This window comes from Gossypium arboreum, chromosome 9, assembly GCF_025698485.1.
Source record: "Gossypium arboreum isolate Shixiya-1 chromosome 9, ASM2569848v2, whole genome shotgun sequence".
Lineage (NCBI taxonomy): Eukaryota > Viridiplantae > Streptophyta > Magnoliopsida > Malvales > Malvaceae > Gossypium > Gossypium arboreum.
Window position 1 is genome coordinate 80,841,074 of NC_069078.1, and position 61,799 is coordinate 80,902,872.

Here is a 61,799-nt window from a genome sequence, read left to right on the forward strand (position 1 = left end):
AATGGTCGCTAAAGGAGTACTAACAGGCTTAGCACTCTGCATATTGAACACAAAAAGAACTTTCTCAATGTACCCTTCCGACTTAGGTACAATTTACTTGCTTTTCTATCTCTGAGAATCTCCATACCAAGTATCTTCTTTGCTGGTCCTAAATCTTTCATCTCAAATTCTTCACTTAGTTGGGCTTTAACCTTTCTTATCTCTCTTTATCTTTTCTTTGCTATCAACATGTCATCAACATAAAGAAGTAGATACACAAAAGAACCATCATCATTTTTCTTAAAGTAGACACAACTGTCAAAACTACTTCTTTTGAAATCATGAGAAGTCATAAAGGAATCAAACCTCTTGTACCCTTGTCTTGGTGATCGTTTCAAACCGTAAAGGGACTTTTTCACAAGCAAACATAGTCCTCTTTTTCGAGACTATAAAACCCTCTGGTTGTTGCATGTAAATATCTTCCTCAAGTTCTCCATGCAAAATGCGTTTTACATCTAACTGCTCAAGCTCCAAATCATGCATGGCAACAATACCAAGCAAAGCTCGAATCGAACTATGCTTAACAACCGGAGAGAACACATCTGTGAAGTCCACTCGGAATTTGATGTAACCCTTTGCAACAAGCCTTGCTTTATATCCGGGTTCTTCAACTCCTGAGTCCCTTCTTTCTTTTAAACACCCATTTACAACGAATGCCTTTTTACCTTTAGGAAGTTTTACAAGATCCCATGTTACTTTTTTTGTGGAGTGATTCCATCTCCTCTTGCATAGCAAACATCCACTTTTACGAGTCTTCACACTAATCGCCTCGAATAATTAAATGGCTCTTGATTCGCATCTATATCTTCACCACATTTAAAGCATAAGCAATTAGATCAACCTCGGCATACTTCTTTGGAGGTTTAATTTCTCTTCTTGTCTGTTTTTGGCGATAGAGTATTGCGGTGAAGAAGCAACTCTATTCTCAATTTTTGTCTTGGCTTGAGGAGTTGATTCGTATTAATCGATGCTCCACCGCTTTTGGTTTTCTTTATTGGAAGAGTCTTTAAGAGATAAGTTAGGTAGCATAGCAGTTTCATCAAAAACAACATCTCTGCTAATCACAACTTTTCTATTTTCAGACACCATAACTTATAGCCTTTTACACCACTTTATAACCAAGAAAACGCATTTAATGGATCTCGGTTCCAATTTTCCATTATCAACATGAGCATACGCAGACACCCAAAATCTTTAAATCGAATAATTAGCGGGATTACCGGACCATACCTCTTGTGGAGTCTTTTCTCAATGGCAGCGGATGGAGATCGGTTGATCAAAAACATGCAGATGAGTCGCTTACGCCAAAATGACTTCGGTAAGTTGGCATTTGACAACATACATCGAACCTTCTCCATGATCGTTCTGTTCATTCGCTCGCAACGCCGCTTTCTTTGTGGAGTATGACGAATCATCAAGTGTCTCATGATCCTTCGACTTGCAAAATCTATTAAACTCATCGAGCGAACTCTAAGCCATTGTCATGCACGGAGGTATTTTATCTGCTTTTCCGTCGTTTTTCAATCATAATTTTCCAAGACTTAAATGTGGAAAACACATCGCTTTCGCTTGGGAAGAACGCCCAAACTTTTCGGAAAAATCATCAATAAAGGTTAGCATATAATTAGCTCCACCTCTCGAAGGCACTCTGGGCGGCCCCACAGATCGAATGGATATACTCCAACGTTTCCTTCGTGTTATGGATTCCTCTAGTGAATCGAACTCTCTTTGCTTCCCAAAAACACAAGGTGCTCACAGAAATTCGGTTTGCAAATTCCTTGCCCATTAAGAAGTCCTCTTTGCTTAATTACGCCATGCCATTCTCACTCATATGCCCTAGGCGCATATGCCAAAGTTTAGTAATATCATCATCGACAAGGAAGAGGAGCGGCAATTGCATCACCAAGATATGATAGAACCACAGAAAACATATAACTTGGCAATCTTTCTTTGCCCTTTCATCACAACAAGGACCTTTTGGAAATTTTAAAACCCCACTTTCAAATGTGTATCTGCCCTTTTGAATCAAGAGTACTCAACGAAATTAAATTTCTTTTCAATTCGGAACATGCCGTGCGTCACTAAGTGTTCGACAACTCCATCAAACATCTTAACTTTAATTGTTCCAACACCGCGATTTTACATGAAGCATTATTTCCCATCAAAACAACACCTTCAGATCTTCGTTTCATAAGTTGTAAACCAATCCCGATTGGGACTCATGTGGAAGGTGCAACTGAATCAAGTATCCACTCTCGCTTACTTTAGAATCATTGATGAAGCAACTAGAAGTTCACCATCGCCGTAGTCTTCTACAACATCGCCTTCACCGAATTTTACATTTGTTTTCCCTTTTGATTCGCAGCCTCCCTTTTAATCTTATTTTGTAGCTTATAGCACTCAGATTTAATGTGCCCTTTCTTCTTGCGAAGTTGCAAGTTTTACCTCTGTTTGAAGATTTCGATCTACCCTTAGATTTACCACGAGGATTCCGTTCTGTGTTCTACCACGATCATCATCAACATTAGGTCTTGTCTCCCACGAACAATGAGACCCTCTCCCGAGAGTTGGGTTTAACCACAAGATGCTTCATCTTATCATACGAGGTTAAAGAATCATAAACCTCATCAAGCATGAGAGACTCATGGCTATATAAAATCGTGTCTCTAAAGGTTGAATAAGACGGGCAACGAACAAAGTAGAATCAACCCTAGATCTTCCTTATCATCTTGAACCTCCATGGCCTCCAAGTTTGAGAGAATTTCTTTAAACATTAAGTGTTAGTGTCTGACGCACCTTCCTCCAAACGATGAGCATAAAGACGCCGCTTCATATGCAACTTGCTTGTTAGAGTTTTCGACATACATATTTGTTCTAGCCTCTTCCATAATGCAATGCGATTTCTCTTTCATCACATCCTGCAAAATTTCGTTGGACAAATGCGGATGTAATTGTGTTAATGCCTTTCGATCCTTACGCTTCTTCTCTTCATCTGTTAATGTCGAAGGCATCTTATCTATCCTAGCAGGCATCCTCTAGATCCATCTGCAAGAAGCGCTTGCATCTTAATTTGCCTAACGCAAATCGGTATTGCGATCCAACAATGAATTTCATACTTCAAAGACGCCATTACCGTGATCGAGATGAATAACCCTAAGCTCGATACCAATTTGTGAAAAATAAAATAGAATAAAATAAATAAAAATAAAGAACACATAAATTTTACGTGAAACCCTTTCGGAAAAAAAAACCACAGCGCGGAGGAGGAGAAGAAAATTCACTATGTCGAAAAATTTTTACTCAAATACAAGAGGAATAGACTATGTCTATTTATAGGCTTGCAAAGCCATATTCTAGTAGGATTGAAACACCTTATCCTAATCAATATAAAATAGATGGAGTTTAATAAGGTTTAAAACCTTATTCTAAAATAAAATAAAAGAAGTCTAGTTCTATATGGATTTTACTTTTATTTTATTTTCCATCGTATTTTATTTAAATAAGAATTTGGGTCACTTAATTCTAACAGTTAAAATATCTTTAATTGTTCAATATATTTTACTAAATTATAATTAGAGTAAAATATTATTATTACATTATGATTATAAGTTTCTAAATTTTTATTTGAATATTTGGATCACTTATTTTTAAATTCTATTATTGATTATATATTTATATTATAGTTAATGCATTTATTAATAAATTTTATGGTAATCATGAGTTGTCAATTGTCTTAATTAGGTTAGCATTGGCATTGTTGTTGGTGTAGAATGACATGAGTTCGAATATGTTGAAGTGCACTTATCATTCTATTTGATAGGAGAGGAGTTATAAGAAGTTTTAAGCTTTATATAAAAAATATATTAACCTTTAATTAATTAGTTATATAATCTTATAGTATTTAAAAAACTTGTACAAGACAAGACATGACAAAAACTTCCAAAAATAAATACTTATTAAACAATAAAAAAACATAAAATACTTAAAAAATAATACGGGTTCAAACCGACTCGTAAAATCATTCATATTCTTAAATACTCTCAAAATAGATATCGGTGACTTGTGGAGATTTAACAACGGCAAGTACTATCCCAGAAATAGATTTGTAAACTAAAAAAAAGAGAAAGACATGGAGTGAATGAAGAAAACAAAGAAATAGATAATTGGTCAAAGGGAGGAAAAATGACAGCAGTAGCCAATTCAAAAGCTATTACCACCTGATCTGGACAAAACAAGGGAGAAGAAACATAAATCATAAAACCCAAAACTATTTAAGTCATAAAACCGAAATTAAGTTGAGTGAGATGAGAACAAAAATCTGAATATTATTTTCTCAATCTATAAAACTGGAATGGGAGGGTAGGAGAAGAATTAGACATTGTTGGGATTCAAAAACTACACGAGTTTTCTTAATTGCTTCTTATCGTATACAAACAGAATTGCAATTCGCTTGGTACATTGGTGAAAGCAACTCCAAAATTTTTATTAAGCTCATATTATAAAACAAAACGATACGATTGGAGGGAGAATGGGTAGTCATCGTTTACGGACTAGTCCATCCCCAAACATTTAATTCTATTTAATTACGAAAAAGGGAAGGGCAAATCGGTGCCACGTAAAAGATTTTGTACAACCAAATTTGTTTTTGATCGTACAATCCCAAGATTTTCTCTGGCTATAAACAAGTTGTAGTCTAGTAGTGTTGAAGTGTTGCTATCCCAATAGATGTTATATGTTAATGTCAACCTTGTGTTCACGCTACATGAAGTTTTTTACATTTTTCATATGATTTTAAAAATGTCGGTTTTCTTTGTTCTTTTATGAGTTATGACAGTACAATTAAAATTGAGGCATAAATTTTGAAGAAGAGAAATTAAAGTTGGAAACGATCATGTAAACCAATAATAAAAAAATAAAAAAAAAGACGTACAAAATTCCGTACTGAAATTTGGGCGACGAACTTTCGACGAAACTTCGTGGGAGAAAAAGTACAAAAACGACGGTTACGTTATGGATATGGTTGAATTTGCGCCTTGCTGCAATGTCACTAATCCTAATTATTGGTATATCTATCAAAAATCCCAATTGTTAGTAACGACAAAGCAAAATTATTTTTAAAAGATGATACATTATTATAGAAAATACAAAATTTGCTTGGGAAGATGGTCAGGGAAGATTTTCAAAAGTGACTGGAGTGTGTTAGTATTAGAAGCTGAGCTGTGGGGGGCGAGAATGGTTTGCCAAGGGTGATATTAGAAGTAGATAATGCTGCTGCTGTCCAGATGGTTAATGGGGAGGATCGGGAAATGCACCATAATGCGGTGATGCGAGGAGTAAAGAATATGCTTCGTCGGACGTGGGAGGTAAGAGTCCGGCAGGTTTACCGATAAGGTAATGCTGTAGGAGATCGTATGACAGCATTAGCACGAGGCTATGGAATGGACCTACAGGCTACAGTTATACCTATCACCACCAGTAGAGGCTATGGAGTTACTGAATGAAGAAAGGAAGACGTTGCTGTAATTATTCTTGAATGATTTTCGATTGTTCTCTTATTCTACCAAAACAAAAATTGAGGAATTGGGCAAACCAAATTCTATAGAGATACGCGGTCCTATTTATTCTTTTATTTCATATATTCACTATCAAACCTTTGCTACTGCAAAAGAATTAATGATTTAAAAATAAATTATTTAAAATTTATTATAATAATTAAGTTATTCAAGAGGTTAGGGTAGATTATATTGGTGGTATTCAAGAGGTTAGGGTAGATTATATTGGTGGTTAATCACATGTGTAGTATGGAGATTCATTAAAGATAAATATTTGGAGGTAATATTTAAGCAAAATGAGTACAATATAATATATTTTTTCTCTCTTTATTTTAGAAGAGGATATTTATAGGAGGTTGTCTCAATGTGGATCTCGGCCATCGAATGCTCTATCCTATATGTGCAAGCAATAGAATGGCGGATTGTCATGCTAGGAACATTGTTGGAGTTGGTGTCAGGTGATTAGTTGAAGTGCCATTAGACTTTACAATTTAATATTTAGGGTTGGGGTTTTATGGTTTAGAGGATTTTTTGTAAAATTTTTAAAATAGTCCTTAAAAGTTTTTTTCTCTATCAGCTAAACCATTAATTGTTTTATTTTACTAAAAAATGTATGACATTTAATAATAAATAAGAATAGTATTTGATGCATATGAACTATTAATGAATAATAATATGACATATCATTATTAAATTAAACAAAAGAATATTGAAAAGTTGTAAATAAATATTAATAATTTTATTCAAATATAATTAAATATTTTTTAATATTAATCTCATTATATATTTTTATCATATTTACTCTTTTTTATATAATACTTAGAACTATCCTTACCGGCTCCCTCCCTAACCCTTTAATACACTCAAACCCATAACCTCCTACAATAGTAACAATGCCGATACAAATCGAGTTAAGATCCAATTGGTAATAAAATTAAATATTAATGGTATAATTCAGATAAAATAGACAGTTCAAATAAGTCCCCAGCCGAAGAAAGAAAAAATGGGTTTTCAATCCAATGAGAAGGTAAGTGCAAATTTACACTTTATAAGTCATCTCCAAACATGCAGAAGGCGATAAATCATATTTGTCGGAAGCAAAATGTTAAATAAGGGAAGGAGGAAAGAAGTTTCCACGTCAAAAAAGTAAGTAAAGCTTTCCCACTTTACACGACCTATAAAAAATTAAAATTTGCAATTCATCAACTTACTTATCAAGTTTTTTCAATCTCAAAAGTCTCGAATTGCAATGTTTTATTCCTCAAGAATGCTCTCTGCAGACTGCTTTCCATCGGCAGATCAGCTCAGATAATTTCGTTGCTTCCACATTTTCATTAAAGCAAAGGTAAAAAAACATCTTATCGTGTATAATGCATGCAATTATTTGTTGTTTTTAATGGTTTAATTAATCATTATATTAAGTTTGGTGGGTGATGGTAGGTAGAAATTTATTATTTTATCATATTTTTAGTATTTTTTTATTTTATGTTTAGAATTTTAGTTATCTTTCTCTACAATATTATATGATAAATGGAGCTAAATTCGGTCAACCATTTGCTAGATTAATTGACTCAAACCCTCCACTTGCAGAGAAAGTTTATGTTCATATATAGACCTTTAGTTTTTGAAAATGTTGTGGCCACTGAAGCACCTATCAACTTGCTCTCCAGGTGGAGCACTGCTGACCTCGAACAACAGCTAGGCATATATAGCGACCTTTTCTTCCATTCTTGTAACTTACGAAATATTTTATTTTATGGCAGTTTTTTCCAAATACAGTTAAAAAGGAATCTCAAATTTCAGTTCAACGTAATTTTTTTTTATTTAAACTTATTAGTTTTTTCCTAACTTATAAATAAGAGGATAGTATTGTTTAGGGCACTTGAATTTACGTTCTCTTATATTGATAACAATATTTATACTAATCGAGTTAATACTCAATTGGCCAGTTCAACATAATTTCATTTTTGATTAATTTTAAATCCATACATTTTAGGGATCGAATTTAGTAGTAGTGTCAATTGAAATTTTGAAATCTACGTATTTTATTATTCCACCCGTAATTAAATCAACATGTAATTCATAGTTCTTTAGTTGAACTTCTCTCTAATCAATTTGATATTACTTTATATTTTATATCATTTTTATTAAAACTACTCAACGAAATTTCCATAAGTAATCTTTATATATATATATATATATATATATATATAAAATATACTTCTACATGTAATTTCTCCTCACATTTAAATTAGAGGAAAAAATATGTTTAAATATGCTCGAATCCATATTAAAGAGAACAATAATAAATAAATTTTTATTTTGAAAATGATTGATTAGGTAAAAAAAATTTTACGTTGGCAATTAATTGGAGAGAGCAATAATGAAAAAATCATTATCAAGTTGATTTTCGCCGATATTGGTGCAAACATTAGTTAGTACGAGGACAAATATTGAAGCAAGAGGTGGAGCCAATTGAGGGCAGAAAGTAAGGAAGGAAAGGAGTGACATGTTCTTGTCTCCATTAATATCTGTATGCTTATATATGCCCAATCAGTAACGGAAGATCCGGCCCACAAGCATGTGCGAGGAGCCAGGGACAGCTTCTGGGAAGTTTCCTCTATCAAATTCAAAATGGAGTTTGTTTCATGCGAATTATGGGGGCAACAGCTAGTCTTTAATAGTGTTGCTAAAAAACAAGGTTCTTCCAAGATTTTCATACTCTCCAAGATATCAATGTCGTGAATTTATTTCATTTTTTTTCCCCTTTTATTCTTCTTTTCAATAAGGGAATTATTTGTGTACCCTAATTAGTGATCTGGTTGCAGTGACATCAATGATAGGGAAGGGTGATGCCAAGGGCAGTTTCCGGGAAGTTTCCTCTGCATCTTTTGAGAAGGGCAAATCGAAAATTTTAGCAGATATCTCATTCATAAATAGCTTGAAGATTTATTTCATCTATACATTTCATCCAACCTTAAATGGTGTAGTTGATGCTCAAGTTAGTTTAGATTTAGATATGAATGTGGAATCAATTAGTCTTGTTAATTCTACTTATTATTAATTGGCCACATTAGGTTGGTTTCAGACTTACCTCAATTCATTTTTATAACTTTTTAGACTTTTGTTACTTTTGATTTAATGTTGTTTTTTCTTTCAATTTTTTCTATTTATTCGAGTTTAACACTCATATACAAGTCATTTTGTGTTACTTATTTTAATTATTTCAATTTCAAGTTAAATGAATTTAAATTATCGTAATTGACAGATTTAAATGGGAAGCAAAAATTATATGTTGCATACAAGAACTCCATTAGAGACTTCTACAAGACTTAGTTTCGTAGTCCATAGAATCTCCTGACGAGACTAAAAAACTATATATATCAAGTAAAGAGAGCAAGCGCTGTCTAGGCTCACTAGTAATTTGCCCGGGACCTTTACATGGATGCACTTTTCAAAATTCGATAACGGTAATTACTTTCTATTTGTGAAAGTTGTGGATTTTATCTTTGTATATTAATTTAGTTATTTTAGTTTATATATTTTTTAATTTTAAAATTTCAGTCATCATTAAATAATAATCGTTAAATTCATTAAGTTTTATTGTTTCTAAAATTTGATGTAACAAATATATTATTATATGTATAATGTTATATCTGCTTATTATTTTTACATATTCCTCACTAAAAATTTAATTCATGGATTAGCTACAGTAAATTGCATTGAGACTAAAATTTTAAATTTTGAAAAGTTTAGGGATTTAGAATGATTTAATTAGAGAATATAGACCAAATATATAGTTGTACATATAGTGTAAGACTAGTAATTGAATCTAACCAAACAGGCTTAACTGTTACTGTTTGGGTGTGGGCTAAAATTTCAAAATTCGAAAATTATAAGGATTAAAATTGATTAAATTAAAATATAAGAATTAAATCCATAACTTTTGCAAAATACAGGGACTAATAGAAAATTTTAACCTTAAAATAAGTCTTGGATTATCTGCAATTGACATTTTCTATTTTTCTTCACAAGAAACTATACTAAACTGTTTCCAATTTTTGGATAAATGATAAATGGATGGTTTCTGTCACAGAAAACAATGTAAATTTGATGGACTGTCGTTGGGTTTTTTCCAGTTTACGGATTTGTAATTTGATATACTAATAGGACTTTTGGAGTTTAATGGCTTGTACGTATATCTTACCGATTTACAGTGGCGGGTTAAATTTGAGATCTAGATATTGCGTAATGGCTTAATTGTGATATCTGAACCTTTTAAAGATAAACCTTGAATTCTCTACTCCATTTTTACAGGACAAATTAATTAGACTGTATATGATTTTTACTTATGTTTACTACTCCTTTGTATATTAAATTAGTTGTTGATTTTTTTTTCAGTTGCATTCCTATTATTTATTTATTTATTATTATATACGAGCTATATTTTTTTTTTTTTGAGATTTGAGATTCTTGATTGAAGAGTATAGATGAATCGTATTTAATCATTTCATCAGAATATTGAGTTTCTACTTACTGATTTGAACATTTTATTCTTCTTCTTCTACTTCTTTATCTTCTATTGTTATATCTTCTTCTTCTTTTCCTCTCTCTTTTTTTTTTATTTTTTATTTTGCAAAGGTAATGATTTACAATTTGAGCAACATCATTAGCATCAGAGCTCCATTTTTTATAAGATGGCAGAAGAAATTGTCATCAAAATGCCATAAGAACTTAACCAACTACAGCAAAAGCTATTCAAGATATGTTAGAATTAAGTGACCCAAAATTCTTATTTAAATAAAATACGATGGAAAATAAAATAAAAGTAAAATCTATATAGAACTAGACTTCTTTTATTTTATTTTAGAATAAGGTTTTAAACCTTATTAAACTCCATCTATTTTATATTGATTAGGATAAGGTGTTTCAATCCTACTAGAATATGGCTTTGCAAGCCTATAAATAGACATAGTCTATTCCTCTTGTATTTGAGTAAAAATTTTTCGACATAGTGAATTTTCTTCTCCTCTGCCGTGGTTTTTTTCCGAAAGGGTTTCCACGTAAAATTTATGTGTTCTTTATTTTTATTTATTTTATTCTATTTTATTTTTCACAAATTGGTATCGAGCTTAGGGTTATTCATCTCGATCACGGTAATGGCGTCTTTGAAGTATGAAATTCATTGTTGAATCGCAACACCGATTTGCGTTGTGGCAAATTAAGATGCAAGCGCTTCTTGCAGATGGATCTAGAGGATGCCTGCTAGGATAGATAAGATGCCTTCGACATTAATGAGATGAAGAGAGAAACGTAAGGATCGAAGGCATTAACACAATTACATCTGCATTTGTCCAACGAAATTTTGCGGGATGTGATGAAAGAGAAAACTGCCATTGCATTATGGAAGAGGCTAGAACAAATATGTATGTCGAAAACTCTAACAAGCAAGTTGCATATGAAGCGGCGTCTTTATGCTCATCGTTTGGAGGAAGGTGCATCAGACACGAACACTTAACAAGGTGTTTAAAGAAATTCTCTCAACCTTGGAGGCCATGGAGGTTCAAGATGATAAGGAAGATCTAGGGTTGATTCTACTTTGTTCGTTGCCCCGTCTTATTCAACCTTTAGAGACACGATTTTATATAGCCGCGAGTCTCTCACGGTTGATGAGGTTTATGATTCTTTAACCTCGTATGATAAGATGAAGCATCTTGTGGTTAAACCCAACTCTCGGGAGAGGGTCTCATTGTTCGTGGGAGACAAGACCGGAATGTTGATGATGATCGTGGTAGAAAGCAGAGAACGGAATCCTCGTGGTAAATCTAAGGGTAGATCGAAATCTTCAAGCGGAGGTAAAACTTGCAACTTCGCAAGAAGAAAGGGCACATTAAACTGAAAGTGCTATAAGCTACAAAATAAGATTAAAAGGAGGCTGCGAATCAAAAGGAAAACAACCGGAAAATTCCGGTGAAGTCGATGTTGTAGAAGACTACGCGATGGTGAACTTCTAGTTGCTTCATCAATGATTCTAAAGTAAGCGAGTGGATACTTGATTCAGTGCACCTTCCACATGAGTCCCAATCGGGATTGGTTTACAACTTATGAAACAAGATGTCAAGGTGTTGTTTTGATGGGAAATAATGCTTCATGTAAAATCGCGGTGTTGGAACAATTAAAGTTAAGATGTTTGATGGAGTTGTCGAACACTTAGTGACGTGCGGCATGTTCCGAATTGAAAAGAAATTTAATTTCGTTGAGTACTCTTGATTCAAAAGTGCAGATATACAGTGAAAGTGGGGTTTTAAAGATTTCAAAGGGTCCCTTGTTGTGATGAAAGGGCAAAGAAAGATTGCCAAGTTATATGTTTTCTGAGGTTCTCATTATTCTTGGTGATGCAATTGTCGCTTCCTCTTCCTTGTCGATGATGATATTACTAAACTTTGGCATATCGCCTAGGGCATATGAGTGAGAATGGCATGGCGTAATTAAGCAAAGAGGACTTCTTAATGGGCAAGGAATTTGCAAACCAATTTCGTGAGCACTTGTGTTTTGGGAAGCAAAGAGAGTTCGATTCACTAGAGGAATCCATAACACGAAGGAAGCGTTGGAGTATATCCATTCGATCTGTGGGGCCGTCCGAGTGCCTTCGAGAGGTGGAGCTAATTATATGCTAACCTTTATTGATGATTTTTCCGAAAAAGTTTGGGCGTTCTTCCCAAGCGAAAAGCGATGTGTTTTCCACATTTAAGTCTTGGAAAATTATGATTGAAAAACAGACGGAAAAAGATAAAATACCTCCGCATGCACAATGGCTTAGAGTTACGCTCGATGAGTTTAATAGATTGTGCAAGTCGAAGGATCATGAGACACTTGACGATTCGTCATACTCCACACAAAAGCGGCGTTGCGAACGAATGAACGAGCGATCATGGAGAAGGTTCGATGTATGTTGTCAAATGCCAACTTACGAAGTCATTTTGGGCGAAGCCTCATCTGCATGTTTTTGATCAACCGATCTCCATCCGTTGCCATTGAGAAAAGACTCCACAAGAGGTATGGTCCGGTAATCCCGCTAATTATTCCGATTTAAAGATTTTGGGTGTCCTGCGTATGCTCATGTTGATAATGGAAAATTGGAACCGAGATCCATTAAATGCGTTTTCTTGGTTATAAAGTGGTGTAAAAGGCTATAAGTTATGGTGTCTGAAAATAGAAAAGTTGTGATTAGCGAGAGATGTTGTTTTTGATGAAACTGCTATGCTACCTAACTTATCTCTTAAAGACTCTTCCAATAAAGAAAACCAAAAGCGGTGGAGCATCGATTAATACTGAATCAACTCCTCAAGCCAAGACAAAAATTGAGAATAGAGTTGCTTCTTCACCGCAATACTCTATCGCCAAAAACAGGACAAGAAGAGAAATTAAACCTCCAAAGAAGTATGCCGAGGTTGATCTAGTTGCTTATGCTTTAAATGTGGTGAAGATATAGATGCGAATCAAGAGCCATTTAATTATTCGAGGCGATTAGTGTGAAGACTCGAAAAAGTGGATGTTTGCTATGCAAGAGGAGATGGAATCACTCCACAAAAAGCGAACATGGGATCTTGTAAAACTTCCTAAAGGTAAAAAGGCATTCGTTGTAAATGGGTGTTTAAAAAGAAAGAAGGGACTCAGGAGTTGAAGAACCCGGATATAAAGCAAGGCTTGTTGCAAAGGGTGACAGTCAGTGCCATCTTTCTTACAAAAGATCAAATGTTTCATGAGAGAACAAAACACATTGATATTCGGTATCATTTTGTTCGTGATATTATTGCTCGTGGTGATATTGTTGTGAGCAAAATTAGCACTCATGAAAATCCTGCAGATATGATGACTAAGTCACTTCCTATAACCAAGTTTGAGCATTGCTTAGACTTGGTTGGTGTTCATTGTTGAAGTTAAACCCTTAAGGGTTTTTGGAAGAGGTGAAGAACTTGTTTATTGAAAGTTCGCGATGAAGAACTTGTTCATTGAGAATTTGTGTCAAGGTGGAGATTGTTAGAATTAAGTGACCCAAAATTCTTATTTAAATAAAATACGATGGAAAATAAAATAAAAGTAAAATCCATATAGAACTAGACTTCTTTTATTTTATTTTAGAATAAGGTTTTAAACCTTATTAAACTCCATCTATTTTATATTGATTAGATAAGGTGTTTCAATCCTACTAGAATATGGCTTTGCAAGCCTATAAATAGACATAGTCTATTCCTCTTGTATTTGAGTAAAAATTTTTCGACATAGTGAATTTTCTTCTCCTCTGCCGTGGTTTTTTCCGAAAGGGTTTCCACGTAAAATTTATGTGTTCTTTATTTTATTTATTTTATTCTATTTTATTTTTCACAAGATACAATCAGATGTTGAACAACTAGATGAAAAATTCAGTGAACAAGTTTAAAGGATTAAGGTTGAAATTGTAAAATTTCATTGAGCTTTAAGCATGAAAGGAGACGTAATGAGGTTTCACCACGATCATATTCTAGATCTCTTTTAGTTTGTATTTAGCATGATTCTTGAGAGAATTTGCATTAATTCATGACATTTTAGATAGTTTGAAATTTTCACAAAGTTCCATATCTTTTATGTTTTATGCTTTATTGTTATTTTTATTAATTTTAATTATTTTTTTTAATAAAATGTTTATGTGGTCTTATAGAGGTCAGAAGATGTTCATGAATAAATAAATAAAACAACAATAACAACAACAACAATAAATAATTCAATCAAGAAAAAAAAGGGACAAAATCATACTTTAGCAAAGACTGCTTAGGGCACTGCAATGCCTTGGTGATATTTGGCATATCATTTTTACTTGGTTCTTATGAAATCCGATTAGGTCTTTTTCTCATCTAGACTAGCCCCTAACTCTAAGAATCATTATAAAACACCTATAAGCAACTAATTTTATCAAAATTAAGGATATACAACTTTATTTTAATTTTATTGCGTTTTTTCTCTCAATATGTGTTTCTAAAGACCTTTTTAATCGAAGAAATCTCGAAGTTTTGATTCTACATGTTTGCAAGATATCATATAATTGATTGTTTTCCCTATTATTTGGTATTTACATATAATCTACTTAAATTACAAATATTTGGATTTCTTGGATCCATATTCGATGGCCTAGAATATTTATTTTGTCAATTAAAATTGTTAAATCTATAATTGTTTAATTATTTTAATACTTGTCTATGAATAACATGGTTTGATATAAGATAAGTAAGCAATTTATCTTGAGTGTCATAATGTGTCAAACAAAAATTGATAGGCTAGTCATAAATATTTTTAACTAGGGCTCGCCACTAATCATTTTGGGCTAAGTGTGATTAGTCATCTACTAAGGGCTAGTTCTCCATTGTTGTTACAATTGAAAATGCTTTTCAAAAGTGATTTTGAAAAGTGTGCTAGAAAAAGTGTTGTGCAAAAAGTGATTTTGGAAATGCTGAGGGGTGAAAAATCGATATGGAGCCTATTGAATTATCATTGAGGCTAGCACCTATGAAAGAGGTGGGTTGTGCATCAGGCTTTGTGGGAAAAGTGGTGATTCAAATTAGGTAACTAGATAGAGTAAATGCTATAAGTGAGGTACATCTCAAGCACTTATCTAGTGTTTTATATTATGACTTATCGTTAGCTTGACAAAGACATAGGGGCCTTTTTAGAGTTTTGAAGTAAGTAAGCCGTATGACTTACAAGTCAGAGTTAGCAACAATACCCAAGGTTAACCCAGTGTTCAATGTGGGTGTGTTGAAGCCTATTTGTAAGGATCAAGGGAATCCCAATCGAAGCAAGTCATGATGGGGCAAGAATGGAGGGCTCTTATGATCGAGATGTACAAAAGAGAAATACAGTTCGAGTTAGGCAACAACGGAGACATAAGCTGAGGTAAATGTTCCAAGGGGCGGAACTACTCGACAGAGAGAATAGTTGGGAATCAATTGAGGCATTGAGACAATTCATAGGCAAGTCAAACCAGTGTCATTCCAAGGACGCGATAAGTGCATCACGAGAATGGATGGGGAAGAAAGTCATGAGCCTCGAATCAAAGCCCATAATGAATGCGCACAAAAAGTCTCATGGAGGTTAATTGATTAAATGAGACTAATTTAACCCATTTGAACTAGCTCGATTCGTGAAACCTATGTAAAAGTCCATCTACTTGAGACCTTAGTGGCTCAATAAAACACTTCAGTAAACTAGAGTTATCAGGATAATTATTGTAAATCCTAAGGGATAAATATGTATAGAGTTTAAATCCCTTAAAACTCTCATCTTGTGGATAGGCACTAATTTTAGTCGTTGATATAATTTAATTTGTACTATAAATAGAGCCATTCCCCCTCTCATTTGTAATCATTTCTTGTATTCTATTCAAAGTTTTCAAATATATTTTGAGAGCATTTACTCAAACACTTAGAATTTTGAAGCAAAAAAATCGCCTAAAGCTGCGCAATTTGTCAAACTAAAGTTCTAATCCCGTGATACTTGAAGGGGATAAAATTTTTCAAGCTAGTTGTTGCGATTCGGGAGGATAAAGAAATGAAAAGACTGAGAAGAAAAAGGAAATTGAGAGAAGATGCTACCATTCGGTTAATACCATGATAGTCTTTGCTTGAAAATAATGCCTTAGCTTCCGAGCAAAGATGACCGAAGCTAGTTCTAATTTCTCCAACTTTTAGTGCTTGACCTTTGCTCCTTGTTACACTTTGCTAATGAATACTCGAGTCTCTAGTTCCCTTCTATGAATTTAACCAATGCCACAGTATTGTCTTGTCCTACGTTGTTTTAGTATATGGGTTAGCAATAAACGAACTCAATGAGTAATATTTAGTCACTCTTATAACTTATTTTTAGTATAGAGAAGGAGAAAGAAATCTTATTTTTTACAAAAAGCTTTTATTCATCTTTCTAATTTCAAGTTGAAATTTATATCAATTATTTTTTATTTTATGCCTAACTACTTTAATACTTAAGTAATAATTCTTTTTTCTTTATATTATTGCATTAGTAATCAATTGAGGCATTAGTGGGAGCGAATATGTACAGAGAAAGGATGTCATGTGAAGCAGATTTGATGAGTAGAGCAGTGTGATTAGGAAGGTCTTGAGCTGTTGAAAAACTTCTTTGCATTCTGATGTCCAGTCAATGACTTCTGTTTCCTTTCAACGTTTGAAGAAAGGGAGACATCTTTTTGTTGATTTGAACATGAATCTACTTGCACGACTTGCACGTCTTAGACAATGGAACAACTCGGAGGTCTTTTGGGGCCTTACTGGTTACCATTAGATGGTCCATAAAGGGATATGGTGCCATTGTCAATCCCTCGACAAATTTATTGAAAAAAAACAAAAGCACAGAGATTGTCAACTGCAGCCACTCCAGGTTTCAACAACCATAGTTGGCCATGACCAGTATTCTAATATTAGCCATGCCTAATTTTTCTTTTTCTTCCAGTTTTACAATGAAGAATGATGCTTCAGGAGTTAGGGTAGGGGCTTTTCTTACACATCAAGGCAGACCCATTGCTTAGTACAGCAAAGTTTTTCAATCAAGCCATGTCCATTTATGACATGACAAGGAAATGTTGGCTGTACACTTTGAAGCTACCATCCGCAGAAAAAATGTTAACGGTGGCTGATAAGAAAATATCGTAAAGGACTTTCAAAGTGTATTTAATCCATTCAAAATGGTTTTTGTTACAAACGTTGCAAACTCCCAGAGCTGACACCGTGACAAAATTTTATTGTCTCAAGAGAAACATCAACATCACGCATTAAAAAAACATTCTAAATGAACAAATTCTCAATTGCCACTTCACTAAATAAGACCATGCTCCCGATTTAGACCACAAAGAAGAAACTGCCATTCTTAAATTTCATACCAGCTTCAATCATCAATACTACCAGTGGTGGCCACCATATTTTCTCTTGGTTTGATGAAATACACGCGGGATCCAATATGCTTTACTTCAAGACTAGCATTCTCACAGCCGGTGAAGAAGAGTGATTCATCCTCCTTGCCAATTCTGCGTCTCCAGCTCATTAGAAATGCCGGTACAGCCAACCCCATACACATTCCTGGCAGCAAGAAGTAGATATCAATAATCAAATAATGACCAATAATAGATTCTATCAGTCCTATAAGGTCAACCTTTTCCCTACATATATATATATAGATCGTTTACCGCTACTCTGGTCATTTCCTACAGAAGGAATAGCTTTGTCATCTTCTGGCTTGTAAGATTTTAGGAGAAAAGAGAGAGACTTTATCAAGTTAGGGTACTGCTTGACATCTGCAAAATCCCAAGAAATGGATATAACATGTTTAAACAAATCCTTGTTAAAAGATTTGGAGATTTAATTACAAAAGATAACATAAACTTTAAATCTAAAGTTTACAATTCCAGAGAACAAATCAGTTCACAGAGCCAAATTATATCTAAAACAACAAATTACTCTAATCAACTCCAAAGTTTGATCTTATTGCTAAGATATTGTCAAAAGCCCTTTAGCCAGAAATAATGATAGCAACTTCACGCTTCAGCTTTCATAACCATTTACATGTAAGTAACCACCGGGATTCCAAAGATGATCGATAAAGTAAAACATCAGCAAGCAAGAAACTTGTTCCCAAGTTCTTGATCTTCTTCTGGTTTATCACTCCTCAGGGTCCACATAATTCAAAGATGATGGTTCTCAAATTCTACCAAAACTCTCCGTGTTTCTATTGCATGTAAGTATCAATGTACAACAAAATAAGTAATAAAAATCTAACCATTAATTTATTTACGCATTAGCCTTTCTTCAAGCATAAAATTTAGAAATTGCAGAAGCTAAATAACAAGAAGCTTACACAATAGGATATCACTTGCTATGATAAGGTCCCAGTCTGGTTCAGCACTTGGAAAGGTTTCTCCCCATGAATCTGAAAACATTGACATTTTAATTTGAACATTATAGTCCATGAAATCAATGCTTCATGTTTCTTCTCCGTAGTACTTGACAGACTGTATGAATGTTAGATTTCTAATAACTGAAAACCACAGAGACTAAAGGGAACTCACGCTTTACATGAGGAAGGACAGGCGTAATTCCATTTGCCTGGCAGTTATGAGCTATGTTCTCTTCAATTTCCTGATCATCATAGTCTGATGTAGTTATGTCAAGATTAAATGATTTCTTAAGGAAAATAGCCAAAGCTCCAGTCCCACTGCCAATGAGTAAAGAATCAAGATCATTAAGTAAAATATCAATAAAAATTCAATTTCAGAATTATAACTATCGATTCTTATTTCAAGAAACAAACCGGATTAAAAATCAGAAATCAGATCTGGGGTGCTAACATAGCAGTACAAAGAAATTATACAATGGACATAACTCAACAAGTTTGTGCTCATAATTCTAAAGTTGAATGAATTTGCAGATAAAGCTGTGCCTTAAAAACATAAACTATTCAGAAAACATGCATCAGAAGGGCAATGTACCCCTCAACAACTGATAATAGGGCCTACCACTAATGATAAACAGCCCTCTCAAGTACACGGTACTTATAAATAAATGTGTACAGACTAGATAGATGGACTAAATTAAAGAATAAACAACTAAAATGAGTGTGCACTCTCGTAAAGTCCCATGCTTTTTGTTTTCTCTGCAGCTGAAGGTATTACCTTCCCAATTCAAGGCAACGACGACCTTCTATCCATGAATGATGTTGAACTAACCATTCTGCAAATGCAAACGTACCTGGCCAGAGTAAGTTAGCATTCAACTGGTGGAAGGAAAATTCTCGAATAAGCAACTCCTGCACAACAGCCAAAATGCATATAATGATATAAAGGTAAAAATAGGTTAACTCAGGTGGATTCTAGAAGCAAAGTACTGAAATACTAGAATAAGTTTCAACTATATTGCTATGGTCAAAATGGTTTGCACTAATGCTAAGAGCTACAACTTATGCTGAGGTATCAGGAGTCGTCTGTGGCAGTAGTAAAGTTGACTAAACCTCAAAATGATAAGAAATTTCAAGAAACAATGACAGCTAAGCTCAGTCAAATTATCATCGAATTTACTTTCCAGTAAGTTCAGAGTTACAATTTTTTTTCCTTCACCACGTATCATACTGCATAGTAAGTGCCAACTCTACATCTTAAACCATATCATTAGGGTTATCTAATAAACTATAGATCTATCTTCAGTCATATAATTTCATATTTAATGAGACCAACGAGAAAATGCCCTCTCTTATTTTTCCAAAAACCATTTTCACACCAATTTTGATACAATTACTGCAGGGAGGTACTAATCAAGAATCAGTTCCATTATATCTTTCCCCGGCATAAGCATAGTTAACAGAAAGCAATTTAATACTGCAAAAAGGTTAGAACTTTTTCCATGAACAAACAGTGCTATCTACTTTGTTAAGTAAAAGGAGTGTTTTGTTTTCTAAGATTGGGCATCTTGGAACATTGAGTTACAGCTAAAAGTCCATTAGCTAAAGCAAAATTATGAAATGGGTAAGAAATATATTCTAAAAGAAAAGAGACCTACCATGCCAGGAAACTGGTGTCTCCTCTCCACAAAGCTCTGATGGACATCTGTAACTTCCTCGTCTGCAAAGGGGGGAAAAAGGGTGAAGAGTTTCTTTAACGTAAAACCATCAAAGTAAAATGAAATTGGAAGTAAATATAAGAAGAGAAAGAATACCAACAGAGACTTCTTCGGCATCGGCAAAAAGTGAAGACGGAGAAAAGAGTGCTATGTCCATTTTTATTTTTATTTTTATTTTTATTTTTTTCCTTTTAGTTCAACAATACACTGCAAAGGGAAACAAAGCTCTCTGCCAAAAGTACGAACACCAACAAAGCGAAGAAGGGCGATGCTCGCTGGGTTTTACAACTTTTTTTAGTTCTTTTTTTTGATGGAGTTGGAGGCCCATTTATCTAATACTGGCTTATTTGGGCCTTTTAAGGTCAAATTTAAAGGGCAAACTCACAATTAGCTACTAAAATATAAGTAAATTTTCGTTTTGGTCACTTAACTAAAAACATTTACAATTTAATCACTGAAATATTCAAAAGTTTTCATTTAAGTTACTAAATTGTTAAAATTGAAAACCATTGGCGAAACTTTAAAAAAAAATCTTACCAACCCAGTAAACCTATTTAAGAGCAAAATAACCCACCCAGCCCGATAGACCTAACCCAACTAGGGCTAAACTCAGACAAAGATTTTTGTACTTTAAGTCAAGCTCAGACTTAAATTCAATTTCCTAAATTCAATTTAAATAATAAAAAGGTGTCCCTAAATTAAAATTTAATTATAAAAATATATAAAATAGCAACTAAAAAATATGTTTTAATATTTTATTAATTTTAATAGTACAACAAGCTTTTTGGGCAGACTAAGCATGCCCAAAAACGAGCCTAGACTTGAAAAATATTTTGAAACCAAACCTCAACCCAACTCATGACACCTCTACATCCAAGTGACTTAAATAGAAATTTTTAAATAATTCAATGACTTAAATGAAAACTTTTGAATAATTTAGTGATTAAATTATAATTTTTTAATTAAGTGACCAAAACAAAAATTTACCCAGTTTACCTTTAATTAAATTTGATATCATAAGCATTTAAGTATAGTCTTATATATAGAAGGCATAAACATTTGAGTCACCGAGTGTTAAGTGTTTCACCTATTTATAGAAAGACCAAAGTACAACTCAGTTCCTAGACAAGCATAAATTGCGCATAAATCCAGTTCACATGTGTCAACTGTCAAAGACAAGGAAACTCAATTACATGCCCAACCCAAATGCGTTAAGTGTAACATTTAACAAATAGGAAAGAAAAAAATAATAACAGAAACTACATACAAAAGGAGATGAAAAGCAAGCAAGCATAAAGAGAAGCAGTTGCGGCACTCAACATGCTCCTCCTTCAGGCAACCAATTTAACTAGCGAGAAAAAAGCCTCTCTCTCTAACCTTCCACAGCCGTAAGCATCCGAGCATATCAAACACCCTCTAAAAGGGATGATATAAAAGAGAAATATGATTACTTGAGAGGCTGCATTGTCTTCCAGGGGAACATTCTTACGAGGAAAGCTGGAACCTGCCGCTAGGTTTTTTTCTTCTCCATCCCTGAAATGTTCAGAAACAAGAACAAAATCAGACCTTCAAATATAGGAACCAGACACAGGCAATTCACTCAAAGAATGAAACAGAAAGATAAAAGCAAAGATGGCTGATGACTTACAAAGGCAACATAATACACGAAGGTCAATGCTGCTAAAACAATGAATGCGATTTGAAATACATTATACCTGTAATGCCAATATGCCCAACAATGTCAGTAGACATATACATATATGCCTGATCTGAATCAAACTTGGAATTCACATGGTATAAACTCACTTGTACAAATATTTAATTCCACGAAGAGACTGCAATGTGTGGCCGAATATTTCCTGTGCAGCAGTTGCTTGAGCATAGTACCCAAATGCGGTGGCACAGAACTGTATGACACTAAAATTGCAAACAAAAATATTATTTCATCAATTACTGTTCAACACATAATTCCCTAATACAATTTTCAACAACCAAGCACAAACCTAGAAATTCAACATGTTCTAATAAGAGATAACTCGAGATAACATAGAAACAAAGATTGAGTGCATTAGCCAAGTCACCAACCTTATTGAGCACAAAAGAATAAGTCCCACATTGAACAGAAAAGAGTTCATTAGCGTAGCTCCCCACCTACAAAATGTCCATTAAACATGTCAGCCAGCAGGTCGTTTTCTAGACAATTAACCAAAATGCCATCAACATAGGATACATTACTTCATAGGATGAATTGTAATGAAAACCAATCGCAGGCCAAGCATCATTGCTCCAGCAATCACAGCAAGCAGAAGGTAGAAGCAAAAGAATGCAAATGCAACGGTACCCAGAAGACCTGAAAAAAACGAAAACATAGATCTCCCATAAATTCTGAAAGCAGCAAACAGAGAAAAGAAAGGTTAAAAATGGTTTTGGAAGTACCCCATATATCATCCAGCTTGATGAAAATCTCATTCAGGAAGGGAGAAAGTGGTGGATCAATCAGAAGGTATATGACAATATGAATGATCCAAGCCACTGAAACAATCAACCTAACAAATTGCCGAACGAAGGCATGTTAGATAGTTCCTTTTAGTACACTGGTTGCAACCTCTCATTGTTTAGAGAAATAAGAGTTATATCCTTTTTTCTAAAGATAGCAGCAATATATTTCAGTGCATATATCGACACAAAATGCATGATGTAAGCACTCACCCTAAGATTCCCAACACAAGTTTTGCCAAGTATCCAAGAACAGTCAAGGCCCAGGAAGTTTCAGCCTGAAATGTCATGGCAAGGGAGTTGATACAGAAATAAGAAGGAATGAGACTGTAACCAAGTGTCATGTCAACACACTACACAAAATTCCACGTTATTTCAGATACCTTTTCTCCTTGAGGATACATCTCTTCCAAAAGTTTTACATCTTCTTCTAGCTGAAGCAACTCCTGCAGTGTTAATCAAGAATGTAAATAACCACAGCTAATGAACAATAGGAAATATGCAAAAACATCAAATGATAACTACTTCATCACTCATACCCCTAAAACTCACTATATTAACTCCAACTCTTACCAAGCAACTGCTAAAAAAACTGCCACAAACTAATACAGCAATTGAAATATAACTAAGCTTTAGAATAATGATTACAACACAAGCCAAATTATTGAATAATCTGCTATTTCAACCCAAAAGGAGAAGTGAATAAGCAAATAACATTTGAACTAGAGGGGCCTACAACTCATGACCAGAGCTAGTTTGGACAAAGTAATTATTGTCATAGAGAATGGAACAAACTAGAATTCAGAGACAAAAGTAAGTTTAGGATTTCACAACATACCTTTTCCACAGCCTTAACATTTTTACGCCATTTTCTACCCTTAGAACCACTTCTTTCTTCCTGATGAAGGGCATCAGCAGCTTTCTTCACTTCTTTTGCCCTTTTACCAAGTTCAGTTGCTTCCTACAACATCAATTAAAACTATGACCATTGGCAATTACAACAAAATATGCAAATATCAATACTATTTTCCAACTCTAGTGCATTGCTTGATATCACAGCATCATACGCAATTAAAAGGAAAAGAAAACCTTAATATATTGTGAGCGAGTGATAACAGCCTTTGGACGGCGTATAAATGAAGCAATAAGCCCAAGAGGCAAACAAGCGATACCTACACCACCAAAAATCTGACAAGGAATTTCGAGATGTAAGCAATATATTCTACCAAGAGAAAAGGTCAACATTAACTAGAATTCTAACCAAATCCAAATTAAAAAATATATGAACATTGAAATTATCAAGAAATTCAATACCGAGAAAAGAACTGATCCAACAATTGTGGCAAGAGCAACAACATATTCTGGAAAGGTAGTACGCATAGTCCATGTCTTCTCTGATGAAGCACTTGCAGTATATGCAGAACACTGTATCCAAAGAGAAAATAAGGAAACAAAAGATGGAATGGTGAGCTTAAAGAAACTGATTAAGGGAAAAACCACAATATTCTACAATAATAAAGAAAGGATAACACCACATCTTAAATGGGAAAAACAATTACTAACCGCGCGTGCACCACTGCCACCAATACAAGGCTGACCACTAGAGAAGTCCCAATTACTTGGGAAATTAGTAGTGACAGAAGACAAGTGCCTAACAGTAAAATCCACCTTTCCAGCTAACCCTGATATACCATAAAAAAAGGTTAAAATCAATGGACGCCTGCTACAAATAAACCTATAAGTAACACACTCCAATCAACAAATGCAAAAAAACAATTTGCTTTGTTCTACCAAGCCTGTCTATGTAGAACTTTTTTTGGCTAAAGATATTCTGATTGTAAAAGCAACTTCAATTACAATTTGTACTAAGAGACATTAACTGAATATTCCAGTGATCAATCTTGCTCCTATTCCTAACCTAACATTCAGCTCAAATGCTCAATATTCACACGGCATGTAAAAAACTCAATGACAAAAAAGAAAACGCTAATGAAATTAAATTTGATATAAAAAGGGCAAAACGAAAACCAACCATAGAGAATTCCAAGCAAGAGAGCACAAACAATTGCCGTTGTCACAACCCATAGCAACGCGCTCTTTATCCGTTTCCCAACACTCCTGCAACCAAAACCAAACGGATAAAAGGGAAATTGGAGAAATGCATCAATAGCTCCAAAAAATCATAGTCCTACAAATACATACTTGTCCTGGTCTCCTTCGTAGTAGAACATAGCGAAGGGGATAACAAAAAAAACGAGCACAGCATCGATGATATAAACGGCGAGCCAAAGCTCTTTCATAGGCAAGGTGAGATTACAGGCACCGTTGTATATCGCCTGCCTACACGCCTGCCGGTTGGCAACATCAGCCGGTAACATGAGTATGGAAATGGCAGCGATGGAGAGCCCGAAAACGACGACGAATTTGGGGAAATACGCTTGGTTAGCGTCGTCCGGATGCTGGTAATTGACAAGGAGGTAGACATTGAACAAGAACACTAGGACACACACAACTATGGCGACGATTACCAGAGCCAGGTTGAAATCGCCCATCCTTGCTAAGCTACCGATTCGAATCAAATCGAATCGCTATCACGAAGTTAAAACGAGATTAGAGGAACCAACGTTTTGTTTTAACCCTTCGAAGTTCAAATTTCAAATTTGAGATTTTTTGTAGATCGGATCTAAGCTTTCCTCTAAGTGGTTTTTTTGGAAAGGGAAAGGTTGGGGTTGAGTCCGGTGGCGGTGAAGTAGGTTTGTTGAATATTGGGGTATTTTTGACGTGTTGGAAGCTGAATGACGTTTCTACCCTGAAATAAAGTTTTAATGGTGGGATAGAGTACTCGTGGAGAAGACTTGGAATGGGGTTTAATGTAAACTCGTTTTGTAGCCCGGTTACTGGTATCGAACCAGGCTGTCCAATGAAACAATAAGCATTGTTTTTGGTTTATAGAACTAAATGATAGAGAGACAATTTTAAATTTATTAAGCTCGCATTGTTGCTTTTTCTTCCTCGTTTATTTAATATTTATCATCCAACTTCTTTAACTCCAATTTCCAAATATAGGGGAAATCCTTTTGTTGTGTCTTCTTTTCCCTTCAAAAAAAAACAACAACAATTGTTGCTATTAACATAAGATAATAACTGAATTTAGAATACTTTTTTTTTGTCTGTTAAGTAATTTTATTAAAACAAGAAAATATTATTGGGAGAGTTTTGTATTTCATTTTGAGGTTTAATTAATTTAATTTCTGATCTGATCAAGATTCATTCTTATTATTAAATGTAGTTGTTTTTATTTTGCTTTTGTTTAACATAATATTGATTAGTAAATGAACCTAAATATATTTTTTATTAATAATACTAAACGGTATTACGTGGTTGATATAGATGTGACTAACTGAACTGACAGTATGTCAGACTAAACCCAAGAAAAATAGGTCATGAATTTGCTGATTCGGTTATAACGTTTATAGTGCGACATCTTAAATCCTAAATAGATGACAAACTCTATATAATTAGATATACGACTTGTACAGTATGTAGACCCTAACCCATAAATAAGAGGATAATGCGTTTCAGTGTACTCGAACTCACATTCTCGTACATTAACAATAATATCCATACCAATCGACTTAAAACTCAACTGACAGCTGATTCAATACTTAAAAGCGAGTATATGTAAGAACCTTTGTTCTTTGTATCCATCCATATTTCTCGTGCAGGAAATTGTATTTGGTGTTGGTAATCTCATGTTTATATTTTTCAAGGGTCTTCTTGTAAAATTATTAAAACATTTTTTATATATTTATATGATATTGTTTTTATCTTTTCATATAATCAATAAAATTTTGATCCAAAACCATTATACATAATAAACAATTACTTTTATCATTATAATCAAAATACTAATTATGTTTTTTCCCATAAATCTAGTACTATTTTGAACAGTTTTACTCTCTAAAATTTACTTAGCAAAAACAAAATCTATCGAAATGAAATTGGATGAGGATTTATTTTCTTAATTTTATTTCCTACTTATTATTTTAATATTTATTTTATTATAAAATATAAAAGTATTGATATAAAATTTGCCAGCTCCAGTCAAATGTTCCAACATCCCATTGGTAAATTTTTTCTTTTACACCCTTATTCTTATTTTTCTCTATTTTTGTTCTCTGTCTCTTTCTTCATTTTGCTTTCTACTTCAATAATTTTGTATTTTCAATTGTAAGATAATTTTATTAATTTAAAACAATAAACATTTTCCCCATTATTTTATAACAAACTAATATACGTTATTACGAAAAGAAATTTTAATTTACCATTCCTTTAATTAACAACATTTAGATTATTTATTTTAATATTTTAATTTTAATTATTTTGATTTTAAAATATTAAAATTTCTCATTTTATATAATAAATTATGGAAATATGCATTTTAATATTTTTAAATAAATTTATAAATTTAGAGATTTTAATAATTTCGTAAAAGTAAAATAATTTTAAAAACTTCTATTATATATTAATCTAATGTCTTTAATAGTCATTTTTTATTCTCACATCATTGCTATAACTACTTTTAAATCCAAACATACCCCTACCGTTATTTTTAATCTCACCGCTACAGTATTCAATCTCATCGCTACAATATCCAATCTGACCACTACAGTAATTAATTTTATTGTCACTGTTATTTTTAATCTCACCAGAGGTAAACACACCGCCCATCTAGACTAAGTCTTAGGCTCCATTTGGATTGGATTTTACCCATGGTAAGATGGAATACTGGGTGAATATTCCTTTTCACTGGACTGATTTCTTGTTTGGGAGATTTAAGGTGCAGTGTAATTAAGCACTCTCATCTAGAGGTGTGCATGGGTCGGGCTGGGCCAGGTTCGTGCCAGGCCAAGACAATATTTTAGGCCCGTTTTCTTGACCCAGGCCCGGCTCGGCCCGAAAAAAAATTGTTACCCTGAGTCCGGCCCATATTAAATTTTTTTTAGCTTATTTCATTAAATAAAAAATTTTAAAATATAATAAATCAAATACATTTAAAAACATAAAACAAATATTAAAACAAGAAACAAATAAAATATAATTCTTAAAACAATACATAAATTGAAAATATAATAAAAAGTGGTTATATTAAAATTAAAAATAAAATGTAAATATGATTAAAAATAAAAATATATATTTAGTATATAAATCGGGCAAGGCCGGGCCCGGGCTAAAAAAAATTTTACTCGAGGCTCGGCCTGTTTTCTAAACAAGCCTCGCTTTTTTACCCAAACCCATGTTTCAAGACTATATTTTTACTCGAATCATCTCATTTTTCGAGTGAGTCTTCAGCCGGGTAGGGTATTCCGGCCATGCACACCTCTACTCTCATCACACTGTTGCTCTCAATTTTATTGGAGCCAAAGCTGCCAGTGGAAAAAAAATTGAGGTTAGTTTCTTTATTACTTTTGTTCTTTTTTTTTTAGTTTTATAGAAGGTAAAAGTATTATTAGATATTAATATATAATTTTATGTAACAATCTAATAAATATATAATTTTATTATCATAAATATAAAAGTTTAATTATTATTTAATATAAAATAATTTAAATATATTTTATTATTTATTATGAACAAAATTTAAAAATATTTAAATTTTATTGTATATGATTTGAATATTTTAATTATCAATTTATAAAAATATAAATTTAACTTATGTTATATTATTGAATATAAATATAAATTTAATTATGTATAGGATTATAAATACATTGTAAATTAATGTATATAATGGTCAATTTTTATTTTAATTTCACCTCACTGTAACATTTGAATCTAAACACATATCTCATTACTAATTTTAGGGCCAGTTTGAAAATGCTTTTGAAAAGTGCTTTTGAAAAGTGCTGTGAAAAAGTGCTGTGGAAAAGTGCTTTTGAAAAATTTAAATATTTGGTATTCTTTGTCAAAAAGTACTTTTAAGAAGTAAAATGTCTATTTTAGACATGATATTATAAAGTAATAAATATATATTTAAATAATGTTCAAATTAGTTAATATTATGATATTTTAACAAAAATATAAAAAATACTTTATTATAACTTATTGTTAATATTTTAATATATAATATTAATTTTAAATATTTCAAAGTAATTAATATTAATTAATTATTAAATTTAATTAGAATATATAAACTATATTGAAATATTTAAATATAATAATTAAATATTCTAACGTATAGAAAAAATATTTCTAAGAGTAAAGAGGGAAAAATATTCTAACGTATAGAAAAGTTAGCAGGTTAAAATAGTAAATACAAGCAAAAAAAGCACTTTTGGTTGAGAAAAAGCAAAAATTTCTGCTTCTCCATATGTGCAAAAGCATTTTTTTAAAGTTAAAATTCTTTTTACACTGGTGTTTGTTCAATAATGCTTTTAGCTAAGAAGTGTTTTTTTGGACAAAAGCTCATTAAAAACGGGAAGAAGAACGCAGCCTTAATCTCATCCCTACTCTATTACAATAACAAATTTTACTGTCACAATTATTTTTAATCTCACCAAAACTTATCTCACAACCCATAAGAAAAAACGTTACTTTATTTCCTGCTTGGGGGGAGAAAGTTGATGAAATCTCAATTTGGGGTTCTGTGTGTGGCATTTCATTGAGAATAAAGACAAATATCAAGTGTTAATGTGACGATCGAAGTAGACGCTTTGCTTTCCTTTTCCAACTGTGCTATACATTGGAAACGAGCGGCAGAATTTACAGCCACCCTCCCAGCCTCTTGATATGCTCTCTTTTATGTCATCTCTATGCATATTTGGGCCACTGCTTCTGCTCATCGCCATGACAAGGAAATAAAGTCATCATTGTAACTCTTTTCTTTATTTCTAGACCCTAAACCTATTCTCTAATAAACGATAATAAGAAAAGAGATACTTTAAAGGTTATCGAATTGAAGAAGACATTCGCAATTGAGATAAAAAAAATATTACAAACGAAATTAATAACTTCGCATGTGTTTTTATGTTATTAAAATAATTTATTATCTTCTTATTTATAAATTGAGGAATGATTAAATTCGAGTGCACTGAAATCAATTATCCTCTTATTTATAAATTGAGGAGAATTATATCAAAATATATAATCATCATATTTTTATTATTGAAATCAATTTATATTTTTCAATGCAACTTGACATGAATAATTATTGGATTGATTTTTTTTATTTCAAATATTAATTTTAAAAATTAATACTATAACGAGATATTTAAATAGATGGGTAATAGGAGAGCTTAAAATAATCAGAGGTGGGAAAACTAAAATACTGCTAATGGTATTAATACAAATGATTTCAGGATACTGACATGCAACCTTCATCTCCACCATCAGATAGAAGAGAGATTGATTCAATCTTGGCGAGTGCACGTGAAATACGCTACATTGCAACTCGCGCCAACTTCTGTGCTGCACCTCTGCTTCACGCCAATCCCGTTCAATATATCTTCATCATCTTTCCACTCTTCTTTATCATTTTTCCGAAAGGGAAACAAATCTCTTCTCTCTTGCTTTTCGTCTTGCGTTCTTTTGATATGGCAGGAACCGGGGTGGTTGCAGTTTATGGAAACGGGGCTATAACCGAGACTCACAAATCCCCTTTCTCGGTGAAAGTGGGGCTAGCCCAAATGCTCCGAGGCGGAGTTATAATGGACGTGGTCACTCCCGATCAAGCTTGCATCGCTGAAGAAGCCGGAGCCTGCGCCGTCATGGCTCTCGAACGAGTCCCCGCCGATATCCGAGCCCAAGGCGGCGTGGCTCGAATGAGTGACCCACAACTCATCAAAGAGATTAAGCAATCCGTTACTATACCTGTCATGGCGAAGGCCCGTATTGGACATTTCGTTGAGGCCCAGATCCTCGAAGCCATTGGCATCGATTATGTTGATGAGAGCGAAGTTCTTACCCTGGCCGACGAAGAAAATCACATTAACAAACATAATTTTCGGATTCCTTTTGTTTGTGGGTGTCGGAATTTGGGGGAAGCGCTTCGGAGAATCCGAGAAGGAGCTGCTATGATTCGAACCAAAGGTGAAGCTGGAACCGGGAACATTATCGAAGCTGTTAGGCACGTCAGGTCCGTGATGGGTGATATCAGGATCCTTAGGAATATGGATGATGATGAGGTTTTTAGCTTCGCTAAGAAAATTCGGTCACCTTACGACTTGGTTGTGCAGACGAAGCAGCTGGGGAGGCTGCCTGTGGTGCACTTTGCCGCTGGAGGAGTGGCGACGCCGGCGGATGCTGCTCTCATGATGCAGTTGGGTTGTGATGGCGTGTTTGTGGGGTCTGGCGTTTTTAAGAGTGGTGACCCGGCTAGACGTGCCCGGGCTATTGTTCAGGCTGTCACCCATTATAGTGACCCGGCCGTGCTTGCTGAAGTTAGCTGTGGGCTTGGTGAGACTATGGTTGGTCTTAATTTGAATGATAAGAAGGTTGAGAGGTTCGCTGCTCGATCTGAGTAGTGTATATCAAATTTCTGTGGCTACGCGAAGGTGATAAATCCCACTTGTATTCTATTTTTTCAACATTTAAGCCGAAACTTTAATGATATTTCAAGGTATTTGATGTTTTAGTTGAATAGTGTAGCAATGAATATTGATGTTTTAATGATATCCATCGCATTTGATGTTTTAGGGAATTGTTTAAGCATTCATGGCATTGGATTTTACTAATGTGATGTGATGATAGATTTGGAGTGCATCATTGTAACTTATAGTAAGATATGAGTTGTTTCACATAAGTTGTAGTTCATGCTATTGGTTGATAATGTAAAACCATTTGATGTAACTGGATTCTGACATAAATGATAGATACTACTGTAACATGCTCTGTATGTGATACTTTTATAATTTAAACTTCTTGTTGCGAAGCCATTTGTTCATTCCTTCACGTCATCTTGTTCCTCCCACAAGAGTATTGTTATGGTATTCTCGATTATTGACCTGCTACTCGCTTACCCGATTGGAACCGACCCGATCCTCTTTACTTCAATAGTGATAGCCTGCATAGCTCTCTTATATGAGTTTGCACGTGGTGGGTTCGCATCATCAAGTAAGCGAACACATTTAGGGAACACGTGTAAACCTTAGAATAGAGTACGTATTGGTATGCATGGGAGCCTATCTAAGGTCACATCCAAGATCTGTATCATATAAATAGATAAATTAGCCCCATTGAGTGATAAGACTCACAAAAAACACTCAACAAGTATTGGATTATTTGTTGTTAGCCTTTTACTTTCTTTCCAATGCTTTTTACATTTCTTGTAAACATCACTAGTGATGACTTCTTATCATTTCTTTCAATGTACAAGTAATGTTTCGAAACATTAAATTCTCCGTGGAGAGATTGTATTTGCAGGAATTCTTTGTCGTGCATCCAACATCGTCTTCATTATGTGCTTGTTTTCCAGGTTATCCAAGTCAAGTGTCGTCTTCCATAAGTGGGGGTCTACTATGTCTAAATGTTCACCAAGTGAAGGATGTTTTTGTTAACTATGCTGTTTCGTTCTCTAAAATTTGATCTTTGAGCTTGCTAGAAATTAAACAGCTCGTCTCTGCATTCTGCATCAATACGAATTGTAACCTTGAGCTGAATTATGCAATTTTTATGTATGATATTCTATTTGCTGACTAAACGTTGCTTTATTTGGTCATCTAGCCCGAACAAACATCCGACGATTGACATCTTGAATTGTTCTCTTTGTTACTATTAACCTCTGGGAAAAACCTGATAAAGAAAATAGTGAACAGTTCTTTTATGTTGTCCAGCATATAAGACTAGCAGCGCACAGCACTGGTCATACACTTGTTTCCAACTGTGCCTAGTGAAGTCGCTTTCGTTTTCATAAATTGAAAGTAAATTTACATATTTTACCTCCATGACGGGACAATTGTGTTCCGACAGAAACGAGACTAATACAAAACCCAAATTAGGTGGTGATGCACTGCAGATTTTTGCAGTCATTGCCTTTGCTTTTTCAGCGAACAAAGGAGTGGTTTCCTGCTCTATTAAGATCGTTGCCAATAAACGGCATATATGGATTCAATGAAAAGAGCTCAAAACTCTGAAGCTGACATATCAAATAAAAAGGGAACAGAGGAGTGGTTTCTCTGAACTTATATTTTTGTTAAATTATCCAAAAATAGATGGAAAAGTTAACAGTTGTTAATTTTACTGATGTGTCATATATGTGGATAGTTGTTAATTTTGTTGACGTGTCATACATGTGGATTGTCACATGGATGACATGTTAATATATAATTAAAAATTAAAGATTTTAAAAATATGATAATATTTATTTTAATTTTTATATTTTAATATTTTAATTTATTTTTAATTTTAAAAATATTTTTTGAATTTTAAAATTAAAATAAAATAATTAAATGTTAAACATATTAGCCACGTATATATTATATTAGCAAAATTAAAAATGTTAATTTTTCATTCACTTTAGATATTTAACAAAAAAACACAAATATAAAAACTAAAAAATGAAACAAAATAAATTAACGCGAAAATTTTTTTAAAAAAATTGGAAGCTAAAATAAACCATTATGGCAATAAAAACCGAATCATGTACAGTCCCAGCTAGATTGCTGGTTAGCAAGACTGGGACCGAGTCAGCGTTAGCAAAATCTCGCCCAGAAATGACTCTAGACTAGCTAATCAATTACTCTTTGCCGACAGCTTGCAAGAGGAGGAGCAATTGGAGGAAGTAATAAGACACACCCCCAATTGTAGCGTACTGCAACTTTTCAGGCCCTTCAATCTCTGGGAAATCACTATCTGCAGCTCGATTAAATCCTCCAGCCAGCCACCCCAAGTTCTTATATCCTCCCTCATATAGCTTGGAAGTTGCCATCATGGACCTAAGGATAGCAATATCATCACTAAAAAATGAAACAAAGAAAAAAGGGGAAAAAAGTTGGCTAAGAAGTTTTTACCTAAGGCCTTCGCCACAAGCTACAAGCAGCTTAGCGTCCTTGTCAGGAAGAGTAGCCTCTACCTCTTGGACGAAATTAGGATTGATCATAGTAAAGTTTTGACCAGTCCACAAGCCAATGTAGCCAAAATGCACCCATTTCTTCAAAAGAGTAATGGGGCTATTGTCCATGTCCTTAACGAAGAGTGGCACATGAAGTGACCCTTTAACATATGCCTTTTCTCGTTCCCACTGCGGTCTAATGTCGAGTAACTTGAAACCCTCGGAATTCAGGGCCGTGGCTGCGTCCTTAGGCAGTATAGGCTTCACCTCACCCGACTGTATTAGCTGCTGCCCACTGCTTGATGCTGCAGTATTGACACCAAAGTTTTTGGTTTTAGAGGAAGTGAAGAATAGCGGCTTAGGTTGCTTCTCTTGCTTCAGCAACGATGACTGGAAGTGGTTCAGTTGAATTGCCATTTTTTTTCCTTATCCTGAAAGCAATCGTCTTTGGTTGTGTTCACTTGTTATCTTTGTTTGCCTGTTGGAGGAGCCCACCACGTTATCTTTCAAGCCTTTGTTGCTTGGACGGTTGAATTCCGATTTTGTCCCACTATTACAATAAATTTGAGATTTAATTTGATTTTTTTAAAAACTTATTTTTATAATGTTATTAGTTGGTCGAAATTAATAATACCAAATTACCAATAATTATTATCATTAAAGTGAAGAGGTAAAATTTTCGTTTATTGTAATTTGATCATACAATTAGTAGTATGTAAAAATCTAATCAATTATATTTAATCAACAATAAATTTACATGTCAAATGAATGATTAAAAGCCTTTTTATAATAAAAAATCAAACATCATTATTTTAAAATTTTAATAAGCCCTAATAATATTAAAAGGTACAAATATCAAGTATATGAACAAAATCCGAATGAAAGGTGGGAAGGAACATGAGCCAAACAAGGTTGACATTGCAGAGCATGGTGGTTGATTCTGTTTTTTTGCTTTATGTGTCCAAGGATCATGTTTAATGAATGGGAATGATGTAGTTGAAAGCCAGTCCCAGATGGCAGACTATGCAAGATTATCAATGTGAGTACTGAAAGGACCTATTACCAAGCATGGATAGTGGGATCAAATCTGATGCCTGCATACATAAAGGTCGATAAATTAAAATTTGCTATTGTTCGAGCTTGGGAGTTTCAATCACACACTTTTGCCTGACTTTTAGTGTGATTAATGCACAGTTTGGGATGAACACAGGCTAATATTCCCTGCAGATAAAGAATAATTTTCTTTTTCCTTGCTTTACACTGTGTAGCTTGGGAATGAGAGTTACGATTTGGGGATGAGGTCTGAAAGCATTTCCATGGCTGACAAACACTAGTGTAGCAGCATTCATTTGTTTAGTACTGTAATGATGAAATTTAACTGGATGCTTCTGCAAATAAAGCAAAAACAGAATTATCTTTTCTTGATGATGTAGTTGAAGCCCAAAACAAAGTCCAGTTTTAATTTTAAGAGCACTTTAGTTGTGGTAGGTCATAGAGTGGCCAATCCAGTGTTGAACCGAGTGGAAAGGGAGGGGGGTCTTCAATCTTCATGTTATTGTAAACTAGTAAAGCAAGTAATCTGCTTTCTTACTGAAACATGGAGATTATCGGCAAAAGAGTTAGAACAAGGAACCTAATCTCTTAATTTGAATTTGAATTAATTAAGCAATTTGGATTATGGGAAATCTCTGCGAATTGCGACAGCTAAATGACATTTTAAGGCACCCATTAATCCTATCAATCCATTCTTAGTGCTTATCGCTAACTTAATATATATATTTTGGTTCCCAATTGTTTTTGTCTCACTCCCTCCTCTCTATAATCAACCTGGGACACACAAGCAGATTGCTCGTGCTACAATCGAGCCAATCTCTCCACAATGCGTCGTCCAAGTCGCGCTGATGGCTTAGCCAAAGAACGCCTCAGATGGACTCAAGAGCTTCACGATCGATTCGAACAAGCTGTTAATCAGCTAGGAGGTCCAGATAGTAAGTGTAGAGCTGGGAATTTATTTATTTATTTATTTTTCAGCTCTGTTTGGTTTTACGGTGGGTGATGATTTTGGGAATTGTGGTTGCCAGGGGCAACGCCAAAGGGAATTCTGAAGGCTATGGGCGTTGATGGCCTCACCATTTACCATGTCAAAAGTCACTTGCAGGTTAACTCATATTTCTCCAAGAGTTATACGAACATGTATTGTCATCGGTTTACGATATAAACATCTGAGTTATTGATTTCTTTTTTTCCCCAGAAATTCAGGATTTTAAAGTTTGTTCCCGAAACAAATACTAGTAAGTTGAAACAGCCTTAGTCTGTCACTAACATTGAAGTCGTCGATAGAATCCTTTGATAACTTCGATTCCATATCTCTCTAACTTGGGATTAATATTATCACGTTGTTTAACCGCAGAAGGCAAGTTTGAGAGGAGAAATATTTCAGAAATACTGCCTAATTTTGGTACAACATCGTGAGTTATCGTTTCTTTGTTGGGGAATTCTTTCAGTACATATGTATGTATGTATATATTCACTTGCTTGTTGTGTCTTTGCTATGACTGGAAAAACATATAAAGAGGCGCGCAGCTTAATGAAGCTCTGCAATTATATATGGAAGCACAAAGAAAACAAGGGGATGATAAACTCCAGGTATTTGCATATATCCATGCATATGAGACCAAAGCATGATAAGATTTTAGATTTTGTCTTTGGTTTACTTTTACTTAAGAATAAAGGTATAATAAGCCCAGCGATGGGGTTTAACACTTTCCTTAATTATATCTCAAGGTTAGAAGGAATTTGAAGATTAAGTTTGAAGCACAGGCGAGATACTTTGAGAGAATTGCAGGGGAGCATAGAAACCGAGTCACCCCAACAAAAGCTACTAAATCATTGTCTCCCATATCATTGCCTTCGTTATGTGAGGAGTCTGAGTCCAATTCAAAAGATTTTGAAACCGATCCCGAGGCCGACAAAAACGAAATAGAGTCTGGAGAAAGAATTCAAGCTCTAAAAAGGGCTGGAATAGTGGAAGATAACTCAGCGTCATCTTCATCATCATCATCATCATCATCAATGTATGCATTACCGTCGTCATTCAGCGCAGATGGCTATGAATATGATGATCAAAACATGCTTCTTAACGGGGGAGAAAGACTTTCCTACACTGCAAATGATAACAGCTTTCCCTGGAATATCCCAGTTTGCTCATCACCCTTGGTGCCTAGCTTTATGTGAATATTGCCACAGGAGACTTTGTAAAATATCATAATATATGATCATATTATGTAGACATACCTGCATGATTGCTTTCAAGGTTTGCTAAATTAAAGAAGCGGAGCATTGGAACTGAACTTTTATAATTTTTCTAAACCATGAAAGCAATCCATATATCTAAATAAAACTTTGTAGCATTATAGAAATGCTGCTTCATTAGGTAATAAAAGAGGGTGATCTGATACATATATATGTCATTTTGTGTCGACTTGTAGAGCATGGATTGCTCATATTGTATTTAGAAAAAGGATTTATCATCTTTTTAGCCATCTCTCTGGATTTTAATTTTGTTTTGTTCTTACTTGGATATAATTTCTTCATGGGTCTAGCTCAAGCAGGCGCAGACACAACAGACAACAAGATGAGTAGCTATATGTCAATGGCTACTATGGCATTATCCATTGAGTTTTAATTGAGAGTTGACCTGGGTAATTAAACGCCCAACATGGGTGAACAGGGCTGGTTTGGTCAAATGTTTGAAGCTAAGCAAGCAACGTGGAAAACATGGCAGCCTAACAAGCTTCTATGCCAAATTAAACTAAATTAAACCTAACCAAATCAAGCCAATTTAATTAATTAACTGGAACACTGTAGTTAGTAGCTAGGCATGGGTTGACATGAGAAGTGGGTGAAATTTTAGTCGAATTTTTAAGTAGGCGAGCTTTGTTAATATTGCAAGTCATACTGAAATATATTTCAAGAATTGGATCGATTGCATTAAATGCCTTGAATTAAAAATGCTGGATTTAAAGGCTCATCTTTCAACAGTTCATCTTATTTTAATCTTTATTATAATATTGTATTTAGTTTAACTATTGTTTAAAAGAGATATTGATTAATTTTAGCATGTTAGTAAATTTCGAAAATATTTATTTATTTGAGCACTTGTATAGGTTGATATATTTTAATATTGAGGGCACTTATTGATTAATTGAGGAATGCTATTTTTAAGATTATAAAAATTATTAAATCAATAAAAGATGATAAAATTATAAAAAATTATAAAAATATAATAAAATAATAAAATTATTAAAACTTTAGAAAAATATCATAAAAATAAAAAGTTATTAAAAGTATAGAAAAGTTGTAAAAATATTATAAAATATCAAACATATAGAAAATTATTAAAATTATAAATAAATAAATAAAGAGTTACAATCTTGCTATGATTTTCAAGTTCAAAGGTCACCTGTATTGTGACCTTTCTTTAATCATGTTCCATTACTATTATCACCACTCGAGTTTTAGGTACAAACCCACAACTTCCACTCATCATTTTGAACCAATACCAACACAGCTCCATCATTCATATACCACTGTGGCACTGCTGACTGCAACCCTCACCTCACCCAAAACTCATACTCACAAACAACACAAAGAAGCATACCTTGGTCTAACCTTCCTGCTTTTCAAACGAAAGAAAACTTATGAGAAAGTCAACAATCAAGATTCAAAGCCAACAAAAGTGAAAACAAAAATAAAATAAAAAGCGAAGCAAAGCTAAACTAAGACCGATTTTGGGTTTAATAGATCATTTTTAAAGTATATTTTTATATTTTTATTATTTTAATTTTTATTATTTTGCCACGTACGTTGACACGTTGCAAAGAAAAAAACTTTAAAATCTATATTTTTTATATTTTTATATTTTATTATATTTTTATATTTTTATATTTTTATACTTTTTAAAATCTTAATTTTTAATTTTAATAAATTTTAATATTTTTATTATATTTATTCATTTTATCATTTTCATCATATGTTACAACTATGATGTGATTTATTAATTGAAAAAAATGGGATCATTAACTTTAGCGATTAACTATTAAAGTTAACAGTCAAATAATTTTTAATGTATTTTGGCGGTTTGAGTACTCGATCAAGTGAAAACAAAATCAATGGCTTACTTGCATTTTAAAAAGTTTGAAGACTTTTTACACTATTAAGCTTAAATTTTAGCATTTTAATTATTCTATATAAGATAACTTTAATAAATATTTTATAAGGTAAATTTGAATTATATTGTCATCGTATAAAAATAAATGAATTATTACATTCAAAATTAAAATCTTTATAACTTATAAAATTCAAATAATTTTAAATATTTTAGAATCCACTTAACTCAATTCGAGACTAAGGGCCGTTCTTCATTGCTTTTGAAAAGTCTTTGTGGAGAAGTACTTTTGAGAAGTGCTTTGAAAAATTTAAGTGTTTGATATTCTTTGTCAAAAAGTACTTTTGAAAAGTAAAATGTCTATTTTAGACATGATATTATAAAGTAACAAATATGTATTTAAATAATATTTAAATTAGTTAATATTATGATATTTTAGTAAAAATATAAAAAATAATTTATTATAACTTATTGTTAATATTTTAATATATAATATTAATTTTAAATATTTCTAAGTAATTAATATTAATTATTTATTAAATTTAATTAGAATATATAAACTATATTTAAATATTTAAATATAATAATTAAATATTTGTAATTAGATATTGACACAATTGTATTATTTTAAAAATATTTTTATTTTTAATTAATGCTTTTAACACATTTGTAAAACTCATATTAAATAACCAAGGAAGAGAACACAAAATAATAGCATCAAACACATTTTAAGTCAAAAAGTAATATTAAAAAGATAAAATAACAGCTAAAAGTGCTTTTTGGCTGAAAAAGCTAAAATTTACTGCTTTTTCATCTCTAAAAAAGCTCATCCCAAAAATTTAAAAAGTTGTCCCAATGATATGTGTTCTTCATTGCTTTTAAGAGAAAAGCACTTTTTTTAGAAAAAGTCCATCCCAAAAACAATGGAGAACACACCTTAAATCTAAATCTAAATTCAAAAACGAAAAAAATATGAACCGAACTGATCCATCCGAACTCACCCATTTACAAGCTCTACTAAGGCCCAAAGTCTGCCAACCATCTTTAGAGGGATCAACGGTGTTGATCTTGAAAATCATACTAGTAGTGACTTTTTCATTTACATTAACATGACTAAAAAGTCCATGTTTCCTGAAATGGCATATTTTTGTCATACGTCCAAATTTTCGACGTACATAGCATATTCCATCATATCTTTTATTTGTTGGTGCTTCTCTAAAAGGAGGCCCTAGGTTTTTTTTTTTTTAATTAAATTTTGTTTTCCAAAGGATTTGGTTTTTGTTTATTTTCTTTTTCTATTTCATTTGTGTCCTATTATAAATTTCAAGCATGTTTTGATCAGAATATATAAGATTTACCTTTGAATTACCTATGGCATTGAAGTAAGATAAATGGCGTTAATCTCTATGCTCTTTTTCTACTTTAAGGAGCATGATAAAAATTTAAGATATTTTCAATTTCTTTCCGAGAGTGGGGTAATTTATCAATAATGTCATAAACACTTTGATTTATTTAACAATACCTATTTCATCATGTTCTAACTTCATCAGCTTCTTCTATCACATCTATCTTCCACCATTTGAAAATTAAAATAACGGCTATAAGCATACCTTTTGGATCTACCTTCTTTAATGTCTTACTTTTGCTGCAATGCCTTTCAAATTATTATTATTATTTTTTTTTTTTTGCTCAAGAGCAAACTTGAGTATAATAACTACAAAAATTGTCAAAAATTCAATTAAGTGAATAATTTTACAATGGTCACGACCTTCTCCAGTTCTTCACAATATTCTTTTTATATTCAGATTCTTTCCCAATCATAGCCTTTGTATCTTTTTTCTTGGAACTATTTCCCACCAAAATATATGAGACATTCTAAAGGGTCAAGTGAAAAAATCTTTTCCTTCCATCCCTTATAATTTACATCATGAAAGCAACAAAGACACTTTTAGACCCACTTAAGTACTTTTGGCAAGCTTTCAATAATCTTCTCTCTTTAAAGAAAAATGTTATTCCCAAGCTATAATAATTTTCTTTTGGTCATAAAAAAAATATTATAACTATCACAATTATCATAGTTAAAATAAGACAGAAGATTTTAAGGTGTACACAAGTCACTCTTTCGTGACGATACACACTCTCACAATTATAATATATAATCCGTGCAAATAAATTTTATTGCAGGATATCCTTCAAAATACAACAAATCCAATCACTCATTGTACACCTTACTAATTTACCAAAAGATAAAAACTCCATAAAAATAACATTTTCTTCACTTAAATAAGATTCTTTTTTCCGAATGAGTATGCTAGAATGAAGAATAGCTTTACTGTTTATACCAACTTTTTGGAATAAAAGAACATAATTCATTTATGGATTTGTTTATTAAATTTATAAAAGCAAAAACTCATAGGTTTAACTCCACAAATATTGTCCCAAAAGAAAATAAGAAAATTCATAAATATTTTTTATTAAAATATTTGAACATGTTGACTTGATGATTAGAGTGTTCATCGTTCCAATGTAGTCTGGGTTCGAATCGTGTAATCGTATTATTGTTAGGCCTTTACCCTCCGCTAAATTTGTTAGACTTCTTATTCATTAAAATTTATTATAAATAAAAGATTTTAATAAATTAGTTTTAAATATTTTTTTGTAAAATTTAAATAATTAAAGTCATTTTAAAAAAATTAATCCAAAAATATCTATTGTAGCATATTAATTGAGACAAAGAAAGTACATAATTGTTGTATCACAAGGTATAACACTAAGAACAAATTATTAGCTTGAAGAAATTAATTTCAGCTTTTCCCATACCATAAACTATTCAGTCTGGTCCAGGGTTAGTACTTTTAATTGATAAAATTTATTTTTATTATTCATATGAAGAATTTAGTTAGACGGATTATTGGATTAGTTTATTATTTTTATTAGGAAAATAATCTAATTATAATCCTAATTTGGCGTCTAATTGTTCTGAACATTCTTAGAAAACAAGTGTTAAACCGAGGAAGCAGCTAATTGGTTTGCATGTGCGAAGCAGTACCTGAGTCTGACTTTTTCACAGCGTAACCGTGATAACATTAATTTTATTTTTCTTACCAGGCAACTCCACCCAAATGCCAATGCCAAGCCCAACTTAACTTTTTCTACGTCTTTTTCATCATATCATATATTAAATATAATTGTTATTTGCTGACTTTCACCAAGCTTATTCCATACATGTTTTGACAAAAGCAGTACTTTATCGTTTTGCATTTTGGTATCTCCTTTGATTCAATCAACAACTTCCAGTAAAAAGGGTCAGTAGGTACAAGTTGAGATGATAAAAGAAATATTAAGTTCCTGAAAATACTAGCATATATTTTTCGCATTAATGTAGAACTTCAAAGGCGAAATCAAGGTATGATTTGCAAGTGAGGTGAGATCACTGTTTTTTATCACATAAATATTTTGAGATTGGATATTTTTATCTGTTGGATTTCATGGACTCGATTTGTGTTTTGCCAGAAGGGCCATTCATCCTAATGTAGAGCCTGTACTCATCATATGTCATTGGCTTGTACAGTGCTGGCCGGTCCTCATTCACCAGCTCCTTGGCCGGTTCTATCAGTAAATCGCTCTTGGGGTTGTAGAAGAAAGCTAGGGAGACTCGATCTTTTTCTGAGTTCACGATGACACGGTGTTCAACACTCTTGTAAATTGCATTGCTCAGCACCTAAAACATGCATGGGTCAATTTTTCCCTCCATGAAAATATATATGGCAATTGAAAAACATGAATACTATATCAAACAAAAGCTATAGAGACCTGGATTTGATCTCCGACGTTGACAATGAAAGCATTGGGAAATGGCTTCACCGTTATCCACTTGCCACCCTTACGAACTTGCAGTCCAGCTACGTCGGGATCAGGCAGGAGAATGGTGATGGCGCCAGGGTCTGAGTGTGAAGAAAGGCCTAGTGTAAGTTCAGGTTGAGGACATTTTGGATAGAAATTGACCCTTAAGCAGGCTCCCATTTCATCTCCACCAAAGGCATTTTGTAGGTAGTCTTCTTTTAGTTCAAGGTTGATAGACATTGCCTTCAACAGCCTTCCACATAGTTTTGTAACTTGGGCACCATATTTAGCAACCAGTTCCCTGAGTCCAGATTCAACAACTAATAATTAATAGAAAGCTAGTGAGACTCAAATTGCCAAAATACTCACGTACAGCCTACATCGGCGATTATATTATAATCATAATATTTGAGGCAGGCGCACCTGCATGATGCCGGCTGTGCAGGCCACTTGCTTTGATTCCTTAATGTAACCGGCAAGTAATTAAGAAAAAAGTAATCGCTCCAATCAAGGATCGCTCCTTTCTCGATCCCTAAGCGACTACCGTACCCTTCATAGGTACTTGGCGAGTTGGCGTACTGTTGCTTCACTTCAAGCGGCAACTCAAAGAAGTCACGCCACACTGCACGCGTGCGCTTCATGAGCTCATGGCTAACCCCATGGTTTACAACCTGGAAGAAACCCCAGTCCCTGCAGGCGCTGGAGATGCGTCTCGAGGTCTCCTGGTGGAGGGCTGGGTCTTTGTCGAACAGGTTCTGGAGATCAATAACGGGAACGTCAAGGTGGTCATGGATTTCAGATTTCAGGGCAGGCCTGTCACTTATAGGCTTAATATATCGATCCGGAATGGTACGTATGCCATTCTCAGACAGAGACTGAACTCGAACCACAGGCTCAGGCCAACTCATGAGACGATTCATTATTTTATATACCCAGAAAGAGAAAGAAAAGAGAACAAGAGGAAAAGAAAGAGAGGTGGAATGAGGTTGATAAGAGAGGACGGAGCGAAAGGGGGTTTATATAAGGATATAGGAAAGCAATTTTCGGCGCCCGTGATGACTTTAACCAAAAAGTAGGAATTAAGGAAATGGATATTTGCGAATGCCGACTCTAGAGGATTAAAAAATTGAGTCACCGATGGTGAGATGTGAGATTTCTAATATATAGGTTGAAGATTGTATCTGTATTTTTTGTACAGCGAAAGCTGGGTTCGGATTAGGTTTAAGACACTGTCCTCGAGTTGTACAGCAAAAGTAAAGACGAGTTTGCTTTTGGCTCTGCTTAGTGGAAAGCCAACAAAATCAGACATTTTTTTTTTTGTAGAACAGAAACGTAATAAAGTAGGGTCTTTTATTTTTATCCTTTTTATGCACGTGTGTTTTAAGAGAATTACTGACTGACAACAACAACATTCTAATTCCTGGGGCAACTTGAATTTTCAAATGTCTAGTGTAGTGTAGGTGGCAATCTTAGTGGGCGCAAGCCAAGTTTCCATTAATTTAACAAAAATAAAAACCTTTTTTTTTTCCTTTTAATTTGGAATTTAGATTTCTATTTTCGTTTTTGGACAGGTGAAATATTATATGCAAGAATAAGAAATTTTACGTTTCCTTACACGGAGAAACTTCATATACTTGGAAATAATTTTGGGTAAATATGTAATGCTTAAGGTAAGAATATACTCAAGATGGGAAAACAAAACAACTCATAGTTAATTTATAAATAAAATACTATTTCATTTTGCTTTCTCAACATACTCTAAGTCCCAAAATTATTCGTCTTCATTAATCTCAATAAAACTGACATACAGTCATGTGTCGGGTCCGGCCGAGTGTGAGAAATAAAAAGGTTTGAGTAAAAATATAGATTTAAAAAAATAAATTTAGACAAAAAATTTGTTGCTTTGTTACCATTTTACTATTATGTTACTATTATTTATATAACGTTATATACATGTTAAATTGTATTTTATTTTAGTGTTATTTAAGTATAAAGATTTTTTAAACTTTATTAAAAATATTTATTTTAATATTTTAATGTATCCAATATTATATTTTTAAATATTTTTATATAAAAATAAAATTAAAAATTTAATACGGTAAACCGGGTCGGGACCAGGTTTTAACATTCAAATTGAAATGGTGAGGGGAAAGAAAAGGAGATAAATGTACCTTATTTCAAAACTATGCATTTTTCAACTGTTTTATTATTTTTCCTTTTATTTTTCAACTCTACCAAACAATTGATGGAAAAAAAAATTACTTTTTCTTTCAAAATTCCCATCATTCCAACCAAATACTCCATGAAAACAAATTTTACCATGAAAAGAAAATTTACATTTTTCATCTTTCTATTTTCTACCTCTTCAATTTTCCATATTTTCAATATTCTTTTCTCTCTACCAAGCAAAAACACAAAAGTCAACTTAATTATATCACTAGTATAGTGAACAATATTTGTGTTGATTTAACTCTCTAGTTGTATAATGTTAAATTTAGCCCTCAACATTTATATCTTTTGTTAATTTAGCCTTTATTCTTTTATTTATTTATTTAAATTTGAACATCAACCTTTTTAAAAAGAGTCAATTGACCATAAATCTTTTGAAAATGGTTGAATTGTTATTCTTTTAATATAAATATTAACTAAAATTTAAATTTTAAATATTGCAATTCACGTGAAAAAGCAAAATGTAGTTAATGCTACTTCTTCTAAATTTTATGAAATTTTTATAATAATTTAAAATTTTTGAATATTTAATTATTTTTAAATTATTTATTAATGTGACATATAAAATAAATATATTGTTATACAAATATGAAATATATGTGAACTATCATGTAAGTTAGCATGCCAATTTTGTTAAAAAGTAGTTAATACTTTAATTAGTATTTTTATAATAAAAATGTTTAAATTTTAAAAGATTAATAATTAAATTTAACTCAAAAAGAAAATAAAGATAGAAGTTGATAAAAATGTAAATATCAAAGATTATGGCAAAAAAATAACATCGGGTGAGAGAGGGAAAAAACTATTAGGCCAATAATTACTCAAACATGGAATGGAACGCATAAGCGTAAGCAGTGAAAAATCGATGCCATACATATTCTTGCTGTTTTCACGTGATATTTATGTTGGTACAGCGAAAAGATTAGGCTAATATTTAGTCAAAACAATAAACATATGGCCAAATATGTCAAAACTCATGATGATGATTTTCATTGTTTCGTGGTTAGAAGTTATCTAAATATAGGTTGAAGGGTAAAAGATGTCTTTAGAAAAAAAAAAATCAATTGAGTTTTCAATGGTAAAAAAATTAATTGTATTATTATTTATTAGTTACCGATTTGAATCTTAATTTTATTTACGTAATTGAAAAAATTATCAAAAATTATCATGTAACAATATACTGACCTAAATATACTACATAAGTAAAAATAAAAATATTTTAAAATAATTTTTAAATAATTCAAATGTGCATATAGAATCGACTTTTATATATATTTTAGAATTTTTTAATAAATAGCAATTTTAAGTTTTATACATTTAAAATTTCTATATTTTTTATAATTTTAGATTTTTTAATCTCGCACTAATGCAAAATTAATATCGACAAATGGTCATTTTAATTCATTTTATAAAATATATTTTATTGACGTGGCATGCTAGGTCAACATACTGTCACATGGTAGCTTTTGGGGCTTCCGTTAGTTGCATCAGCAAAGATAACAATTAAACCAATTAATTAAAGATTTTTATTAACAAAAGAAATAGATTAATTTTTTTAAGATGATTGAAAATTTAATTAGGTGTATTTTTTTTATCTTTTAAAAAATTATGAAACAAAATTAAAAATAATTAAGATTGCAAAATGACAAGTGAATTCAAGAGAAATGGGTTGAATCCAAGTATATAACTCGATTGTTTTTCAATGGAAACCGACGTGGATGCAGGTCTTATCACATTGCCAAAATATCAACCTGTTTACATAATAAACTAATTAATAATGTAATGGGAAAGTGTATCCAAATTAAGAAAAACATCCTTCAAAAACTATAAATTAACTTCTTACATATATGATTTTATTAATTTTTGTACAAACTGACACTCACGTCTTCTTGTTATATTATCCCTATAATCATATATTATTACATGAGCCTCACCAAAAACCTCTTATACACATCTTTAAAGATTAAAAAATAAAAAGAAAAAAAGAGCACACTCTCTCGCAATTACATTTCTTTGGAGTCTCGGATTCTTTAATTATTTCTTCATATATTTATTATGTTTCTATGTTTCTATTTCACACATTAATAAAAATATTCAAATATTTTTATTTTTATCCCCATTCTCTCTTCAAAATGAAATGTTTCTATCAATTAAAAAAGAAAAAGTTTTAGCAATAAATATCAAATTTATGTTTAAATTTTAATTTAATACATAATTTGATATAGAGATCTTTAATTTTAAAAGAGAGAAAAAGAAAAATTAGAAAAGATAAAATTGTTAATTTAAATTCTGAGGTTAAAAAAATGAAGAAGAACAAGTTTGATGTAATGAGAGGGATTAAAGTAATTATTTTAAAAATGGAAGTACCTTAAAAGGAAAATAATAAGTAAGGAAGGGTTTATGAAGGTTTTTTTTTTTTACAATAATCAATCTAAAAGGAAAGTTTCATACAGGCCCCTGAACATTTTGTTCTTTTTACATCAAACTTTCCCCTTTTAGTTTTGATCCTTATATTTGGCTAAAATTTGAAATTCAACCTTTACATTTAATTTTTGAAATAAAATTTTAATTTTGACACAATTTGATATCTCAACTCTTATAATGTTATTAGTTAAATTAAATACATTATTCTTTTAAAAATATTGAAGTGAATTTTTAAGAAATATTAACACCATTAAAATTCTCTAATAAATTCAATTTCATTACAATGTCACTTTTTGTTATATTGATAATAAGAGAATTTTTTTTAAATTTCAAAATATTACACCAACAAATGTGACAAAAGGATTATAATGGTGTAAACAAATAAACCTAAAATTTTAATTCAAAAAAAAGTAATAAAACTGTTGAAAAAAAATATAAAACTAAATTTCAAATATCTGAAGAATATAATAACATTGAGCATATTTTAACCTTTAAAATTTTAGTCTATATTTAATAAAAATAATTAATGTTGTGCAAAGGTTGAGCATATATACATCAAAAGCTCACATATATAGTTTAAATGTTATATGTTCTATATTTGAAGTTGTTACAAAATTACTTTATAAAGAAAATAATAAGGAATGGTTTACGAAACAATCATCCCTTAAAATATATTTGGTGTCGTCATGTTGTCACGCGACATTCTTAAGTTTTTTTTTTTTTTTAACGACAACCAATCTAAAAGGGAAAGTTTCATATAAAATATTTGAATATTTTGGTTTATCACACTTCAGTCCGATACCGTCAACGTGCCAAATGACACTAATAAAAAATTATTTTTTAAACTTAATGATTGAGGAAAAAAAGAGTATTGCCGCCAATTAGTCAAGCGACATTCAATTTTATAGTAGAAAATGACCTATTTTTATAATTAATTTAAAAATAGTACTATTTTCGTAATTTTCTTATTCTTTTTATAGAAAACCACATATAATATTATATTATTTTATAAAATTTATCAGTTGTGTTATAATTATATACAGATTTAAAACTAGTTAATCTCTATGTGAATGACGAATAGTGAGTGACATGGCAGTACCATCAAACTGAACTTACCTGAACCGCATAAAAGTATCGGCCGACATCATTGGAACATGACCGAACTACAACACCTCGCCGTGTAAAGAACTCACGTGTCAAACATTGATCAAAGTTCAGAAAAATTATAGTATAAAATAGAGTCTCACAATTCAAAAACACGTGACAATTAACCATATATGTTGATGAGGCACCCGCCGAAAAATATTTTAAATTTTATTTTGAAATTATGATTTTGAAATGAATACGAATAGATATTTGTATATTTATTATTTGAATTTATAAGGTTTATTTTAATAATGGATGCAAATTTAACTACTCGAATCATTAGTTATAATTTATTTATAATTTTAATATTATATATAAATAATTTCGATAAATTTAAATTGAATTTTATATATTTCAATATAAGAAGGATTAAAAATTTAAAATTGATTTCTTTTAGGATTCGGATATTCTCTGGATAATAGTATTTAATTTGAATTTATAAAATAACACTTGAATAATTTATGAATAATAAATAAATTTAAAATTTTAGATAAACTTGTAGATTCATATTCATATAGTTCAAAAAATATGAATATTTGTCAACTGACTTAGCTTGATTGGCATAAGTATTATTGTCATTGTAGGAGAACGTGGATTCGGGTGTACTAAAGCACATTATTATCCTATTTATGAGTTGGAGATGGGCTATAAATAATTCTAAACATTTTATAAAAAAAGAATACATTTATTCAGTAACAAATGGTGTAAGAGGATTGGCAGAACTAACTCGTTAGCAGAGGCGAAGCCAGAACAAAATTTTAGGGGGGGCCAGATAAAATTTTAATTTTTTATAGTTTATATCTTTATAATTTATAAAGAATTAAATCAAATTTTTATAATTTTAGGGGGGCCAAAGTGCAATTTTTCATTTTAAGGGGGTCGGGCCCATGTTACCCCGACTTGACCCCTACTCGTTAGGCATTACACGTTTTTTTTTGGGACAAAGTGTAAAATATCTAGGGGAAGTCACATCTTGTTTTATCTATTATTGTATTTATTTTATGTATTAATTTTTTTAAATTTACTACTTTATTTTAATTTTATTTTATGCAATTTATATATTAATATTATATTTATATTTTTTTCATTTTATTTTTTTAGTTTTAGAATATTAAAAATTATTATTATATAATTGAATAATAATTAGAATAATAATATTTAATATTTAAATTAAAATATTTTATCCAACCTTAATCGAATTGATTATGAGGGAGGAAGCGTCTTTTGTCTAGCCCTCCTCGGTAATGAAGATGGGCTCTTTTTTAATATTTGGATCATGAATATATCAGGTTGAATTCTAAATTGGATTATTTTTATTATAATTATATATAACAATAATTAATTATAAATTTGAATTACGTAGAAATAAATAGGAACCAATATGAAAAGTATACAAGTATAACAAAATTAATGGTATTATAGTAGAATTGTTATAAAATAAAGAGAGATAGAGAGAATAAAGAACAAAGAAAATATGAAAGCAATAAATAATATACTTTATTGATAAAAAAGGGTCTTACAATGCTTCATTAGAGTCTTTATTTATAGGCATAAGAAGTATAAAAGAAGTAGAGCTCTAACTATTAGAATTTAAAGTACATTAAAACTTTATATTGATATGATGGACATCCACTTAATAAGATATTCATAACACTCCCCATTAGACGTCCATTGATAGATAATGTGCCTCGTTAAAACCTTATTAGGAAAAACTCTGTGGAATAAAAACCTAATGAAGGAAAAAGAGTACACAATCTATAATACGCATAATATGCTGTCTCATTAAAAACCTTACCAGGAAAACTCAATGGGACAAAACCTCGATTAAGGGAAAAAGAGTGCAACGCTTATTTACTCCCCCTCATGAAAACATACATATTTTCTCGTATTCTACGTATTCAATCTTGAATACTAGTTTTTCAAATGATTATTTGAATGTATTTGATAAGCATTTATATTGCCATTCTTTTAAAAGTCACGAGTGAGGGAAATTTGGAGAAATATATTTTGATCTCTTCAGGAGATTCAATAATAATCATAACAAACTTTAATCATGATTCTTTTAAGAAAACACAAATAGGTATTTTGGATCATTTTATAATCCTCATTTAACTATTATTCATTAAGCCAAATTTACCACATATATTCAAATTATTTCAATTCATATAAATGAATAATTTCTCAAGAATTTCAATATGCTTCTAACGTCTTAAATCCTTCAAGGATTTTAATATAAACTTTATTATATAGTGATTCATAAAAGGTTATAACAATAGTCATTAAACATAAGTTAAATCTTTTATGAATTGTCAATTTAATAATATATCTAAAGGTTATTGCATCCACCACAAAAGAATATTATATCTTTTCATAATCAATGCCTAGACTTAGCGACAAACTTTATATTTTTATTCCGCTTTTGTAAAACTACTTCATTTGCACATTTATTGGCTTTATACCTTTAGATATTTGGACTACTGGTCCAAAAACTCCATGAATTTAATTATACTTGAGTTGCGTCTTTCTATTTTGATCAATTTATTCCATATCTATATTTCTCAATAGATTTATTCAAGATCCTCATTTTATTTCATTATTTCAATAATAATATTGTATGCAAAATCATTGTCGACCACTTTTATTATTCGGTTCCACATTTTCTCGAATTGACATAACTTATCAAGATTTCTTATTTTCATTATTTTAAAATTCAGTTTTAGGTACTGAATCTCTTCGAAGTTTTACTTATTAGTTATGTCTTGGGTCTCTTCTGGAGCACCGGCCTCCACTATATGACCATATAGAATAATTTTCATCTTTGAAACCGATCAATCTATATAACACTTGGTTATTTTTATTAAGTTTGTAAATACATCTAATAGTTAACTTGTAATGAGTTATCCTTATTGAACTTCTGGTTCCCCCTAACTCATTATAAGTTATTATTTTTCTTCCCCTAATGTTGGGAAAACTGACAATTCATGTTATAATTAAATCTCGAATTAATAGCTCAAAAATATTATAAGGAGACTCATATAAATATACATTCCCAATCTCTTATTATAAACCATTTTCGTGCCTTGGGTGGAACAGTTGGAATATATACCGCACATCCAAAAATTTTAATATGGGAAATATTTGACTCTTGACCAAAAATAAATTGTAACGGGGAGTATTTATAATTTATTGGCTTGACGCGTACAACATGTAAATTAATACAATCTCATGTTAAAATAGAAAGTTTTGTTCTTATAAGTAATAGTTTAGCTATTAATTGGAGGCATTTGATAAACAATTCAACTAAATCATTTTGTGTGTGAACATGAGTTACATGATGTTTAACTTTTATCCCAATTGACATGCAATAATCATTGAAAACGTGGGATGTAAACTCACCAACATTAGCAAGATAAATTGTTTTAATTGCATAATTTGAAATTAATCATTTAAACAAGTAATCTCACAAACAACAGGTTGCGAGTTGATAACACATGTGATTATTTTGTAGATGCATCTACCAAAATCATATAATATCAAAACCATCCAAATGGTCGATGAATGAGCCCATATTCATTTCAAAAATGCAAAACATTTAATCTCAACTTTAGCTAGTGAGTTTCTAATAATCAATTTTCATTTAGAACAAACAACAAATGAGAATTCTTTAAATTAAAGAATCTTCTGGTTCTTTAATTGAATGTCCATATGAATTCTCAATTAATTTTCGCATTATATACGATTCAAGATGGTCTAACTGGTCACGCCATGTAGTAAACACATTTGTGTTAGTAAACTTCTGACATGTGTTTCAATTGTACTAAATTGTAACAAATGAATAATTTTATTATCATTCCTTTTAATTTGTATCCACATATAGGTACTATTTTGACATTTACTACTAGAAATGTTTAAATCAATGTGAAGTCTATAATACCACCAAGTCAATAAATATAATTTCCAAATAATTGTATGTAATATTCGCTTCAAGGAATATGCCAAAATCTTCAAATGCCCAAAAATCTATTAATAGCAAACTTTAAGAGTGAATCTTATTTTCCATGTGTATAACAGGTATATAACCAATGTCTTTTCATACATAAGTTTTCTCTCTTGCAAGTTTTCATCAATAATATTTTACTACGCAATTTTAGTTTATAACTTATTCTGAATACTGTAGAGTTATACTCACAGTTTTTAAAAAATACTTGCAACTTTAGATGCATCCAACCATAATAAGCTTTAGATAGAATTATCAAATTCTATTGCTTATGAATAGATCTTTCACAATCAAATATTTTGCTTTCAACCCTTTAATAGAGATGATGACAAAGGAATATCATAAATATTATAAATTAATAATTCAATCCCTTTTTTTTATTCATATGAAATATAATCTATTTCTCGTTCACAATCTTAATATGAGATCCATTACAAATAACTTTTAAAAGTAATGTATTAACCTTCACAAATTTTGTACTTTTTAGATAGTGATATATTAGCTCTTTTGGAGCGTTTAACTTGTTAGAATTAAATGACCGAATCATTATTTAAATAAAATATAATGGTAAAATAAAATAAAAGTAAAATTCATATAGAACTACACTTCATTTATTTTATTTTAGAATAAGGTTTTAAATCTTATTAAACTCCATCTATTTTATATTGATTAGAATAAGGTATTTTAGTCTTATTAGAATATGGCTTTACAAGTCTATAAATAGACGTAGTCTATTCCTCTTGTAATTATTCGTATTCGACATAGTGAATTCTCTTCTCCTCTGTCAATAGTTTTTTCCCGAAAGAGTTTTCACGTAAAAATCTATATGTTCTTAATTTTATTTTATTTTTTACAAATTGGTATCAGAGCTTTCAGGTTGTTCATCTTGATTACGGTAATGACGTCTTTAAAGTATGAAATTCTGCTGTTGGATCGCAACATCAGATTTGTGTTGTGGCAGATTAAGATGCAAATAGTTCTTGCACAGATGGATCTGGAGGATGCCCTGCTAGATATAGATAATATGCCTTCGACATTAAAAGATGAAGAGAAGAATCGTAAGGATCGAAAGGCGTTAGCACAATTACATTTGCATTTGTCCAACGAAATTTTACAGGATGTGATGAAAGAGAAGACCGCCGCTGCATTATAGAAGATGCTAGAAGAAATATGTATGTTGAAAACTCTAACAAGCAAGTTGCATATGAATCAACGTCTTTATGCTCATCGTTTGGAGGATGGCGCGTTTGTACACTAACACTTAACAGTGTTTAAAAAAATTCTCTCAAATTTGAAGGCCATGGAGGTTCAGTATGATAAGGAAGATTTAGGGTTGATTCTACTTTGTTCGTTGCCCCCGTCTTATTCAACCTTTAGAGACACGATTTTATATAGCCGCAAATAGTTCTTTCACAGTTGATGAGGTTTATGGTTTTTTGACCTCGTATGATAAGATAAAGCATATTGTGGTTAAACCTGACTCTCAGGGAAAGGGTCTCATTGTTCGTGAGAGATAAGATCGGAATGCTCATAATAATCGTGGAATGACACAGGAAAGGAATCATCGCGGTAAATCTAAGGGTAGATCAAAGTCTTCAAACAGAGGTAAAACTTGTAACTTCTGTAAGAAGAAAGGACACATTAAATCTGAGTGCTATAAGCTACAGAATAAGATTAAAAGGGAGGTGCGAATTAAAAGAAAAAGCAGCCGAAAATTTCGGTGAAGCTGATGTTGTAGAAGACTATAGCAATAATGAATTTCTAGTCGCTTTAGTCAACAATTTTAAAGTGAACGAGAAGTGGATACTTGATTCAGGCTGCACCTTCCCCATGAGTCCCAATCGGGATTGGTTTACAACTTACGAAACAGTGTCTGAAGGTGTTGTTTTAATTGGAAATGATGCTTCGTGTAAAATCGCAGGTGTTGGAACTATTAAAGTTAAGATGTTTGATAGAGTTGTCAGAACACTTAGTGACGTACGACATGTTCCATAATTGAAAAGAAATTTAATTTCGTTGAGTACTCTTGATTCAAAAGGGTATAGATACCCAGCTGAAAGTGGGATTTTAAAGATTTCTAAAGGTTCCCTTATTGTGATGAAAGGGCAGAGAAAGACTAACAAGTTATATATTTTGCAGGGTTCTACTATTATTGGTGATGCAGCTGTCTCTTCCTCTTCCTTGTCTGATGATGATATTATTAAACTTTGGCATATGTGCCTAGGGCATATGAATGAGAATGGCATGGCAGAATTGAGCAAAAGAGGACTTATTGATAGGTAAGGAATTTGTAAACTAAATTTCTGTGAACACTGTGTTTTTGGGAAGTAAAAGAGAGTTTGATTCACCAAAGGAATCCATAACACGAAGGAAACGTTGGAGTATATTCATTCTGATCTGTGGGGGCCATGTACCTTCGAGAGGTGGAGCTAATTATATGCTAACCTTTATTGATGATTTTTCTAGAAAAGTTTGGGCGTTCTTCTTGAAGCAAAAAAGCGATGTGTTTTCCGTATTTAAGTATTCAAAAATTATGATTGAAAAACAAATGGGAAAAAAAATAAAATACCTTCGCATAAACAATGGCTTAGAGTTCTGTTCTATTGAGTTTAATAAATTATGCAAGTCAGAAGGGATTGTGAGACACTTGACAGTTCGACATATTCTACAACAAAATGGCGTTGCAGAATGAATGAATAGAATGATCATGGAGAAGGTTCAATTTATGTTATCAAATGTCAACTTACCAAAGTCGTTTTGAGCCGAAGCAGCCTTTACTGCATGTTTTTTGATCAACCTATCCCTATCTGTTACCATTGAGAAAAAGGCTCTACAAGAGGTATGATCTGGTAATCCTGCTAATTATTCTGATTTAAAGATCTTTGGGTGTCCTACGTATGTTCATGTTGATAATGGAAAATTGGAACCGAGATCTATTAAATGTGTTTTTCTTGATTATAAAGCTGGTGTAAAAGGGTATAAGTTATGATATCCTGAAAAAAGAAAAGTTGTGATTAGCAGAGATGTTACTTTTGATGAAACTGCTATGCTACCTAACTTATCTCTTAAAGACTCTCCCAATAAAGAAAATCAAGAGCAGGTGGAGCATCAGATTAATACATGGTCGACTCCTCATGCCAGTACAAAAATTGAGAATAGAGTTGCTTCTTCACCACAATACACTATCACCAAAAACAGAACTACAAGAGAAATTAAACCTCCAAAGAAATATACCAAGGCTGATCTAGTTGCTTATGCTTTAAATGTGGCTGAAGATATAGATGGGAATCAAGAGCCATCTAATTTTTCTGAGGCGGTTAGCTGTGAAGACTCAAAAAAGTGAATGTTTGCTATGCAAGAGGAGATAGAACCACTAAACAAAAATAGAACATGGGATCTTGTGAAACTTCCTAAAGGTAAAAATATTGTTCTTTGTAAATGGGTGTTTAAAAAGAAAGAAAGGACTTCAGGAGTTGAAAAACCCATATATAAAGCAAGGCTTGTTGCAAAGGGTTACAGTCAAATTCCAAGAGTGGACTTCACAGATGTGTTCTCCCCAGTTGTTAAGCATAGTTCGATTCGAGCTTTGCTTGGTATTGTGGCAATGCATGATTTGGAGTTTGAGCAGTTAGATGTAAAAATTACATTTTTGCGTGGAGAACTTGAGGAGGATATTTACATGCAACAAACAGAGGGTTTTACAGTCTCAGAAAAAGAAGACTATGTTTACTTGCTGAAAAAATCCTTTTACAGTTTGAAACAGTCACCAAGACAGTGGTACAAGAGGTTTGATTCCTTTATGACTGCTCATGATTTCAAAAGAAGTAGTTTTGACAGTTTAAGAAAAACAGTGATGGTTCTTTTGTGTATCTAGTAGTTTTGACAGTTTAAGAAAAACAGTGATGGTTCTTTTGTGTATCTACTTCTTTATGTTGATGACATGTTGATAGCAGCAAAATATAAATGAGAGATAATAAAGGTGAAAGCCCAACTAAGTGAAAAATTTGAGATGAAAGATTTATAACCAGCAAATAAGATACTTGCTATGAAGATTCTCAGAGATAGAAAAGCAAGCAAATTGTACCTAAGTCAGAAAAGGTACATTGAAAAAGTTCTTTGCAAGTTCAATATGCAGAGTGCTAAGCCTATTAGTATTCCTGTAGCAGCCCATTTTAGACTTTCACCAGCTTTGTCTCCACAATCAGATGATGAGGTTGAGTACATGTCACATGTTTAACACTCTAGTTCAGTGGGATTTCTCATGTATGCTATAGTTTGCTCACGTCCAGATTTATCATATACAGTCAGTGCAGTTAGCAAATACATGGAGAATCCCGGTAAAGAACATTGGAAAGCAGTTCAGTGGATTTTAAGATACTTATGAGGTATTACTGATGTTTGCTTACAATTTGAAAAAACTAGAGATGAAGTCATTAGGTATGTTGATGTTGATTTTGCTGGAGACCTTGATAGAAGAAAATCTCTCACAGGTTATGTCTTTACAATCGAAGGTTGTGCAATCAGTTGGAAAGCCATTTTGCAAACTACAGTCACTTTGTCTACCACTGAAGCTGAGTGCATGGCAATTACTAAAGCTTGTAAAGAAGCTATCTGGTTGAAGGGCCTCTTTAATGAACTCAATGAAGACCTTCAAATCAGTACAGTATTTTGTGACAGTCAGAGTGCAATCTTTCTTACAAAAGATCAAATGCTTCATGAGAGAACAAAACACATTGATGTTCAATATCATTTTGTTCGTGATATTATTACTCGTGGTGATATTGTTGTGAGCAAAATTAGTACTCATTAAAATCCTGCAGATATGATGACTAAGTTACTTCCTATAACCAAGTTTGAGTATTGCTTAGACTTAGTTAGTGTCTATTGTTAAAGTTAAACCCTTAAGGGGTTTTATGGAAGAGGTAAAGAACTTGTTCGTTGAGAGTTCGCGATGAAGAACTTGTTTATTGAGAATTCGTGTCAAGCTGGAGATTGTTAAAATTAAATGACCCGAATCCTTATTTAAATAAAATACAGTGGTAAAATAAAATAAAAGTAAAATTCATATACAACTACACTTCTTTTATTTTATTTTAGAATAAGATTTTTTAAACCTTATTAAACTCTATCTATTTTATATTGATTAGAATAAGGTGTTTCAGTCTTACTAGAATATGGCTTTACAAGCCTATAAATAGACATAATCTATTCTTATTGTAATTATTCGAATTTGACATAGTAAATTCTCTTCTCCTTTGCCTGTGGTTTTTTCCCGAAAGAGTTTCCACGTAAAAATCTGTGTGTTCTTTATTTTATTTTATTTTATTTTTCACACAACTAATTTTGTATTATCAAATATTTGAATAATATTTTTTATTTCAGTACCAAATAAGATAAATATTTTCTATTTGTAATGATAGAATTCATTACTACATTTTCATATCATTCCTCAAAGAATATTAATGAAACAAAATATTTGGGCAAACGCAACATATAATAACTGAAACATATAATATTTGGGCATAGATAGATAGATTCATTATTTCATAATCACCATTGCAAACATGCGTGGGATTTCAAATCAAAATTTATCTATGCATGTTGTCATGATTAGTCTCCAATTATAATAAACAATAAATAAAACATAGTAAAATATACCTGAAGATCTTTAACATCATCATCATCATTAGAAGGTACGAGATAGTTAGAAAATATTCTTAATTTCATATAGATAACGGTATCAAATCTTTCACCATCCTTAAGAACAAAAAGTAAAATACAAAACAATGATAACATATAATGAAAGAAGAATGAAAAATAATAATTAGATATGAAACATTAAATAAAAGAAACTTCCTATAAAAACTTTGCATCTTGCCATCAAAGAAATTGAAAATCATGAAGGATAAATTTGATTGTCAATAAAAGGAGCTATCACTTTGAGCAAGATCATGGTGATAACGTGTTATAAAAAAAAAAGAGAAATAGAGAGAATAAAGAACAAAGAAAATACGAAAGTAATAGAGAATGTACTTTATTGATAAAAAAGAGGTCATTACAATGTTTCATCGTAGTCTCTATTTATAGGCATAAAAAGTATAAAAGAAGTAGAAATCTAATTCTAATAACTATTAGAATTTAAAGTACATTAAAACTTTATATTGATCATGATGGACATTCACTTAATAAGATATTCATAACAAGAATAATAAATATTATGTTAGTTTCTTTCTTTGTTTACGGTTACTGTGCTTAGTTTACTTGATTAGAACACGTTAAAATTATCCATAAAAAATCTGTAGTGGGTAGATAATATAATGATTTAATAGGGTTTTTTACCAAAAAAATATAAAAATAAAATAAAATACCAAAATAGGTTGTTTCAAAAATTAAGTACCAAAATGGTACATTTGTCTTGGTGGAGGGTGGTGCATAGGCGGCACCACCCTGATTTTCTGACCCAAAACAGTAAAAAAAAAAAAAAAATAGTGATTTAAAAGATTTAGGGACCTGTTATGCAATTTTTCTATTTTTGAATAGCTGCTGAAAAGGAAGGGCAAGGGTGCCCCCTGGTAGTGTGGCGGCACCAAAATTTAGATTTGGATAAGCCCTCCTTATTTATTATTTTCTTTTTATTCCCCTTCAACTCACTATATTGTGTTTAAACAAACCATTAACCTATTTTTGGAAAATAATATGTTATTTGGAAAATAACTATGATTGTAATGAGATACATGTTTTATTAGGTATAAGTATTTAAATTTTTATTTTGTAATGTGATACATGCGTAAATATATATATATAGAATCACATTAGTGAATCTCTTAATACATATTTCATCCGGATAAAGTGTGCATTATTAAAATTAAATTAAAATAGTAAATAAGAAATAAAATTATAAAACAATATGTTATTTGAAAATAACTATTATTGTAATGAGATACATGTTTTATTAGGTATAAGTATTTAAATTTTGTTTTTGTAATGTGATACATGCGTAAATATCTATATATATATAATCATATTAGTTAATCTGCTAATACATACTTCATCCGAATAAAGTATGCATTATTAAAATTAATGGTTTGTTTAAACACAATATAGTGAGTTGAAGGGGAATAAAAAGAAAATAATAAATAAGGAGGACTTAAAATGAAATTATCCAAATTAAAGTTAGGTGCCGCCACACTGCCAGGTGACACCCTTGTCCTTCCTTTTCAGCAGCCATTCAAAAATAAAAAAATTACATAATAGGTCCCTAAATCTTTTAAATTATTATTTTCTTATTTTTTTACTTGTTTTGGGTCAAAAATTCAGGGTGGTGCCGCCTATGCACCACCCTCAACCAAGACAAATGTACCATTTTGGTACTTAATTTTTGAAACACTTAATTTTTGAAACAACTTATTTTAGTATTTTATTTTATTTTTATATTTTTGATAAAAAACCCAATTTAATACTATCAAGTGTAGTATATATATTTTTTATTTCATGCTTATGTTTAATTTTCATTACACAAAATCGAGCAAATGGTGCTAATTTATTTTTCATCTCAATCAATATTTGACACATAATGCCATCATCCCACGATTATGAGAAAAATTACAAAAGATCATAAAGACATTTATCAATAAAAATAAAAAAATATTTTATAATATTTTATAAAAAGTAGAAAAATTATAAAAAACCAATATTTTTATGAAAATAATTTTTTATATAAAATAAAAAGTTATGAAATAAATCAAAATTATGGAAAACATAATTTTTATAATTTTCAGATGATGTCATCACCATGTGTGAAATAAAATTAAACCATTTGTCTAACAAAAACTAAATATAAGTATGAAATTGAAAATACAAAATAATATTGAAGGTATGGAAAACTATATTTAGCTAAGTATATATATAGAGGGAGGGGAAAAATATCTGATCAAATTTTGGGGTTTCTGTAAAAGCATTTTGAGCTCACAAATAAAATAGATGGGCTGAACTGATTGTTACTACTAGAGAAAAAAGAAAAAAAGAAAAAAAAAAGTTGGAAGTGTGAACAATAGTAGCTAGATTGTCAATTCTTCACCATAGCGGCTTTGCATGATTGTTGCGATAAATGTGAAACTAATGGGACTACAACAGAATCGTCATTGTGGGTAGTTCAATTTCAACGTAAAGCTGGATTTATTTAAAACCATATGGAGCATGTTACTATCCCTTGATGCAAAGACAAATAATGTGTTATACAGCCATGTGTGAAATGTGGTGCCAATGGTGCCCTTATATGATGAAATGACTATATCTGAAACTATTAACTTTTCAATTATTATGTGCAGCAAAGTAGTTCGTGGAGTGCATGTGAACAACTTCTACAAGTAACCACTAATCTTTTCTGTTTTTTTTTTTTTTGAAGTCTAGAAGGATGAGTTAAGCAAAAGGGGATCTTTCTTTTTCCCTTACTAGTGCTTTAGAGTTTTAAGTTGACTAGTCAGTTAAAGTTGCTGCTTGCACATACATTATGCTGTAAATTTATTTCTTTTAACTTTTTTTTTTAAATTATGGTGTGAATTTATATATGTATTTGGGGTAGTGCCTTGGATATCTATTATGATGTGAGTTTATCTCATGTAAAATCATTTGTTGAAAATATGTAATTTGTAAAAGTATTATAGAACGGATATTTTTATTCAAAAATATATAAATAGGAATGTGTGATTCACTAAAAGAGTGCTATTTGCTAGTGGTCAATAATCTGTCGATAAAATTCAAAAATTATCGGTATAACACCAAAAACTCTATACGACTTTTTTATTCAACTGATTCAAAATAATGAAAATAACTTAAGTTAAAACTTATATACGAAAATAACCTATTCTCTATAGTGTCCGTTGGTGCCACCTGACACATCGGTAGTACCGCCCCCAATGATAACCCAATCATCAGTCTTTATTTTTTAAAATACTTGTTAAAAATACAAGTATTTAAGGAGGGAAATTCTTTTTAATGGATACACCAAACAAACCGGCAGCATCAAAGAAAATTTTAAATTTTCTTTTAAATGTCATTGATTTGTCAGGCGGTGACTATAAATATTTGAAAAAAAATTGCAAATAATAAATATTTTCAAATTATTTTCCAAAAAAGGTCTGTCAGTAAAATACCATTACAGACGGATTTCAATGCTTCAATAGATTACGGCGGTTTTAGTCAGTCTGTAAGG

General features: G+C 31.8%; 6 protein-coding genes and 1 long non-coding RNA gene across 8 annotated transcripts; 3 read left to right on the plus strand and 4 right to left on the minus strand.

The window, feature by feature from the left end:
* Window positions 1-6,768: 6,768 nt before the first annotated feature.
* Window positions 6,769-8,788, plus strand: LOC108456332 (uncharacterized). The gene is made up of 3 exons (XR_001866894.2): window positions 6,769-6,936; window positions 7,932-8,292; window positions 8,420-8,788. It is a non-coding gene; the product is annotated as an uncharacterized LOC108456332 (long non-coding RNA).
* Window positions 8,789-17,279: 8,491 nt separating this feature from the next.
* On the minus strand, window positions 17,280-21,214 carry LOC108454830 (protein N-terminal and lysine N-methyltransferase efm7). 2 transcript variants are annotated; one of them, XM_017753417.2, is made up of 7 exons: window positions 20,336-21,214; window positions 20,180-20,241; window positions 19,300-19,433; window positions 18,697-18,842; window positions 18,486-18,557; window positions 17,818-17,925; window positions 17,280-17,710 (listed from the first exon to the last, which is right to left on the minus strand). In XM_017753417.2, the coding sequence occupies exons 1-7, from the start codon at window positions 20,394-20,396 to the stop codon at window positions 17,520-17,522; spliced, it is 774 nt and encodes a 257-aa protein (XP_017608906.1). In that variant the 5' UTR covers window positions 20,397-21,214; the 3' UTR covers window positions 17,280-17,519. The 2 variants fall into 2 exon arrangements, with proteins under 2 accessions (XP_017608906.1, XP_052875464.1); XM_053019504.1 differs by having other exon boundaries at window positions 17,795-17,925; window positions 20,336-20,535.
* An 83-nt stretch (window positions 21,215-21,297) lies between these two features.
* On the minus strand, window positions 21,298-25,752 carry LOC108457393 (LIMR family protein At5g01460). Its single transcript, XM_017756428.2, has 14 exons — window positions 24,938-25,752; window positions 24,768-24,853; window positions 24,299-24,417; window positions 24,050-24,160; window positions 23,825-23,923; window positions 23,574-23,696; window positions 23,119-23,181; window positions 22,949-23,013; window positions 22,676-22,785; window positions 22,475-22,589; window positions 22,325-22,390; window positions 22,046-22,156; window positions 21,888-21,954; window positions 21,298-21,772 (listed from the first exon to the last, which is right to left on the minus strand). The coding sequence occupies exons 1-14, from the start codon at window positions 25,285-25,287 to the stop codon at window positions 21,725-21,727; spliced, it is 1,533 nt and encodes a 510-aa protein (XP_017611917.1). The 5' UTR covers window positions 25,288-25,752; the 3' UTR covers window positions 21,298-21,724.
* A 4,298-nt stretch (window positions 25,753-30,050) lies between these two features.
* On the plus strand, window positions 30,051-32,432 carry LOC108454459 (probable pyridoxal 5'-phosphate synthase subunit PDX1). The gene is made up of 2 exons (XM_017752928.2): window positions 30,051-31,287; window positions 32,208-32,432. The coding sequence occupies exon 1, from the start codon at window positions 30,103-30,105 to the stop codon at window positions 31,255-31,257; it is 1,155 nt and encodes a 384-aa protein (XP_017608417.2). The 5' UTR covers window positions 30,051-30,102; the 3' UTR covers window positions 31,258-31,287; window positions 32,208-32,432.
* A 751-nt stretch (window positions 32,433-33,183) lies between these two features.
* LOC108456038 (rhodanese-like domain-containing protein 10) lies at window positions 33,184-34,277 on the minus strand. The gene is made up of 2 exons (XM_017754631.2): window positions 33,742-34,277; window positions 33,184-33,666 (listed from the first exon to the last, which is right to left on the minus strand). The coding sequence occupies exons 1-2, from the start codon at window positions 34,197-34,199 to the stop codon at window positions 33,468-33,470; spliced, it is 657 nt and encodes a 218-aa protein (XP_017610120.1). The 5' UTR covers window positions 34,200-34,277; the 3' UTR covers window positions 33,184-33,467.
* Window positions 34,278-35,821: 1,544 nt separating this feature from the next.
* LOC108455101 (myb family transcription factor PHL7-like) lies at window positions 35,822-37,186 on the plus strand. Its single transcript, XM_017753711.2, has 5 exons — window positions 35,822-35,940; window positions 36,034-36,073; window positions 36,193-36,250; window positions 36,356-36,428; window positions 36,567-37,186. The coding sequence occupies exons 1-5, from the start codon at window positions 35,893-35,895 to the stop codon at window positions 37,014-37,016; spliced, it is 669 nt and encodes a 222-aa protein (XP_017609200.2). The 5' UTR covers window positions 35,822-35,892; the 3' UTR covers window positions 37,017-37,186.
* A 5,103-nt stretch (window positions 37,187-42,289) lies between these two features.
* LOC108456455 (jasmonate-induced oxygenase 4) lies at window positions 42,290-43,774 on the minus strand. The gene is made up of 3 exons (XM_017755030.2): window positions 43,216-43,774; window positions 42,763-43,093; window positions 42,290-42,670 (listed from the first exon to the last, which is right to left on the minus strand). Exons 1-3 carry the CDS (start codon window positions 43,710-43,712, stop codon window positions 42,422-42,424), a joined length of 1,077 nt encoding a protein of 358 aa, XP_017610519.1. The 5' UTR covers window positions 43,713-43,774; the 3' UTR covers window positions 42,290-42,421.
* Window positions 43,775-61,799: the final 18,025 nt, after the last annotated feature.

Coding starts and splice junctions, on each gene's coding strand:
- LOC108454830 (XM_017753417.2), bottom strand. CDS start 20,396: ATGGACATAGCACTCTTTTCTCCGTCTTCACTTTTTGCCGATGCCGAA. Junction 18,843..19,299: donor CGTTGCCTTGAATTGGGAAG/GTAATACCTTCA, acceptor ACTCATTGGCAG/TGGGACTGGAGCTTTGGCTA. Junction 18,558..18,696: donor TGTCCTTCCTCATGTAAAGC/GTGAGTTCCCTT, acceptor CAATGTTTTCAG/ATTCATGGGGAGAAACCTTT.
- LOC108457393 (XM_017756428.2), bottom strand. CDS start 25,287: ATGGGCGATTTCAACCTGGCTCTGGTAATCGTCGCCATAGTTGTGTGT. Junction 24,854..24,937: donor TACGAAGGAGACCAGGACAA/GTATGTATTTGT, acceptor TTTTGGTTGCAG/GAGTGTTGGGAAACGGATAA. Junction 23,014..23,118: donor TGTATCCTCAAGGAGAAAAG/GTATCTGAAATA, acceptor ATGACATTTCAG/GCTGAAACTTCCTGGGCCTT.
- LOC108454459 (XM_017752928.2), top strand. CDS start 30,103: ATGCAACCTTCATCTCCACCATCAGATAGAAGAGAGATTGATTCAATC.
- LOC108456038 (XM_017754631.2), bottom strand. CDS start 34,199: ATGGCAATTCAACTGAACCACTTCCAGTCATCGTTGCTGAAGCAAGAG. Junction 33,667..33,741: donor GCTTGTGGCGAAGGCCTTAG/GTAAAAACTTCT, acceptor TGCTATCCTTAG/GTCCATGATGGCAACTTCCA.
- LOC108455101 (XM_017753711.2), top strand. CDS start 35,893: ATGGGCGTTGATGGCCTCACCATTTACCATGTCAAAAGTCACTTGCAG. Junction 35,941..36,033: donor ATGTCAAAAGTCACTTGCAG/GTTAACTCATAT, acceptor TTTTTTCCCCAG/AAATTCAGGATTTTAAAGTT. Junction 36,429..36,566: donor AAGGGGATGATAAACTCCAG/GTATTTGCATAT, acceptor TTATATCTCAAG/GTTAGAAGGAATTTGAAGAT.
- LOC108456455 (XM_017755030.2), bottom strand. CDS start 43,712: ATGAATCGTCTCATGAGTTGGCCTGAGCCTGTGGTTCGAGTTCAGTCT. Junction 43,094..43,215: donor GCACAGCCGGCATCATGCAG/GTGCGCCTGCCT, acceptor ATCTGGACTCAG/GGAACTGGTTGCTAAATATG. Junction 42,671..42,762: donor ACGTCGGAGATCAAATCCAG/GTCTCTATAGCT, acceptor TGCATGTTTTAG/GTGCTGAGCAATGCAATTTA.